The sequence below is a fragment of the Oreochromis aureus genome, linkage group 3 (assembly GCF_013358895.1).
Source record: "Oreochromis aureus strain Israel breed Guangdong linkage group 3, ZZ_aureus, whole genome shotgun sequence".
In the NCBI taxonomy this organism is placed as follows: domain Eukaryota; kingdom Metazoa; phylum Chordata; class Actinopteri; order Cichliformes; family Cichlidae; genus Oreochromis; species Oreochromis aureus.
In genome coordinates, this window is record NC_052944.1 from 83,452,311 (window position 1) to 83,524,399 (window position 72,089).

At 41.0% G+C, this 72,089-nt stretch overlaps 2 protein-coding genes and 1 long non-coding RNA gene across 15 annotated transcripts; 2 read left to right on the plus strand and 1 right to left on the minus strand.

Moving 5' to 3' along the window:
• The first annotated feature begins 10,269 nt into the window (after positions 1 to 10,269).
• Positions 10,270 to 41,159, plus strand: LOC120438314 (programmed cell death 1 ligand 1-like). Of its 9 annotated transcripts, XR_005611799.1 has the most exons (10): positions 10,270 to 10,535; positions 11,012 to 11,344; positions 16,258 to 16,590; positions 38,572 to 38,761; positions 38,860 to 38,973; positions 39,128 to 39,333; positions 40,038 to 40,199; positions 40,452 to 40,560; positions 40,665 to 40,766; positions 40,909 to 41,159. XR_005611799.1 is itself a non-coding variant. In XM_039608737.1 (7 exons), exons 1-4 carry the CDS (start codon positions 10,475 to 10,477, stop codon positions 38,628 to 38,630), a joined length of 786 nt encoding a protein of 261 aa, XP_039464671.1. In that variant the 5' UTR covers positions 10,270 to 10,474; the 3' UTR covers positions 38,631 to 38,761; positions 38,860 to 39,333; positions 40,038 to 40,199; positions 40,355 to 40,388. The 9 variants fall into 9 exon arrangements, 3 of the variants coding, with proteins under 3 accessions (XP_039464671.1, XP_039464672.1, XP_039464670.1); XR_005611798.1 differs by having other exon boundaries at positions 38,860 to 39,333; positions 40,038 to 40,225; XR_005611802.1 differs by having other exon boundaries at positions 38,860 to 39,333; positions 40,926 to 41,159.
• A 3,789-nt stretch (positions 41,160 to 44,948) lies between these two features.
• Positions 44,949 to 49,637, minus strand: LOC120438350. 5 transcript variants are annotated; one of them, XR_005611826.1, is made up of 7 exons: positions 49,603 to 49,637; positions 48,395 to 48,499; positions 47,746 to 47,903; positions 47,255 to 47,313; positions 45,596 to 46,323; positions 45,359 to 45,458; positions 44,949 to 45,134 (listed from the first exon to the last, which is right to left on the minus strand). It is a non-coding gene; the product is annotated as an uncharacterized LOC120438350 (long non-coding RNA). The 5 variants fall into 5 exon arrangements; XR_005611824.1 differs by having other exon boundaries at positions 48,388 to 48,499; XR_005611825.1 differs by lacking the exon at positions 49,603 to 49,637 and having other exon boundaries at positions 48,395 to 48,614.
• A 7,371-nt stretch (positions 49,638 to 57,008) lies between these two features.
• LOC120438324 lies at positions 57,009 to 58,461 on the plus strand. The gene is made up of 3 exons (XM_039608746.1): positions 57,009 to 57,125; positions 57,612 to 57,944; positions 58,183 to 58,461. The coding sequence occupies exons 1-3, from the start codon at positions 57,059 to 57,061 to the stop codon at positions 58,428 to 58,430; spliced, it is 648 nt and encodes a 215-aa protein (XP_039464680.1). The 5' UTR covers positions 57,009 to 57,058; the 3' UTR covers positions 58,431 to 58,461.
• The last annotated feature ends 13,628 nt before the right edge of the window (positions 58,462 to 72,089 follow it).

The window sequence follows — 72,089 nt, forward strand, 5'->3', positions numbered from 1 at the left end:
TAATTCAGAATTGGCGACTGAAACACGTAGGACACATAAGAACATCAGGAAATAAAAATCTGATAAATATAACCTCAGTAAAAGAAGTCAGTGTCAGCGGGGATTATGAGTACCGGGGCCTGCGCTTTGTCGGCGGTAATAACAGCTCGATTGCTTGCGAGGCGAGCGGGTCTATCCCACGCTCCGAAATCATCGAAGCACTTTTGCAAAGAGGCTGTATCTTGACAAACCGACCAGACATCTGAAGATTAAACCACTACATTCTTGGCTAAAAAAATATTTAAACGGTATTTGGTGACACACAAACAGGGTTTTTCCAAAGTTCAGTTCTGTTAGTTTCCACATGCCGGTTGTTGTGTGCTAAAAACAATGGCCACCAGGCCAAAGCAATGGTTTTGACTCGATCAGCGTTAACCCCGCCCCCTGAGTTTGATGGGTGAGGTTGACAGATAAAATTATTTCATGGTGAGACCTGAAGGAGTCAACTGTGCCAAAATGAATTAATTAAATACACCATTAAATAATTAATTAAATGTGTCAATAATTAAATGTGTCAATAATTAATTAATTACACATGTCGTAAATATTTATGTAATTAATTATTTCCGATTTTAATTAATTATTGACACATTTAATTAATTATTTAATGGTGTATTTAATTAATTCATTATGGCAGTCCTGGCATTCTTTGACCCTCCTATATTTTTATGTATGTGGCCCTCAGTGAAAAAAGTTTGGACACCCCTGGCTTACGCTACGATTCAGCACAGGAAAGGAGGGGGTGAGTAGCTCAAATGTGCTGTTAGCATGTTAGCAGAGCGATGCTACGGTGAACCGAGGAGCTATTGTCTTTATGTGAGCTTCAAGACAAGGGATTTTTCTCCCAGTTCAGAGCAGAATTTTTTTTGTTAAGATACTGGATGTTGTGTTTTTCTCCACAATTTTAATTATAAGCTAGATATATTTCTACTAATGAAATTAGTTTGCTAACAGCAACAGTGATGAGTCAGTGAGTCAGTTGGGCTTGTGAGTCATGATTCATGAGTCAGTAAAGTGATTCTCGAGTATTGAACGAGTCAGGTGCATCACTAGTAATGACAGCGGTTTTAGGAACATCTTCAATGTGCACGGGAACCTGGTGATACCCCCGCACCAAGTCAATTTTAGAAAAAAATCGAGGTCCCGGCGAGATTGGTGGAAAAATCCTGAATGTGGGGAATGGGGTAACGGTCATTCTCCGCCCATTATTTAAACGGCGGAAATCTCTGCATGGCCGCCGCCGACCCTCCGATTTGGGCACCATGTGAAGCGGAGAGGCCCATGCACTGTTTGAGCGCTGTACAATGCCAAGGCGCTCCATGGCTGCAAACTCTTCCCAAGCGATGGACAGTTTCGCGTGGTCGAGGCAGCGCGCACGAACACCGGGGGCCCGACCGTGGGAATATAATGCTCAACCCCGTGCTTCGTTACCGTGCTAGAGAAATTAGGGACAGACAGCGATGGAAACTCTAAAAGCAAACACTGAAAAGCATCCCCGGAGGTCACTACATTAGCCCGAATCAGGGGCTCGGCGGCCCGAGTAAAACAGGGTAGCGAAGAAAACGAGAGAGCATCAATGAAATGTCTGTTAGCAACATCGACAAGCAGTCCATGGGCACACAGAAAATCAGCACCTAAAATAGGCACAGAGCTAGCGGCAACAACAAAGTTCCACTGGAAATCCCGGCCATGAAAACAAACAATCACCAACCTTTTACCAAACGTTGTGATGGGAGAGCCATTAGCTGCAATGAGCTGCGGCGCGCAGTTCGCTGCTAGTCTGTCGGCAGCGGTCGGGGGAAGGAGGCTCTTCTGGGAGCCGGAGTCCACAAGAAAACGTCTCCTGGATCGCGAGTCCTCTATGAAGAGCAGCCTTTCTGTATTGCCAGGGGTCGCGGCTGCTACGGCGCACTGGCGGGTCCGTTTCCCTGGGCCGTGAAAGCGCAAGGCGGCAGACAGTGACGCGCTCTCGCACCAAAACGCTGATGGTAGAAACAGATGCTCTTTCCGCGGTGCCGGCGTGTAGCAATCCCTGCCGTCAGCAAACGGGCAGATGCTCCGGGGGAGGCAGGTGGAGTCGTGGCAACGACAGCATGTTCTCCATGAGCTCGAGAGCCGTACCGCCACCCAAGCCTGACAGGGTGAGGAGCTTTTCGACTCGTTCAGCGTCGGAGAGGGCATAGCGCTGAAGAAGCAGCTCTTTAAGGGTGGCGTATTTCCCTTGGGCGGGTGGGTCCCGGAGGAGGGTCATCGCGCGACGGGTGGCCAGCGGGTCGAGCAAGGCCACCACATGGTGATACTTCGTGTCGTCAGCCGAGATGCCGCGAAGGGCGAACTGAGCCTCCACGTGCACAAACCACGACGGGGGATCGTGGAGCCAAAAGTCCGTCAGTTTTAGCGCCACAGCAAACGTAGCTGCAGCAGGAGGCAGAGGACTGGCGGCCGCTGATGCATCCATAGCGGAGTCTGCGTTATCCTCGCCCCATAGCATGCTCGAGTCAGGGGTCACCAATGTGGAGGTAAGCATGGACGACACAGAGCTCTTAATTCTCACTCCTTCTTTATTCCTCTCCAACATCAACTGAACACATCGCACCACAAAACACAGCAACACACACTTCCTCAACACTGGATGTGAGGGAAGCCCTCTAGTGGTCTGCCACACTGCTTCAGATGAACCAGTTTTGAAAGTGCATTTCATACCCAGCAACACACTCAGACAGAAACTGGTTCATCCCACAGACAAAACTCCAAAATACAAACTTAACAATGTGTTGTATGCTGTACAGTGCAGCGAGGAATGCCCAGACCTCTACATTGGAGAGACCAAACAGCCACTTCACAAGCGCATGGCACAACATAGAAGAGCCACCTCCATGGGACAAGACTCAGCAGTTCATCTGCATCTAAAGGTCAAAGGTCACTCTTTCGAGGACGCCAATGTTCACATTTTGGACAGAGAGGACAGATGGTTTGAAAGAGGAGTGAAAGAAGCCATTTATGTTCACTGTGAGCGATCATCTTTGAACAGAGGCGGTGGTTTACGACACCAACTGTCTGCCATCTATAATCCAGTTTTTCCCTTTCCAGACGCCTTAACGCCCACTCACATCCTGGGCCATCTGACCTCAGGAAATCACATGATAGGGTGGGGCCAGGTTTCACAATGAGCTCACCCGAAACCCTGGCTGATTGTGACCCACACCCACTTTCACACCTCGGCTCATGTGATTAGGTAGAGGATCATCAGGGGGTCCTTTTGTCCCTCTTTGGGGGGAAACTCCTACTGGGTTTATATCTGGGACTCTCCACCATTGGACCCTTAGAACCAGAGGTGTGGACTCAAGTCACATGACTTGGACTCGAGTCAGACTCGAGTCATTAATTTTATGACTTTAGACTTGACTTGAAAAAATGTTCTAAGACTTGTGACTTGACTTGGACTTTTACACCAATGACCTGGGACTTGAATTGGACTTGAACCGGTTTACTTGAAAAAACTTGATATTTCACCCCAAATCTAAAATTTAACACGCATATTATATAGAAAGTGCACCATTAATTCAATTCATTCATTCATTTATTCACACCACACTCCGTACGTATGTGTGCGTGAGCTGTAGCACAGCCAATCAAATTAACCAGATTTTTTTAAAAAAAAATGCTCAAAAATGCTGCGAGTAGTTATTTTTTTTCAGGTACATAAACTATGAAGTAGTCAACAAAAAACTGAAATGCAATATGCAAAACATGCAAGAAGAGAATCACAGACTGAGATGGAACAACTTCCAACTTTGTCCGACAGTTGAAGTTGCATAAAGAATGGTGGTGCTTCTCTTTTGCTACGATGAGATAGCTGACTTAATCTAACTAGCAAATGTTGTCCAGGCTAGTTGGTGATACTGTTTTTTTTAATGTGTATGATATTTTTGTCATGCGATTTTAAAGCCGGTCCTACGAGCGCATCCAAGAATAACATGCAGCTTATCTCAGAACTGTCAGTGAAAATTATTCTTGGAGCTAAGTTTAATTGAGCTGCATTTTAGAGAGGTGCAATTTCACAATTTGTGTATATTTTCTAAGTTCAGTATTTCATCATGTGTTGAGAAAAACAGATTTAAAAATTACATGGTCTAATATTTACATTTAGCATATAACTGTAACATTCTTTTTTTTTTTTTTTTTTTTTTTTTTTCAAAGACTCGAAAGGACTTGAAATTCAAAGTTTCAGACTTGTGACTTTACTCGGACTTTTACACCAGTGACTTGAGACTCGACTCTGACTTGCCTGACATTACTTGAGACTTGACTTGTGACTTAACGATAAAGACTTGAGACTTACTTGAGACTTGCAAAACAATGACTTGGTCCCACCTCTGCTTAGAACTGAAGAAGCTTCTTGGATGAGAGGTGAAACGTCTTCAAGCAACTTAAACAAGTCCAGACGCTTTTCTTTCCAAGCTCCTTAGACGATTTCCTGAATTGTTTCTTAAATGCTCCCTGTCACAGTGGGAATGCATCTACTCCATGATTTCTAACTGGGAGAACTTGCAAAATTGCAGGGAGTTCAAATACTTATGTTCCTCACTAGTCTCACTTTTATTGTGATTATTTTTTTCCTGTTAAACAAACACAAATAAAATGAATTAAAGCCTTCCAAAGCTGCATGCAGCCTCCAGCTCCAGTTCCTCACAGCGTTACTGGAGGCCACGGTAATGCCATCCACAGTAAGAATCTGGTTAAATACCATATTACTAAGATTTTCAGGGCCGAGTACAATAACCTGAATTTTATCTTCATTTAGAAGCAGAAAATTAGAGGTCATCCAGGTCTTTATGTCTTTAAGACATGTGTGTTATCTAGCTAACATGAACTAACATGTAGTGAGTCGTTAAATCTTTAAATGACATTTGTAGAATTTGCCCACTTCCTCTCACCCACCAGTGAAAGCAGAGGGGAGGGAGAGAATCCTGTGCATGCACAGAAATGAACAGCTGGCAGAAAATGGACCCTCGAACAAATGCTCATCCTCTGAAAACTATGAGGTCTGCACATTTTTTCACTGTCAGCAGCAGTAATTTGCCCTGAACCAAATAATCCTAAAAATGTTTTTAAACCTCAAACCTATGAAGGCCAAAACGTGCTGGTCAAGCAACAAAGTTGTTCTTCATATTACTAAAATGTTGGAGCTTGTGCCTCTTCAGATGTTTGCTCTTCTCTGTGCTACTTGCAAATAGCCTGCAAATGCCAGAAACCTCAGTCCTGTTTCCACAGCTTTATAACATCATCCTGGTAGAAAATTATTTTTCAGTATCAAATCAGGCCACCAGGGGGCGGAGCGGTCTCAGAAGTTCAGTCGTGAGTAATATCCAACCTCTCTTCTTGCTCACAGCTCGTCTGATTGTGAGTCCCAACAGATCTAATTTCTCTGAGGGAGATGTTGTGACTGTAATCTGTGAGGAGGACCGATCTGATTGGACTGTGAGGAGAAACACGAGCAAACTGCAGAGGACTGAGTGTGGAGATGGGTGGGGACAACCAACTGGTCAATTATGTTTGATCAGTGTGCTGGTGCCTCACGACACTGGAGTTTACTGGTGTGAGTCCAGTAATGGTGTCATCAGTAACCTGGTTAATATCACAGTCACTGGTAAGCTGATCACTCTGACTTTACTTCTTATTTCATCCACAAATTGAGCTGAACAGCTGAGATTCTCTGTGCTGTTCTTCACTCATCACCTGCCTGACTGACAGAGTAATGAAGGAGTGTACTTCCCTCCCTGGGTGCTTCTTAATGTGTGAGGATATTCTCCATTACTGAGGGAAGACTGGTTTCCTTATTTAGATCTAAGCTCTGGATTATCTTGCATGTCTTGTGGCTCCCAAATGGCTCTTAATTTATTATCATCTGTAGCCTCATACTTTAGCTTTACTTGGCAAATGTGAGTGCTTTGTGTGTTGACAAATCCTTTTGCATGTAGTGTTTTTATGAAAAGCCTTTTAATTGCCTAATTTTGTGCTTTTGTTCTGTTACAAAAGCAGGGCTTCTTACTGTTGTTTAATATTTTAATCAAACCTTAATAATTAATCAAACCTGCACTGTAAACAAATCCACAGAACAGAAACAAACTAAACTCAGCAGCCAAACAGTTTGTCCTCAGTGCAGGTTGACATTCAGAAAAATCAAATCCCTCAGCTTGGATGGGCTGATGTGGTTTCTCCTTAGTCTCCGCCCTGTTTTTGAGAAGACTCTCCGAAGGAACAGATGTTGCCACAATGCACAGTCTCCCCTCCATCACCTTCAACAGGTATGGAAAGACTGTGGCCTCGGCCTGCCACCAGCTCCGTGGGCCTTCTCCATGTTGGATGAGGAGCTCCTCAAGATAACATTTCATCTCCATCATAACATCAGCTGTAGTATTTCTCTTTGCAGCATCTCCTGTAGCTCTTTCATCAAAGAGGCTCCACACAGCAGATGTTTGTGGCTCCTCCTTCACTTGGCCCTGTGATGGTGGAGCTGGGTGGGAGTGCACTTTGCTGCTGTGGCAGTTATTCTCTGAAGCGCCTCATCAACAGCTCTGTTGTCACTGAATGCAAGCTTTTTAAACCTACCATCCAGTAATGCAGTTTCTGAGGGGACGGTGTTGAACTCCACACACAGAAATTTTGGGTCCATGGCTGAACAAAGAGCTGCAACCACTTCCTTTACCTTCCGCACCATTACTGTCAGTTGGTTTTGGGCTGTCACTCGCTGAAGACCTTTGCAAAGTTGGAGCATTTTGGAGGCTGTGACGTAGCTGAAGGAGAGAAAACTGCAACTTTTAAAATTTTTTATTTTCTTTATTATTATTATTATTATTATTATTATTATTATCATTATTATTATTATTATTATCATGTGGCGTACAGCTTTTTGCAATTCAGTTTTGTCTATCATATGTGTTGTTTTTGCTATTAGTGACTGAATAGTAATAGAAAAAAACAACTGTCCTAGTTACGTGTCTGTATTTATCTCCACAGTCACCTCATAAGGTTGCAGGATGGTGCAGACCTCAGCTCCCATTCCTCTTGATTTAACCTATTAACAGGTGCATTGATCAGGGCCAGGGTGGAGATGAAGACATAGTTTGTTTCAAGAATGTGTTTCAACATATAAAATGTTGGGTTCCACCTGGTGGCACACTCTTGTTTGGGTCTCAACTCCGTCTGCCGCTGTGTGGACTTCAGTCTCTCTGCAGCTACTGTGCTTCTGTGGATAAACTCCACAATAGCCTTCACCTTGTCCACAGTTGTTTTCACCACCCACAGCTAATCTCTTATCATCAGGTTCAATGTATGCAACAGACATGGGTGGTGGGTCCACTTCATAATTTTTAATTCTTAAAAAAATAAAACTCTTTTTAGCTCTTCTACCAAGTTTTCTGCAGTGTGTCTGTCCATCAGCTAAGAGGCCATCTTGTGATTTTCAATAACGTGGAAGATCTAAAGGTCCAGCAGTCAATTGTCAGAAACACTGGTGGAGCTTTTTTCATCCTGTTTTGCCATAATGGATGTTCTGTGTCATATAGATTTAGGATCATTGTTACGGACAGTGTTTTTCTGCTAGGTAGAGTGTACGTGGGATTTAAGGCTTTGATGGGTTATACTCAGAGATGGGCAGTAATGCGTTACTTGTAACGCGTTACTGTAATCTGATTACTTTTTTCAAGTAACGAGTAATGTAAGGGATTACTATTGCAAAAACGGTAATTAGATTACCGTTACTTTCACGTAGGAACGCTGCGTTACTGCGTTACTAAAACCGTGATTTTTTTGCGAGAATGTCTCATGACAAGCGAGTGCGACGTTGGTGACAACAGCTGTGTGCAGATCATAATATATGGAGTGCGGGACAGAGTGTAGCATGCAGCGTTTAAAGCGTGGAAGTACTGACCTTATTTTGAGTTTGATTCCATAAAAAGTGACAAAAACATTAGTGTCCGTTGTGCGTGGGAAGAAAACTTCTTTTTACAGCGAAAAAACCCCATAAACTTCCAAGCAAGCACCGAGTGCGCTACGACGTAATGTGAAACTCACAGAGAAACTCGCGGATTCTTCCACTGACCGCTGCAGCACACCTGCACCAGGGCAAACCTCCGCCTACCCCACTCCTGCTTTACAGGTGAAAATAGAGCAACTAGTCTTTGATTTTATTTATTTTCTGCTGTGTTTTACTTGCATCTATTTGAAAGAGTGAGTGTAAACACAAAAAAATATTTTATTTTATGTGCTGGAATGTGCAGAAAATAGGTTTAAATGTTAAACAAATTTCTTCCAGTCAGAGAATGTTGCATATAATTTAATTTTTGCTTGATGCATAAAGTTAAAAGATTAAAACTAATAAAACAAGTTTTAAGAAGAGACTTTTCCATTTGATTACATTTTGTATGATGGATTATGCAGAAAAAGTAGAATTGGGCTGAAAGATCTATCGCTTTATCACCTATTCAGGTTGTAAATCGTGTTTTTAAAAAGTAACTAAGTAACTAAGTAACTAAGTAATTAATTACTTTTGAAAATAAGTAATCAGTAAAGTAACGGGATTACTTTTTGGGGGAAGTAATCAGTAATTAGTAACTGATTACTTTTTTCAAGTAACTTGACCAACACTGGTTATACTTGCACTACTAGTAGCTGCTGCAGCAGTTGTTGTTGATGGTTTGGGACCAGACACCCCAGGGTCAGGCACTCCTCCAACTGCACTGTGGGCAGCTTTGTGGCTGAGCCTGCACTCTGCTCTGCTGTTCCCAATATCTTTCACCTGCAGCCAGATGCTACTTTGTTTACAGGTGTCAGTGATATTTATGTGTTTTTGTGTTGCACTCACACTCTCCTCCATACTGCTGTCTGTCCTCTCACAGGTATGATGTGCGGAGCGATGCTGAAAAATCGGTACTTCCAATCCCAGCATTTCATGTTGCAGGATCAATTCCCCTATGAAAATATCAAAATCTAATTTGATTACATTTGTTTTTAATCATAAATATGACATACGTAAATTCGGCAATTAGCGGGATGGTCTGCAATACCCTGTTAATAGGAACTACAATCACCACCTCTCATTCATGTGCGTGCTACAGCTCTGCAAGAGTGTGAGCCAATCAGAAACCCGATGCACAAAACATTAGGCATTGCTCTGATCTGTTTGCTTCTTCAAACTTTTTTCTCACCACCTGCACCAAGTTTACTGTCAAGGAAATGTGGATTTAGAGTAAATGTTCCAAAAGAGTCAAACTGTGCCAGACAGACATGAGTGGATGATGTTAAAGCCTCATACATGAGCTCTCCTTACAGTCAGACAGGTTGTACTTTGGAATTTAGGCCCAGTTTCAACATCATATCAGAAGATGAAGCAGACACGCCTCAACCTTTGTCCTATCCTGTCTTTTATAGTAATGATAAAAGTTGTGAAATATCTTGTGGCAGGCAGGTTGTGCTTCACAGTATCAGGGTAATAATCAGAGACCAAGACTTCTTCGGGATTATTGTGCTTGATTCAGTTTTACACACAGGAGTTAGATTCACACTCACAGCTGATTTGATGTGAATCCATTAACATGTTTTTTCATGTTTTCACGTTATTTTTATCCCATCATGATGAGGAGAAGAAACACTGACGGTTCTCCTGAACTCCTGACAACAATAAGTGATCTGAGACCTTCTGGTTTATGTTGTTCAGGTTACTTAGTTGATGTTAATCAGTTTATAATAAAGTTCAACAGTTCCAGATGTCTCAGTACATCTGTTCACAGTTATGGACAATGAAGCAGCAGAAACACACACACAGACATAAACAGCAAATATTCTGCAGACAGAGGATGTTTCTGTTTCAGCTCTTCCTTCTTGATGGAAATGAGAAGAATGTGAAATCAAACCAGTTTGTCTTTCTGTCAGGTTTAAACAGCATTTATTATTAATCCCTCATGACTACAGCTAAATGCTGCCTCCTCCATAGAACAATATACATTTTCATACAGTGAAGTCATTTTGAAGTCCTTTGGCTGATGATGGTCTTTAGTGTGTAGCTGATGATGATGATGAGATACGTTATGTTTGTGTTGTTCTGTGGAAATCATTCAAGAACTGAACCTGTTAAACACTCAGACCTGCTTTAGATTTCACCACTTTAGTTATGACGCACTTATTTATGATGGTCCAAAGTCCAAAGTCCAAACATCACTCTAACGCAACTTTGATAAGAGACGTGGAAGTGTGGAGCTGGAGTAAGTGGCCGAAAGACAAATCTTTCAACTTTATTTAAACCTTAAACTTAAACTCATGTAGTCAGATTTTAAACTCAGGTTCAGTTATTCAGTGAAAATACCAACAGACTCAGATATAGACAATGGAATAAACTGCATGTTGGATCAACTGATGGAGGACAAGGAGCACAGAAATGTCTGCTGTAACTGCGTCACTCTGCTCCACGCTGATGTTTGTCCTGTTCGTCTCTGCAGGTGAGATTTAACTGTTAGAAACTAAACTGAGTTTATTTCTGAGATAAAGAGTCTCAGTCTGGTTTACATGCTGATAATATTTCTGTAAGAATTAGTTTCTGATTCATTCAGTGTTGCGATCGACACAAAGCTGGGTGGAGTCTGTGTGTGTTGGTGCAGTTTGCAGCACAGACACAAAGAAGTGTAATAATGTGTGTCAGTGTGATGTGTTATGTTCACTTATTATCAGCACATGTTGTTGTTCTGTGGAAGCTAACATCTTGTAGTTTCTGACACTTTGCATGTTTAGCATGAGGCTAAAATTCCCCCTCAGTGGGTCACTGGTGACCTGCTGGATGTTCAGAGGTTCATTAAATCCAACATGACTAAAAACTCAAATGTCAAAGGAAATAAACAAAATATTTAAAGTCAATCATTCTGATCATGATTGTACTTTGACCTTTAACCTCTCTGCTCTGTGTTGTTTCCTCTTTCAGACCAGAAAAACATCACAGCTGAGTCTGGACAGGACGTCACTCTGACATGTCGAGCTCCAAAAAACAACGTCATAGTTGTAGAGTGGAGCAGAACTGACCTGAGAGACAAATATGTGCTTTTGTACCGGGATGGGCGCTTTCTTCCAGCCAACCAGCATCCATCTTTTAAGAACCGGGTGGATCTGCAGGACAGACAGATGAAGGATGGAGACGTGTCTTTGATTCTGAAGAATGTGACGATTAATGACGCTGGAACATACGAGTGTTGTGTTTACATAGGAGAAACACGCTCATGGAAATTCACCACCACCAACCTTCATGTTGATCCTCCAGGTGAGTGAGTAGAGTTGAGTGTGTGTGTGATCAGAGGTGAAGCTGCTTCCTGGTTGTTGATGTGTGTTTGTTGTATGGATGAGCTGGTGGATGTCAGAGGTAGACAGATGTTTCTCCAGCTGTTGTCTTTGTGGCTGGTAGTCTAGAGTTGTAGAGCAGCATTGTTTGGGTAAGGTTAGAGCAGAAACAAAGACATTTATGAATCAGTCTCTTCTTCTCTTGCTCTCTAACTCGTCTGTAAACATGTGTGGGGAAACTCAATGTTAAAGCCTACAGCTGGAGGGGGAGGGGAGGGGTGGAGCTGGTGGTTGTGAGTCTGTGAAAGTGAATCCTGCCGGTGCCATAGCTGGTGAAAACGTACTTAGTGCAGACACAAAACGTCCATCAGCTTCAAAGTGTGTCAGAAAAATGTCCACATGATGACTGATGGATGAGAGAGGTCCCATTTTTGTTGTTGTGCACAAATCATTGAACAACACAAACACTTAGAGCTCCTTTCAGTGCTGCCTGTTTTGTTACTGCACACATTTCTGATGGTCCTACAGTCCAACGTAGCAAACATCTCCCTGAAGCCTCTTCCTTAGAGACCAAAGGTTGGATCAGAGCAGCTGAAAGGACACATCTATGAATGCAGTCAGAGACTTTCTCACAACCTCACACTTCATCTGATCACAGTTAGACTCAGGTTCTCTGTTAGGCAGGTACAATTAAAACTGTAGGATCAGCAGTAATAGTAACACAGTGATGGCTACTGTAACTTTCTCGGTCTGCTTGACAGGTGAAGGTTAGTTTGTATAAACCAAACTGTGTTTTATGAGGTGCCGTAAGGGACATTATTACTGAAACGCTCTCACACACACTACTGAAACGCTCTCACACACACTACTGAAATTTTACCTCTCACACACACTACTGAAACGCTCTCACACACACTACTGAAACGCTCTCACACACACAACTGAAACACTCTCACACACACTACTGAAACGCTCTCACACACACAACTGAAACACTCTCACACACACTACTGAAACGCTCTCACACACACTACTGAAACGCTCTCACACACACAACTGAAACGCTCTCACACACACTACTGAAATCCACTCACGCACTCCACTGAAACCAGAGGCATTTCCGCTGAACAGGAAGTTGTTTCCTGACAAGGAAACTGATGGAAAAAGTGGTATATTGCAAAACACTACAAGGATGTCTACTCAACAACCTGCTAGTACAGCGGTCCCCAACCTTTTTTGCGCCACTTACCATTTATGGCCGACAATAATTTCACGGACCGGCCTTTAAGTTGTCTTGGATTAATACAATAAAATAAAACCAGTACCACTTCCAAAAAAATAAGATTTATTCATAACACACGGGAAAAGACCCAGGGAAACCGAGTTAACAATATAAACGATATAAAAATAAAAAAAACGATAAATACCCTGAAAACAATAAATTTCAAACTCAAGCCTCAACTCTTGCGACCCGGTACCAAACGAATCACAGACCGGTACTGGTCCAGGACCTGGGGGTTGGGGACGGCTGTGCTTGTAGCTTAAGTGAAGCAGCCACATTACTTAACAATATTTTAGCTTCCTTGAATCAAGGAATGGATTCAAGGTGCAACAGGGAATTCGGCAAGTATGTCCTGTTTCCCCTAAGCTTTTTATATTGGCAACTCAGTTGTTAACACTATTAATCAAAAATTCTAACGACATACAAGGAATATTCGCAGCCAATTCGCAGATGATGCATCTATTTTTTTTAAAGAGAAATACGTGGTAGAGAAAACTAAATTTTTTCTAAAGCTTCTCATTTATCTGTCAGTATCAAAAAATGTGAACTACTCCCGATTCATACAAGCTCTGACTCCTCAATAGCTTTGGTTAGAGTTGAACCTAAAGTTAAATATATAGGGCTGATAATATCTAAAAAATCCAATTAGCAGAGAAGACACTAATATTTCTAACTGTATCTGTCAGGGTTCCTGGGTCGTTGACCCAGTGCTTTCAGTTTTGTTCATGTTCAGTTTATTTTGCCACTTCCATGTTCTCACTTCCTGCTTTTCCTGTGTCAGCTCGTCTCGTGTCATTAGCCAGATTATGTTCAGCTGTGTACTCACCGGTTTCTAATCACTCATCATTCAGCCTGTGTATTTATGTTCCTCCGTTCACCCAGTCCAGTGTCGTGTCATTGATGTTCGTATGATGTTATTGTTATGTTGTTCCCGTCGCTGTTAGGTTGTCCTCTGTTCAGTTCCGTCAGGTCAGCCAGTCAGTGTTTCATTCATTCATTCAGTCAGTCGTCCTGCCAGTCAGCCGTTTCCTACTTCCGTTCTGCTTGTTCATTCCACCGGCAATAAATACCAACCTTCACCTACCTACCTGTGAGTCCAGCGTTTGGGTCCTCCTTCTCTCATCCACGACACTAATCCTGACAGTATCATGGAGATGAAGAAATCACTTAGCCACTGGTTAACCAGAGACCTCGCTATTTTTGGCAGAAACATCCTATCTAAAGCTGAAGGCATCTCCAAATTGATTTGTCACTCTCTATATATCTCCTCTAAAAACATTAATAAGGCTAACACAGTTATTTTCACATTTTTGTGGAGGAATAAAACCCATTACATTGAAACATCTCAGCTTGTGAAGGAATACAATAAAGGTGGTATCAAAACTCCAGAATTTGAATTTATGGTTGGCACCCTTAGAATTAAATGGTTAAAATCTGAGATAATGAGATATACCCACAACTTCTCCCCATAATTAAACCTTATGGAATCATAGGATAATAACACTTAATCAAAAATCAATTTTCAAGAGCGACTGGTTTAAACAAAAAGATTATATTCATAACAGATTTGTTGGATGATAACGGTGTCATTCTAAGTTACACAGACTTTTCAGAAAAATATTGTCTAAACTGTTCGCAAAGAGAATATAACAAATTTTGTGAATTGGTCCCACTGCCTCTGCTTCATTTGATTAAAAATTTTATGATATACAATAAGTTCCCATCAGTGCTCCCAAATTTATTGCTAGGGCAATGTCAGCTGTTTGATAAAAATGCAATAATAGATTTATTAGTAGTTTCTTCAAAGACAAAATATTTCATAGTTACAACAGAATGGTTACATTGCATGGTTCTAATTTAGTTATTTCATATACTGGATAAAGCATACTAAACATTTATGAAATAGCCTATTCTACCTAAAGTTAAAGAAACACACTTAAAGTAATAAACAAAATTAATCCTGTGGCAGAATTTCTAAAAAAGAGATTTGGCTTTGAGGTGGATCAGTGTTCTTTTTGTACTGATGAAAATGAAACCCTAGAACATCTTTTTTTTCTATGCCCTATCACACAATGCATTTGGTGCAACTTAAAAAATTGGATTTCCCTAAATATTAATGATGTCCCACTATTTGAATTACATCATAAATTTTTTATATGGATCATCTAGCATTGGGTGTCATCATTATACTTTTGAATAAATATCATATCCATTGTGCTAAATGGAGGAACGCTAAGCCTTCTCTCCCTGGTTTTATTAATGATTTTAAGATATATTTTTCTTTGCTAAAAAAGACAAAAAGCACATATGCCAAAAAAATTAACCAGGATAATGCCCGTCTGCTATTCTAAATTTTGACTTATGCTGAGGCTTATATATTGTTAAGTAATGCAGCTGTTTCACTTAGGCTACTAGCAGGTTGCTGAGTAGACATCTGTGTAGTGGTTTGTTTGAAATCTACCACTTTTTCCTTCAGTTTCCTTGTCAAGAAACAACTTCCTGTTCAACTGAAATGCCTTCCTGTTCAACTGAAACGCCTTCCAGTTTAACTGAAACGCCTTCCTGTTCAACTGAAACGCCTTCCTGTTTAACTGAAACACCTTCCTGTTTAACTGAAACACCTTCCTGTTCAACTGAAACGCCTTCCTCTTTAACTGAAACGCCTTCCTGTTCAACTGAAACGCCTTCCTGTTTAACTGAAACGCCTTCCAGTTTAACTGAAACGCCTTCCTGTTTAACTGAAACGCCTTCCAGTTTAACTGAAACAACTTCCTGTTCAACTGAAATGCCTTCCTGTTCAACTGAAACGCCTTCCAGTTTAACTGAAACGCCTTCCTGTTCAACTGAAACGCCTTCCTGTTTAACTGAAACACCTTCCTGTTTAACTGAAACGCCTTCCTGTTCAACTGAAACGCCTTCCTCTTTAACTGAAACGCCTTCCTGTTCAACTGAAACGCCTTCCTGTTTAACTGAAACACCTTCCTGTTTAACTGAAACACCTTCCTGTTCAACTGAAACGCCTTCCTGTTTAACTGAAATGCCTTCCTGTTTAACTGAAATGCCTTCCTGTTCAACTGAAATGCCTTGGTTTTTCAGTAGTGTGTGTGAGAGGTAAAATTTCAGTAGTGTGTGTGAGAGCGTTTCAGTAGTGTGTGTGAGAGCGTTTCAGTAGTGTGTGTGAGAGCGTTTCAGTAGTGTGTGTGAGAGGTAAAATTTCAGTAGTGTGTGTGAGAGCGTTTCAGTAATAATGTCCCTTACGGCACCTCATACAAACAGCTGTAGCTCCATAAAGGCAGCATGCAGAGACTCACAGTGTCTTATAATGAGAGGCTGCTTTCTCTCACACATTATGTTCACTTATTATCAGCACATGTTGTTGTTCTTTGGAAGCTAACATCTTGTAGTTTCTGACACTTTGCATGTTTAGCATGAGGCTAAAATTCCCCCTCAGTGGGTCACTGGTGACCTGCTGGATGTTCAGAGGTTCATTAAATCCAACATGACTAAAAACTCAAATGTCAAAGGAAATAAAGAAAATATTTAAAGTCAATCATTCTGATCATGATTGTACTTTGACCTTTAACCTCTCTGCTCTGTGTTGTTTCCTCTTTCAGACCATAAATTCATCACAGCTGAGTCTGGACAGGACGTCACTCTGACATGTCGAGCTCCAAACAACAAGATCAAAGTTGTAAAGTGGAGCAGAGCTGACCTGGGAGATGAATATGTGCTTTTGTACATGGATCAGCACTTTTTTACAGATATCCAGCATCCATTTTTTAAGAACCGGGTGGATCTGCAGGACAGACAGATGAAGGATGGAGACGCGTCTTTGATTCTGAAGAATGTGACGATTAATGACGCTGGAACATACTTGTGTCATGTCTTAATGGAAGAAACACGCTCATGGGATCTCAGCATCATCTATCTTCATGTTGATCCTCCAGGTGAGTGAGTAGAGTTGAGTGTGTGTGTGATCAGAGGTGAAGCTGCTTCCTGGTTGTTGATGTGTGTTTGTTGTATGGATGAGCTGGTGGATGTCAGAGGTAGACAGATGTTTCTCCAGCTGTTGTCTTTGTGGCTGGTAGTCTAGAGTTGTAGAGCAGCATTGTTTGGGTAAGGTTAGAGCAGAAACAAAGACATTTATGAATCAGTCTCTTCTTCTCTTGCTCTCTAACTCGTCTGTAAACATGTGTGGGGAAACTCAATGTTAAAGCCTACAGCTGGAGGGGGAGGGGAGGGGTGGAGCTGGTGGTTGTGAGTCTGTGAAAGTGAATCCTGCCGGTGCCATAGCTGCTGAAAACGTACTTAGTGCAGACACAAAACGTCCATCAGCTTCAAAGTGTGTCAGAAAAATGTCCACATGATGACTGATGGATGAGAGAGGTCCCATTTTTGTTGTTGTGCACAAATCATTGAACAACACAAACACTTAGAGCTCCTTTCAGTGCTGCCTGTTTTGTTACTGCACACATTTCTGATGGTCCTACAGTCCAACGTAGCAAACATCTCCCTGAAGCCTCTTCCTTAGAGACCAAAGGTTGGATCAGAGCAGCTGAAAGGACACATCTATGAATGCAGTCAAAGACTTTCTCACAACCTCACACTTCATCTGATCACATTTAGACTCAGCTTTAAACTCACACATTTATAACAATCTCAATGGATCAGCTGAACACACAGAAGATAACATAGTCACTAGGTGTAATATGTGCTGCTATACTTTAGAAACCAACAGTGCCCGAGTTAATTCTTGATATTTATTAAATAATCGTTTTCTTATTTTCAAATGTGTGTCTGAAGCTGACACACGCGAGCAAAAACTGTTGAATTCATTTGAAAGTTAATATCTCTATAACATTTTTTAGTTCTTCAATATATGTTTAATCAGCATGTGGCTAAAGCTTTAAGCGATGCACTGGTGACCTTATGTGTGTTAACAGGTTAACTAATCAAATCCAGAATAACTCAGTCAAACTTGATTGTAAACGAAATAAACACATTAAAAGTAAACATCTCTGATCATAATTTCCATACTGTGCTATATGGGGGAATTATGATACCACTTCTGGGCTTATTTAGGCTCCTCATTTGCTCTTTTATTGAGAGTGATGACTTACAGACTCATGGCATCAGTAACACATAAAACAAGGAACGAAATACAGTGTTTAATATAAAAAGAAAAAACTAGCTAAATGTGGATGTTGAAATCCACAATATTTGCAAACATTTGCAGAAAATGACCAAATCCTGTAACTTTACACCAGAAAACAATCAGCTGTGATTTTAAAGATTGTTACCTGTCGAAATGTTTGTGATATTTTATATTTTTAGATATAGAGTGCAGAAAGAGGTGAAAGAAAAAGACACGTAAAGGAAGCTCTTAAAACATGCGGTTATCCTAACTGGGCTTTGATGCACAGAATAGATGCATAGACATCAACTAGTGAAGATCAGACAGACAAACGCAACAACATTGTCATCCCCAATTCAATTCAATTTTATTTGTACAGCACCAAATCACAACAACAGTCGCATACATCTCCTATGTAGCTGGTTTATCAGAAAAACTCCTGACATCCTAGTATACTGTATATGCTGTACAGTGTAGTGAGGAATGCCCAGACCTCTACATTGGAGAGAACAAACAGCCACTTCATAAACGAATGGCACAACATAGAAGAGCCACCTCCACGGGAGAAGACTCAGCGGTCCATCTGCATCTAAAGGTCAAAGGTCACTCTTTCGAGGATGCTGACGTTCACATTTTGGACAGAGGACAGATGACTGGATACAATTACTTCAGAAATGTGCAAAATTAAAAAATGGTTTAACAGGAACAAACTATCGCTAAATCTAAGTAAAACTAAAATATTCTTATTTGGGAATTCCCTTAGAAATGCACAAGTGCAGATTCATATAGATGGTGTGGAAATTGAAAGAGTACTTGAACATAAGTTTCTTGGTGTGATTATAGATGATAAATTAAACTGGAAGTCCCATATAAATCAAATACATAACAAAATTTCAACAAGTGCTTCAATCTTGAGTAAAGTAAAACATTCTGGACCACAAATCACTCCACATTCTCTATTGTTCCCTGATTGCACCGTATTTGCATTACTGTGCAGAGGTTTGGGGCAATACCTACAAATGTTCGCTATCATCAATCTTTATATTACAAAAAAGGGCCATAAGGATAATCCATAAAACTGGTTACAGAGATCATACAAATCCACTATTCTTAAAATTCTAAAATTCACAGATCTGGTTCATTTTCTCACTGCACAAATTATGTATAAAGCAATAAATAACCTGCTTCCTGACAATATTCTAAAACTGTTTTCTAAAAGGGAACAGGGATACAATTTGAGGGGGGAATTAAATTTAAAACATCCTTGTATCCGCACAACATTAAAAAGTTTTTGCATCTCTGTGTGTGGAGTGAAGCTGTGGAACAGACTAAGTAAAGATATGAAGCAATGTCCAAGCATGGCGCAGTTTTACAAGCGGTTTAAAGATATGGTTTTTACAGGGTACAGGGAGGAGGTAGAGATAGGGTGGGCTTGCGCAATATTTTGTGTGTGCGGGTGCACGGGTATGTTGGTATGGATATATATATCTGTAGGTTGTGTATCCTTTGAGGTGTTACTGGGGTTATTGAAAATGTGTATATGTGTGTATGTATATATACGTATGTATGGATAGATAGAAACATATATGTATATATTAGGGGTGCAACGATACACAAAATTCACGGTTCGGTTCAGTTCAATACTTTGGTGTCACGGTTCGATATTTTTTCGATACAAAAAATGTTCATGCCTTTTTAATTTGTCATTTATTAAAATTATAAATATATATTTTAATATAATATATTTCAGTACATTTTTTAAATTTAATGTTGCTGAAACAACAAAATAATAAAATAAAATAAATCTATCTGATTGAGAAATCACTCATCTTTGGAAAAGAGAGTTTATTACAGAGAAATGGCTCTTTCCAACTATACGCTTCTTCTGGGCTATATTCTCAGCAGCATATTAAACATATCAGGTCCCCATAAGGAGAATCATGTGCTAACGGCTGTCTAAATGATTCGGGTAAAGTTTGTAGCATGCGTGCTTGTTGTTTTTGTCTGCTTCCACTTGTCTTTGCACTAGGATGATGTTGGCGTAAATGTGCAGTCATATTCGCTGTGTTCCCACTAGTGCTGTCAGCGTTAATCTCGTTAAAATGACATTAACGCCATAACGCGGCAAATCTCCGTTAACGAGTTACCGCAGATCGCCCCGTGCGTGGGGCTAGACGGCGTCAACACGTTAACAAGCTAACTGCGCTAACGCACTAGTTCCCACCAATTGAGCATTGCGTGGCACATCCAACATACTGTTTTACTTTTGTCCATTATGCGCTTACCATCAGGGTCATACTTCACATGAAAACCAAGTTAGTTCCAAAAGCCAGATCTGAATGCGGGCGGGGGAGGTTCAATTTGCCATGTTGCAACGAGCTTAGCTTCTGTCTTGCTAGCTTGCGCTGCGCTCAGTGGATCTGCACTCGACAGTGCAGCCTAGGCAGAGTAGTCGAACGCAGATCCACTGAGCTCTCAACACAGACAGCATCGTCAGAAGAAAAGTTAATAAAATTAATAAATAATTTTGTATTGTTCGATACATATGTCTACCGAACCGAAAGCACTGTATCGAACGATTCAATACCAATACGAGTATTGTTGCACCCCTTGTATGTGTGTATATATGTGTATATATGTGTGTGTGTGTGTGTGTGTGTGTGTACAGGGAGTGCAGAATTATTAGGCAAGTTGTATTTTTGAGGAATAATTTTATTATTGAACAACAACCATGTTCTCAATGAACCCAAAAAACTCATTAATATCAAAGCTGAATGTTTTTGGAAGTAGTTTTCAGTTTGTTTTTAGTTTTAGCTATTTTAGGGGATATCTGTGTGTGCAGGTGACTATTACTGTGCATAATTATTAGGCAACTTAACAAAAACAAATATATACCCATTTCAATTATTTATTTTACCAGTGAAACCAATATAACATCTCCACATTCACAAATATACATTTCTGACATTCAAAAACAAAACAAAAACAAATCAGCGACCAATATAGCCACCTTTCTTTGCAAGGACACTCAAAAGCCTGCCATCCATGGATTCTGTCAGTGTTTTGATCTGTTCACCATCAACATTGCGTGCAGCAGCAACCACAGCCTCCCAGACACTGTTCAGAGAGGTGTACTGTTTTCCCTCCTTGTAAATCTCACATTTGATGATGGACCACAGGTTCTCAATGGGGTTCAGATCAGGTGAACAAGGAGGCCATGTCATTAGTTTTTCTTCTTTTATACCCTTTCTTGCCAGCCACGCTGTGGAGTACTTGGACGCGCGTGATGGAGCATTGTCCTGCATGAAAATTATGTTTTTCTTGAAGGATGCAGACTTCTTCCTGTACCACTGCTTGAAGAAGGTGTCTTCCAGAAACTGGCAGTAGGACTGGGAGTTGAGCTTGACTCCATCCTCAACCCGAAAAAGGCCCCACAAGCTCATCTTTGATGATACCAGCCCAAACCAGTACTCCACCTCCACCTTGCTGGCGTCTGAGTCGGACTGGAGCTCTCTGCCCTTTACCAATCCAGCCACGGGCCCATCCATCTGGCCCATCAAGACTCACTCTCATTTCATCAGTCCATAAAACCTTAGAAAAATCAGTCTTGAGATATTTCTTGGCCCAGTCTTGACGTTTCAGCTTGTGTGTCTTGTTCAGTGGTGGTCGCTTTCAGCCTTTCTTACCTTGGCCATGTCTCTGAGTATTGCACACCTCGTGCTTTTGGGCACTCCAGTGATGTTGCAGCTCTGAAATATGGCCAAACTGGTGGCAAGTGGCATCTTGGCAGCTGCACGCTTGACTTTTCTCAGTTCATGGGCAGTAATTTTGCGCCTTGGTTTTTCCACACGCTTCTTGCGACCCTGTTGACTATTTTGAATGAAACGCTTGATTGTTCGATGATCACGCTTCAGAAGCTTTGCAATTTTAAGACTGCTGCATCCCTCTGCAAGATATCTCACTATTTTTGACTTTTCTGAGCCTGTCAAGTCCTTCTTTTGACCCATTTTGCCAAAGGAAAGGAAGTTGCCTAATAATTATGCACACCTGATATAGGGTGTTGATGTCATTAGACCACACCCCTTCTCATTACAGAGATGCACATCACCTAATATGCTTAATTGGTAGTAGGCTTTCGAGCCTATACAGCTTGGAGTAAGACAACATGCATGAAGAGGATGATGTGGACAAAATACTCATTTGCCTAATAATTCTGCACTCCTGTATATGTGTATACATATATATATATATATATATATATATATATATATATATATATATATATATATATATATATATATATATATATATATATATATATATATATATATATATATATATATGTATATATATATATATATATATATGTATATGTATATATATATATATATATATATATATATATATATATATATATATATGTATATGTGTGTATGTGTGTATATATATATATACATATATATATGTGTGTGTGTATGTATATATATAGATATATATATATATATATACAGTGGCTTGCAAAAGTATTCGGCCCCCTTGAACTTTTCCACATTTTGTCACATTACAGCCACAAACATGAATCAATTTTATTGGAATTCCAGGTGAAAGACCAATACAAAGTGGTGTACACGTGAGAAGTGGAACGAAAATCATACATGATTCCAAACATTTTTACAAATAAATAACTGCAAAGTGGGTGTGCGTAATTATTCAGCCCCTGAGTCAATACTTTGTAGAACCACCTTTTGCTACAATTACAGCTGCCAGTCTTTTAGGGTATGTCTCTACCAGCTTTGCACATCTAGAGACTGAAATCTTTGCCCATTCTTCTTTGCAAAACAGCTCCAGCTCAGTCAGATTAGATGGACAGCGTTTGTGAACAGCAGTTTCCAGATCTTGCCGCAGATTCTTGATTGGATTTAGATCTGGACTTTGACTGGGCCATTCTAACACATGGATATGTTTTGTTTTAAACCATTCCATTGTTGCCCTGGCTTTATGTTTAGGGTGGTTGTCCTGCTGGAAGGTGAACCTCCGCCCCAGTCTCAAGTCTTTTGCAGACTCCAAGAGGTTTTCTTCCAAGATTGCCCTGTATTTGGCTGCATCCATCTTCCCATCAACTCTGACCAGCTTCCCTGTCCCTGCTGAAGAGAAGCACCCCCAGAGCATGATGCTGCCACCACCATATTTGACAGTGGGGATGGTGTGTTCAGAGTGATGTGCAGTGTTAGTTTTCCGCCACACATAGCGTTTTGCATTTTGGCCAAAAGTTCCATTTTGGTCTCATCTGACCAGAGCACCTTCTTCCACATGTTTGCTGTGTCCCCACATGGCTTGTGGCAAACTGCAAAAGGACTTCTTATGGTTTTCTGTTAACAATGGCTTTCTTCTTGCCACTCTTCCATAAAGGCCAACTTTGTGCAGTGCACGACTAATAGTTGTCCTATGGACAGATTCCCCCACCTGAGCTGTAGATCTCTGCAGCTCGTCCAGAGTCACCATGGGCCTCTTGGCTGCATTTCTGATCAGCGCTCTCCTTGTTCGGCCTGTGAGTTTAGGTGGACGGCCTTGTCTTGGTAGGTTTACAGTTGTGCCATACTCCTTCCATTTCTGAATGATGGCTTGAACAGTGCTCCGTGGGATGTTCAAGGCTTGGGAAATCTCTTTGTAGCCTAAGCCTGCTTTAAATTTCTCAATAACTTTATCCCTGACCTGTCTGGTGTGTTCTTTGGACTTCATGGTGTTGTTGCTCCCAATATTCTCTTAGACAACCTCTGAGGCCGTCACAGGGCAGTTGTGGAGCTGTTTTGCAAAGAAGAATGGGCAAGGATTTCAGTCTCTAGATGTGCAAAGCTGGTAGAGACATACCCTAAAAGACTGGCAGCTGTAATTGCAGCAAAAGGTGGTTCTACAAAGTATTGACTCAGGGGGCTGAATAATTACGCACACCCCACTTTTCAGTTATTTATTTGTAAAAAATGTTTGGAATCATGTATGAATTTCGTTCCACTTCTCACGTGTACACCACTTTGTATTGGTCTTTCACGTGGAATTCCAATAAAATTGATTCATGTTTGTGGCTGTAATGTGACAAAATGTGGAAAAGTTCAAGGGGGCCAAATACTTTTGCAACCCACTGTATATATGTGTGTGTGTATATATATGTGTGTGTATGTATATATGTGTGTGTGTGTATATATATGTATATGTGTGTGTGTGTGTGTATATATGTATATATGTATATGTGTGTCACGACTTGGTGAAGATCTGTAAATAAACAGTCTCTGTTTAAACGGTACTCAGGAGTCCTACGAGTGGATCCTCTAAGCAACCCGTGACAATGTGTGTTTATATATATATATGTGTATGTATATAAAAAAAATTACACATAACATATAATGTAACTGCAAGGAGGTATTTCTGTAGTCTATTGATTACTAGATAGTGGAAAAGGGGTGGGATTAAATAAGCTTATGCTTCTTCCTACTCCTTTTTGAACATGAAAGTTATTTGTTGTTGTGGTTGCTCGTTTTCCTTGTGTTTTGCTTTGTTTATTTGTCTCTTTTAATTCTATGTTGTACTTTTTCAACATGTTCAAAATAAAGAATCAATCAATCAAAGAGGAGTGAAAAAAGCCATTTATGTCCACTGTGAGCGACCATCTTTGAACAGAGGCGGTGGTTTACGACACCAACTGTCTGCCATCTATAATCCAGTTTTGAGATCCCTTCCCACATGCCTTAACGCCCACTCACATCCTGACCTCAGGAAATCACATGATAGGGAGGGGCCAGGTTTCACAATGAGCTCACCTGAAACCCTGGGTGATTGTGACCTACATCCGTTTTCACAGGGTGGGTCACCACGTCAAAACTGCCAGAGCAGTGGGTTCAATACTGCTCTGGCAGTGTTGAAATACTTGAAATCTGGAGTTTCCAAATTGTCATTCATTTTTAAAAAAATCTTTTTTAACCTAATTTACTAGAAAAAGAAATGGATTCTGTTCTGTTCTTCACTCATCACCTACCTGACAGCTGAAACCTCACACCTGTTTCTCACCTGCAGGTCAGCCAAGAAGATCTGTTGGTCTGATCATCTGTGTTTCTGCTGTGCTTCTTGTTGCTGTTGTTGGTTTTTTGATCTACAAAAGAAAACAACATGATTCTAAACCTCATAATGATCCAGAGACTAGACGGCCTCTTTGCACTCCAGAGCTGAACTGTAACTCAGATGATCTGAAGATGAATTAGAACTCTTCTGAACATCCAGCAGATGTCAAACAACTCTGATGATCATCATGTTCAGACTCAGACCAACAGTGTGTGTCTGTGCTGTCTGTCAGTGACTCTGAACTACAGTTTATTCATCTTCAGGCTGTTCATGAGATTTACTGACACAAAGTCAAACTGTGTTACAAACACACATGAATTTCTGAGCTCTGATCTCAGAGTCAGTGAGTGTTTTTGTGTTGGAGCTTCAGGTTCAGCTGATCCTTTTGCCGAATTCAGCTTTTTAAATAGACAACGGCCAAACTGAAAACACAATCAGGATCCATTTGTCATCTGCTGTTGAAAGACATCTGTATTAAATTGTATTTAACTTAAGTGAAATCCATGTAAATTAACTTTAAATTAAGCAAAGCTCTTTTGTGTTGGTGTAAATATAAACTTCATGTGACCTTTCCTCTTTAAGTGGAGCCCAAAATAACAAGTTTGCATAGCCATTTGCATATGCCCTTTTTTTGCTGATGTTAATTAATCTTATGTAATAATGTTTTTATTATTGATGTGAAAGGTGTATGAAAGTAAAAATTCATGTACACTACTGGTCAGAAGTTTCAGAACACCCCAATATGCAATTTGTCTCAATGCACTCTGAAATGATTGTTGAAATTTGAAGACTTAGTGAAATTACAGACATTATTATTCATGTGCAAGGCAAGAAATAATACATTACCTCGTAAGTTACAAAATTTGTTTGTATTGTGTTCAGGAAGTGGGGACAGTAGAAGGAAGTTTGACTTTAAGCATCAGTTTGCTAGGACCACACAAAGGCAAATGTGTCTGACAGTTAATGGTAGAGGAATATGGAATTCTCTTCAAGATAATCTCAAGAGTTGTACAAATATGCACCATTTTAAAATGTGTTATATACTTAAAAGGATAAATCAATATGAAGAACATGAAAGTAATTTGGGTTAAATGTGGAAGGAAAAATTTTCATTGCCATTTAGTGCTGTATATTGCTGATTATACTGATTTGTTGTTTAGTTTTGCATTGTTACATAAAGATATATGTTAGAGTGTTTTTTGGGCTTTATTGGCGCCCTTTTCTAAGAATAATTGGATTGCAGATAGAGGGCAGGTGCTAACAAGAATTTATTCTTCTTCCTGCTCCTTTTCACCCATGGGTGCAGTGTTATATTAATGGGAAGGAGGATCTGTATGTAGGAAACGAAACACTGTTGAACCATGTGTGAAATAAATAAATAAATGAAATGAATAACCAGTACAAATAACCGGTTTGAGTTAAAAAAGAAATAATGGAATCAATTTATGGAACAAAATGTATTCTAAAGTTTTGGTTCATCAAAGTAGCCTCCTTTGGCAGATATAACAGCTGAACACACAAATTTAATTCTTTCTACAATAGAAATCAAATATTCTTCAGAAAGTTTTTCCCATATCTGTTGCAGAAGCTCCCATAAATGTGGCACTTGTAGGTTGCTTTTCTTTCACTCCTCTGTCCAGTTCATCCCAGACCAGCTCAATCAGTCCATAATACTTTCTTCCAGTCATCAGTAGGGGTGGGTTTTGATTAAAATCATTCTGGCTTGGATAACGTGAAATCGATTCATTAAAATCCTGAATCGATTTTTTAATATAAATTTATTTTGCCCAAAACGCCAGAATCTCAGGTTAAACCTCACAAAATTTCAACAACCACCAAACAGCTAAAACAGTAAATGAGAGCAGGTACACGGATTCTGCACAAAGATGTAAACACAAAGCGCGGAACCGCGGATCAGAATCAGTGAGATGTTGCCTTTCTCACCCAACGGCACGGACACGGTCGGGGCTGAAAGCCGACAGCTCGCTGATTCTGATATTTCGGCGGGTCCGCGCTTTGAGTTCACGCCCTTTTTGCGCTGATTCTAAAGGTGCAGGTGTATCACTCCTGTTTCTACCTGGAGACAGCAGTCGCCTCATTGTTCTGACACACAACACAATACACTACACACTAACTACACAAGACAACACATTAACTACACACTCCAAATACGCTAAACGTCACAAATCTCTCACATCTCAAAACTCGCTCTCTCTCTCTTTTTCTGCTGTCTTGCTCTCTCTCTCCCCCTCTCTCTCTCTCTTGCCGTCACTCCTAAGACTTCCCCTGTGTTTTTTTTGTTTGTTTGTTTTTTGCTCATAAGCAGAGAGTGCTTGCTAGCGCTGTCCTTAGACAGTAAACGTGACGAAACTATTGAGGAATGTATATATATATATTGTTTATCATGACTCTGGTTTTACGTGGCCTATCAACACAATTTATAAACTGGGATATATCACCTTGTTGCTTTGTCTTTAAGTGGTCATGTGATTGGCTTACCATGACTACTTTATTCATCCTCAGTCAAACAGCAGCACTTATGCAATTGTTTTGCCCCCTTAGCTCCTGGGCCCTGTTTCAGAAAGCCGGTTTAGTGCAAACTCTGAGTAAGTATACCCTGAGTTAACGAAAACTCTGGGTTTTCGGTTTCACAAAGCGAGTTTAGTTTAATTCTGGGTGAGTTACTATGACGACACACTCCGTGAAGCTAACCTGCCCCCTAGCAGGTTTACTTCAACTAACCCTGAACTTCTCCGCCTCTTTGTCGGAAACCTGACTGTAGGAAGTGTCACACATGGCGTGCCCCTTCCTTGAAGAGCCAGTAGATGTTGAAGCCCAAATTCTCCGCAGAGCTCTCCGCCGGGAGAGAGTGATTAGAGCGCGTTTGGACATTTTATCATTTCCTGATGATTTTCTGTGTGAACGTTACTGTTTTTCAGCACAATCGATAATTTATTTGAATAACATCCTCAGGCCTTATATTGCTCATGTGACACATCGCGGACATTCTCTCAGTTCTGTACATATTATTTGTATTGCACTTTGTTTTTTTGCAAACGGGAGCAATGTATAATATTGGTGACGCTGAGCACGTTTCCAAGGCTACCGTCTGTCGGGCAGTCAGGAATGTTACAGTTGCACTGAAACGTCTCCTGTACTCGTTTGTGGTGTTCCCGGTCATAGACCCACAAGATTTATCAAAGAGGATTCCACAAAATTGCAGGTATCAGGATGAACAAAACCTAATTCATGATGTGGTGATACTTGAACTACTACTTAAATTTTACATTTATTTTCAGGGTTCCCAGGCGTGATTGGCTGTATAGATGGCACTCACATTCCATTCTGCTGCTTGAAGTGTTCCATTTCCAAAAGCATTTTTTATTTTCTTGATCAAACAGGTCTTGTACAGCTGCTTTACAGGGAGCTATTGAAACACAGAAAATAGCATTGACATTCATAGTACATGCCTACTTAGGTTGGTTGTAAATCAGTGCTGAACATCTTACTGAGGAAAGGTTTGTTGGAGAAGTGGCTGGACCCTCTTCCTCTACATTTTTTATATTTCATTTTTACTTGCTGCCAGGAGCGTTTGGGGCCTGTTGGGTTGCACATGCGCTCACATCACATCACAAAATAAAATGTATCAAATAAAAATAAAATGAAATATAATAAAATAACGTGTTAAATGGGTGGAAATCCTAGATCAATTTTTAAATTAACACTCACGCATTGACTCTGTCGGCTATGTATTGCCATGCATGCTCCCTTTCTTTTGCAGCTGAGGCTGTGTTACTCTTTTTCATAAAAATTTGCATGTTATCGGCATATGCTGCCATCAGAAATTCGGCCTCAAGCGCTGTAAAATACATTGGCCGCGCCTTCTTTCCCTCTGTCTCCATGGTGACTCGCTTAATCTGTGCTCCACTAATCAGGGCTTTATGCGCGTGCTTAACTTGGGGTTAAAGCAACTCCGCGTTGATTGAACTAATTGTTATCAGCCTTTCTGAAACCGAATATTCCGAGTTGGACAGTTCGGGGTTACTCAACCCTGAGTATCATTTTTAACTCTGAGTTTTCTAAACCGGCTTTCTGAAACAGGGCCCAGGTGTTGTGCCAGAAAGTGATTACCGTCCGCGGGAGCGCGCGCAGCTGCTTAAAGCTGTAGCGTCCAGATTACTTACGTAGTCAGCTACTTCCGTGTAACGGATATAAGATGCGGTAAGCTGAACACAGCTTCAACCGTCTGTTTGTTGAAAAATAGTAACGGACCGCGTTTTCTTGTTAGTAACTGTAACGGCGTTGTACCGAGAGAAGAAAATTGATTGATAGTCAGTCACTAAGGAAGGACCCAGAAGAAGAAAAGAAGAAAAGCTGTTAAAGACAGGGAAAGTTAAGACTTTGATTTGTGTAGGGTAAGCAAGGAGAAAAAATGTTTTAAAATGCGGATAATAGAAGCAGAAAGGAGGGAAAAGAAAGCAGTTTTGAAAGATTTGCCAAGAGAAATCCATACTAATGGAAAAGAGAAAGGAAAAGAGGCTGATGCAGTGTCCACCTCAGTGCCTCTTCCGCCTCCGTATTACACAGAGAACAAATCATTTCCCAGTTCACGCACTTTTTGTGCTTCCCCTTGTGCCCCAGTACAGGTTGCTTTGCAGAACTTGAAAGCCAATGCCGACCTGGACTACCGTATTTTCTGGACAACAGAGCGCACCTGTATATAAGCCGCATCTGCTCCATTTAAAAAAAATAAAAATAAAAAAAATATACAAGCTGCACCCGGCTATAAGCCGCAGATATCTATGTTGAAAAATTAGATATTTACTGCATGTACAGAACGATTTTGTACTGTAAAGGTACATGTATGTACCTGAACAGATTCTTTCCGAACAGTGCCTTTTAACACGGCACTTTGCTGATTAAAACGGAACAGAATCAAGAGAAAATAACCGGTATTTATTTACCTTCATTTCTCCTGTGTTTGAAACCACAAGTCACTTTAATCATCTTCGCTGAAATTCATGAAGTCGTCTTCTTCAGTCAACAGCCTCAGAAGCACTTCATCACATCTGTCTCCATCAGTCTCCATCAGTCTCGCTCTCCCTGTCACTGTCATCCTCCGGTGAAGTTGGCTCTGAAGTTGTGCCGCTCTCTTCGCGTAGCAGTCCAGCCTTTTCGGAACCCGTTGGTGATGGTGGATTCTTTCACAGCACTCCACGCTGTTAGGATCCACTGACAGACATCAGAAAAGGATGCTTTTCGCATGCGGCCAGTTTTTGTGAATGACTTTTCACCGCTTGTCATCCAAGTCTCCCACTCAACCCGTAGTGCAGCTTTAAATTTACACTGATGTCAAGTGGCTGCAAATACTTTGTTGTACCTCCAGGAATCACAGCTGGAATGGAGTTTGTTTTCTTGATCGCTGATTTCACAGAATCTGTGATGTGGGCCCTCATGCTATCCAAAACAAGCAGTGCTTTTGTCCAGTGAAAAAATCCTCCCGGGCGCTTGCCATAGCACTCCATTAACCATTCCTTTATTAGGCCTTCTATCATCCACCCTTTGGTGTTAACTTTGACCACTATGCCTTTCGGTAGTTGTTCTTTCAGCATAGTTATGCGCTTAAAAATCACCATTGGTGGAAGTTTTTGTCCGGATGCCGTGCATGCCAGAACCCAGGTGAAGTGCGTCCTCCCATGGCCTGTTGTTTTCAACAACACGGATGATGCACCTGTCTTGTTAATGGTTCTGGTCAGAGGCAGATCAAACATTAAAGGTACTTCATCCATATTGATTATGTTGTCTGGTCCGATGGAGTTTTCTTGTATCTGTCTGTGCCCTGATGGACAAGTTTTTACGTCTCATAAATCTGAAACACCATGACGGCCCAGCTTTGAAATCTTCAATATTCATTTCGCGGGTGATTGTTTTGGCTTTCAGTCGGATCTGTACAGTGGGTACATTTCGGCCACCTGCTCTCTGTGTGTTCACCGAGTCCTCCAGGACATTTTCAAGTTCAGGCCACCTGCTTTTATGTCCTCTGAAAGCTTTTCTTGACTTTTGGCATTGCATGAGCTCTTCCTACTGCCGCCTCCAATGTCTCACCATAGATTCATTGATGCTAAGCTTGCGTGCAGCAGCACGGTTTCCTTCCTGGATAGCAAGATTGATGGCCTTCAACTTAAAACTTGCATCATATGAACTTCTTCGTGTAGTTTCCATTATGAAGGGGATTTGAAAATAATTACCAGTTGCTAATTTGTCGTGCGTGTTCTATCTGCTAAAGAAAAAGTAGTGTATTCTTCTTTGCATTGATTTTTTTGTCTATCTTGTTTTTGATTCTAATTCTGGTTAGAGCGCCCCTAGCGGTGGAAGAAAAATCCACAAAATAGCCGCACCTTTGTATAAGCCTCATGGTTCAAAACCTAGGAAATTAGGTTTTGTCCAGAAAATACGGTACTTTCCCCTTAGATCCCACTCTGCACCATGAGACCCACTCCCAGTAGCTGCCGGCGCCAGCTCAGTGGCTGAAGAGCAGCAACTGCCCCAAGAGGAAGCAGGAGGTGCCCTCCAAGCACGGCGTGCATTGTGGGCTGAAGAGACAAAAGGGAAAAAAACGGAGATGGAGAAATAAGAGGAAAAAGCGGAGAAATAAGGACAGACGGCATGGATATTACGTCCTGCCACTCGCCATGGATCAACCCGAATATTGTCCCACTGATGATGAGCGGGATGATACAGAGGAAGAAGAACGCAGCGGGTAAGACGAAAAGCTCTAGGCCCTGCTGAGAATGTGAATGCGGCGACAGGAGAGAAGAGGAGACCTGCAACTCCCGATGGTAGAAGTGGCAGGGCCCGACAGACCCATTTTGGTTCACAGACCATGGACGTGGTAGACATCGCTGACGCCACCAGCCATTTGTCTGACCCACTAGTGTCGGGTACAAAGTTTGGTAAGCTGCTCCTTATTTTTGAAGAGAACATTGTTCCACAGGTCAAGAAACTAGACGCCCAGTGGAGGGCAAGCTGAAAACATGCAACCTGAGGAAAATATCACTGCAGTTGCCTGATCCTACGCTGAGAATAAAAAACCTAACCTATGAGCATGGAGAAAACCGTGAATATTGTACTGCAGTGGCCCACCTGATAGATAAGCTAAAGGAGGTTTACCTGGATAAGGTGAACATATCAAAGATTCAAGCTTGCAAGCAAAGGAAAGATGAATCTGTGGATGACTTCATACATCGTATGACAACTGTGTTTGTCATAAGACCGCAGCAAACCCGCAGGGAGACTTCCACGGCAAAGGCAGTTGGCGTGGCCGAAGCCGGGGAAGAAGACATGATCAAGGATGAGATCAACAATGACAACAGTGGGGAGGGGATCCAGATGCCTGGTTTATCTGTGGCGAGCATGAACACTGGAAGCAGAGTTGCCCTAATCGAGGCTTGCCTAGACTCGGACAGCATCAACGCTAAAATTACCAAATGAAGGGCCAGTGGTGTGTGCTGGTGGACTGGGACCGGGGAGAATAGTCACCAGAGGACACTTCAGGCTGTGGTTTGCCGACTTCTTCAGAACAGGGAACTGAAAATCACACACGCACACGCAGTGATGTAGAAAACGTTTCACACACAGATGCACACACTTTAATACATCACAGCTTTGAGCATGTAAACCGGGTTTCTGTGTCACCAGATGGTACATTCTATAAAATGTTAGTTTGTGGTCAGGAAGTGGAATTTCTAGTAGATTCCGGTGCCACTTATTATGTGTTACACTGGGAATCTCTCTCACCTCAGCCTGGGCTAGGTGAGAGGTTCACTCATTCTGTATCTGCATCAGGAACCATTTAGAGGGAAAATTTCACCATATCACTGTATTGTGTAGACAGACAAGGTAAAAAATTCAAACATGAGTTTCTGTGGTCGGACCTGTGTGGGAAGCCATGGGAGTATTTATGAACCGGTGCTACAGTGCGTGCGATCAGGGGACCACAAAGGATTCCACAGTATTATTTTCTCCAAAAGTAAAGCTTATAAGAGGACCATGACATGTACAGTCCATTGTGCCCACTCAGTAGAGCTGGTGGACATGGCTGTTTCACAGTGTTTGCTTCAAGCAACACCTCCTGCATATTCCTCACACCCCCTGCTGACAGAGGTGCCTGATGGCTTGTGGGCCTCATCTAATTAAAAATTAGGTCTAATTAAAAATTGTGAGCCAGTAATTACTCCAAAGCCCTCTTTCAGAGCACACAAGAGCAGTGCACTGCCGATTCTGGTGCGTTAGTGACACATTTGCATCACTACGGTTACAAAGCTAACAGGTCAAAGCTACAGCTCTGTAAAGACAAAGTCACATCCTTAGGGCATATAATTTCTTACAACTCACCAGATTTTCTCCAAAAGGGTCGAAGCTGTGATGACTATCTCAAAGCCTCACAAAAAAAACAGGTGATGTCATTTCTGGGAACCACAAAATATTGTCACAATTTCATTCCACACTACTCCTCTGTGGAAGCTCCACTTGCTGCACCCATACATGGTACAAACCTGTCAGGCAATGATCGCATTTCCTGGACACCGGAGCTGAGGGAGCCTTCGTTGCCATGAAAAAGCTGCTGCAAACAGCGCCTGTTTTGGCGCTACCAGACCCATCCAACCGTACACTTAAATGGTAGATGAAAAGAATGGTTTCATGTCTTCTGTTCTTTTAATGTAGCATAGTGATTCGCTTCGGCCAGTTGGTTATTACTCTTCTAAGTTCAAACCAGTGGCTGCAGGCCTGCGAGCAGTAGCTGCATGTGCTTGCCTAACGCGACATTGTGGGATACTCTCCTCTGACAATACAGGTACCCCATGCAGTTTCTGTTATTCTGCTGGAGCAGAAAACTTCCCACCTTTCTGCAGCTCGCTGGCTCAGGTACTCTACTGCTTGATATGACTAACATCAAGTTGCACAACTCTTAACCCAGCCACTCTTCTACCCACGTGGGAGGATGGTGAGCCACACAGCTGCACTGCTGTGTTGGGTGGTAAATGGTAAATGGCCTGTATTTGTATAGCACTTTACTTAGTCCCAAAGCGCTTTACACGTTCAGTCATCCACCCATTCACACACAGGTGATGGCAAGCTACATTGTAGCCACAGCCACCCTGGGGCACACTGACCAAGGCGAGACTGCCAAACACTGGCGCCACCGGGCGCTTTGACCTCCACCAGTAGCCAACGGGTGAAGTGTCTTGCCCAAGTACACAACGACCGAGACTGTCCGAGCCGGGGCTCGAACCGGCAACCTACTGATTACAAGACGAACTGCCAACTCTTGAGCCACGATCGCCCCAAAACCTGTGAAACTTGTACACCTTGTATTGACTTGTTAGATGTTCACATTGAGAACTCTGACGTAGTGTTGTATGAAGATGGCTCCTCTTCATGTGATTCATGTGGAAGTAATTGTGTGGATTTTGCTATGTGTTCTAAACATGCCACTCTTGTTTCAGACTTGTTGCCCAGACACTTCTCAGCACAGACTGCAGAACTTGTGGTGCTCACAGAGGCCTGTAGACTTGCTGAGGGTCAGTCTGCCACCATCTAAACTGACTCTCTTGCTACGCGTTCGGTGTGGTGCATGAATTTGGCACCTTGTGGAGTCACAGAAAGTTCTTGAAATCTGATGGGAAGCCCATCCTGAATGCTAACCAGGTAGCAGTGCTGCTAGGCCCCATCCTCCTACCTGCTCGCATTGCTGTAGTGAAGTGTGCAGCACATACCGATAGAACTGATTCTTTCTCTTGAGGAAATGCTGCCGCCGACACAGCTGCCAAAGTAGCCGCCGAAGGAGGCCTGCATTTCCAACCTGCCATGGTACCGCTACCCACACCTAACCTCGCTGATCTTCCTGCTGTACAGTCATTTGTATCTCAGGTAGGAAAAACTCTCTGGCACAAACATGGCTGCACATTGGTTGAATCTGTCTGGCGTTCTTCTGAGGGCTGCCCTTGTCTGCCTAAACACTTTTCCCCCTGGTTTCTAAAATGGGCACATGGGTTTGGACCATGTAAAAAGTGTCTTATTTGCAGAACCAACAATGTGGGACACCCAATACAGGTAAACACTGCAGCACCCCCTCCCCCACCAGATATGCCTTTTGACTGTCTGATGGATTTGATTGAACTGACACCACCCAAGGGAATGACGTATTGTCTGGTAGTGGTGGACATGTTTTCTAAGTGGGTAGAAGCATTTCCCACCAAAAATGCAGACAGCAGGGCAGTGGCGAAAGCTCTCCTGTCAGAAATTATTCCCAGGTGGGGTATCCAGGGAAAAATCACAAGTGACAACAGCACTCACTTTGTAAACCACTTTGCATTGAAGGAAATCAGCAAGCAATTAGGTTTCAGATTGCAAACACACTGTGCGTACCAGCCACAATCTAAAGGTGCTGTGGAGAGAATGAATGGCTCCTAAAGTCCAAGCTGGCCAAGTGCTGTGAAGAATCTGGCCTCACGTGTCCGAAAGCACTTCCCCTTGTGCTGATGTATGTGCGCACGGGGTCCAGACCTCCAGTACACCTAAGCCCTTATGAGGTGTTGTATGGATGGACTGCCAGAGTGGGGGCAGAACCCCCGATTGACAGGCACGTTCACAGAGTTGTGCAACAGTGAAATGATTACGTACTGTCAAAGTCTCTCTTGGACTCTTTCATAGGTACACTGAGCAGCCCTGCCCAGAACAGTAGAAGGACCCCTGCATCTATTTAAACCAGGTCACTGGGTACTGGCGAAGGATTTCAGGAGGAGACGGTGGAAGGCAAAATGGTGGCCAGGCCCTTTGAAAGTCCTGCTGACCACACAAACAGTGGTGAAGGTTGGAGAACGAATTACTTGCATCCACGCCAGTCACTGTAAGCTGTTTGCAGGAGATCTGCCTGGGGAAGAGGAACAACCAAGAGGATCTGGAATGTTCTTTGTCAGAGACAACTCTCAGTGCCTCCCTGACTGATGTCTTTCCTCATACATGGGAAATAAAGGTGTTGGGTTTTAACTGCTCATCAAGTCTGCAGGCTTTGTTAGCAAATTTCCAGAAAAGGGGAAGATGGACAAATAGAAAAGACAAACTCTGCTAGATTATCTGGTGAGAAAAAAACAAGAAGAAAACAAGCATAAAGTCAGTAACACATTAAGGAAGCAACAACCCAGATAAGTATAAGTAACAGTAAATAAAATTAAATGTTACTGAGCGGCACATATGACCGAAAAAGGAACAATATGCTTTGAGGCAGCTCCCAATGAAGATAGTGTGTGTCTGTAAACACCCGTGTGTGCACCTGTTTGCGTGTAGAAGTGGAGAAGGTACAGGAGGCCTGCTGCAGGCTCCGCCAGCAGCCAGTCGCGCTTGAGCCGACCCAGCCCCAGGCCCAGAGGTTCAAGGACACCCCACCCCCTGGAAGGGGCCTGACCAAGCCTCGGGCACCAGGCCCCGCTAAGTAGCCACCGGCAGTGAGCCAGTACATACCTGAGAGCCCAGCCCCGGACACCCAGAACCACCAGAGCACCAACAATTGAGGGCATCAGCCTCTGGCAGGGAGTGTGGTGGTGGGCTGAGATGTTCCCAGAGAGGTCGCGTCTAAGACCCAACTTGACACATAGACGTAGACAAACAGGCACAGGCAGACACTACAGTATATACGCTATTCAAGAAAAAATACAATACAATGTTCCTCGTACACTAAAATTCCCCCCACAGTCCTGTGATGTCACTGTCCTGCCACGCTCAGGCAAATGTTTCTTATATTTAAAAACAGGAGAGGAAATCCTCTTTTGAAATAGACACTATGCCAGTGTAACATAATTCAATAACACAAGTTAAATCCTGCTAAATGGGACACTGGCCCCACCTACTGTAGCAAAAGTCACCCTGCAATAGTTACAAAGGGCAAGGAATTCAGGTTCAGTGAAAAGGACTAGATGTTATAGTCCCTGACAATTCATTGCTTTAGATGGAGAGACTCTTGAGGGATGGCTGTTATGAGGAAAGGCAGCCCAGAAACTTTGCCAGCAGCACACATCATTGTGTGCTTCAACCTTTGGTCTTTTACCCAGGCTAATCTGCCATTTTCCTTCCTTGGTTAGGTTTAAGGATTAGAGATCTGATCTAGATTATCATTTTAAAATTTGGGACACATCGTCAGTAGTGGACATTGGATTCATCGGGTGTTTCGGCCATTATCACTAGACACCCTCATCCAAGGAGGCCCTGCCAGGGTTGATCAGGTCTCAGAGTGTGTCACTGGTTTATGTTAACTTGTTATTTCTCTTCTCCTTTCTTCTATTTAGTTTCCTACAGTTTATTTTCTATCTATTCACTGCAACTGAGAAATAATACTTACCTCTTTAGCATTTATTGAGCCTAACTTCTTCAAAGGGATAGAAAAGGTGATAGAGAGAAGTAAGACAAAAGGGACAAGATAGGAGAGAGCAGAGAGGAGAGCCAGAAGGGGGGCGCCCGATCTGGCAGGGAGGTGTGGGAAGCCAGATCGGGCTGTATGCTCTAACTCCCCACTGCCTCCCAGAAAAGGGAAGAAGAGCAGAGGGGAGGAGAGCGGAATATTTCTTTTCTCTTGGGGTTAGCTGATGTCAGGCCTTTTTAGCCATAGCCAGTGACTGGTCCTCTCAGCAGTGCTAGTACTCTTATAGCCTGCCGTTGCGCCTGTCCTCTGATCCCAATCTCTCTAAGCAGTTTTGCTGTTGTACTGGCAACAGCTTACATTAATTTTAAATAGATTTGTTACTCTGATGTCTGTCTCTCTGTTAGTCCTCTGACAGACTGGTACCTGTCCAGGTTTGCTCTACCTATGACTACTGGGACAGGCTCTGGCTCCTGTAATAGAAAGTTTCTATTATTCTCATTTAAAGTATTTAAGTGCTTATGCATATGCTTAGTTGTGACACTGTTATAGACTGTTCAGTGAAAGTTTCTAAACCTAGATGAACTTACTTCAGCATCAGCAGTATGAGAAAACAACTCCCTTTACAGGTGCTGATAAGGCCAAGGGCACAAAACAGCATAACCATTGATCTGTTAGGTTTCATAGCGAGGCGCGTGAAGTGTGGTATGATCAGTTTGTAACTTCCTCCCTCTTCCTTGGAAGCATAAAGGAGTAGGAGCACGACTTCTGTGGCAGAGCTGGCATGACTGTGAACTGTGATGTTTGATGTGTGTTGGCTCTCCTGCGTGCAGTAATAAATAGCTTGATCACAGCTCTTTCTGTGTTGCAGACTTTATTTACAAAATTCCACGACACCCCCCCACCCTCCCACTGTGAACATGAATTGAATATTCAGAAGAAAATGAATTGATAGACTCACATTTGTTTAAATACTTCTAGAAATCTGAGCTGTTGGTGTGGTAATAATATTAGAGCTGGCAATCTTTCCTACTGAATCTCTACTCTGAGTCATGTTACCTGAGATTAATTCTATGTTTACCTGACAGCCTGGACAAATGTGCTTTGTGAAGGATGTAAATGAAATCAGATCTTAACTGCTTACATTTAAGGACCCTGGTCATATTTAATTGTAATATGAACCAATGATTTTCTGATTGCTGATTCTAAGAGAGTCTTTGTGGAAATCCTGTTTGGCTTTTTGTCATTTTAATTCTCTTTTCCGTTTGCCAGAACAGTTCTCCACAGTCGCTGTCCACATGGGTCAGTGGGACCAAGCAGCACTCTGCTAATGTGAGACTCTGACCAGCAACATCCAGCAAGACCCAGACAGCGTTTTCTATCTCCCAGCTGGAGTTTTTTGTTTGTGACTGAAGAGTCAGATTTTTGTTGAGGCTGGAGGAACAGCCTCACACTCGCAGAGGTAAGTCAGTTTGCAGAGATCCCTCCCACCCTGGCTTTTATGTGGCAGATTTCTTATCTGAAACAGTAATATTTCAGTGACTGCTGCTTATACCACAGGTTAATACACGCTACTGATCCCTGATGGGAGAATCATCACCTCTGCCAACAAAGAAGCCTGGTGGATGTTTGTTTGCAGTCTGATGATGGGACATCATGCTCTGCATCTTCAAAGTTTGTCTCTTGATTATTATTCATACACAGTAATGTGAATTATGCTTATATCTAGTATAACTGGACCAACCTGGTGCTCTTCATTTATGGAGGCTGTTGAGTCTGAATGTTGGATGTTGTGTATCTCGTGTTCTCTGGGCTTTGTTGTCCTCAGTCTTTTTGCAGGATCAGAAAACAAAACCAGGAGGCGCGTAAATGTTTCTTCTCCAATTGGATGATGATAAGACTGTGACACGGGATGCCACCTTTAGTCTTGTGATGAAGCAAAGCTCAGGAAGAAGTGTGATTCAATGGTACCCACATGTGTGCTGCTGAGAAGGATGTACAGGGGCACCTGCAGCCAAATCCAAGCCGCCTCAGGTTAGTTGTAGTTGCAGAACGCTTTAGGACTGAGACAGCTGAGGCATCAAATGTTAAATTAAACGGATAAAAAGGTTTCCTCCCTGTAATTATCACTTTTTAAAATCTTTAGCAACTTCAAGTCTGTCAGCGTGCTGAGGTCATAGAAAGAAGAAAAGAAGCTTGACTTCAGAGTGTTGTTTACAGTTTTCACTATTACCCAAGCATTAAGTCCACAGTACTGTAATGATGATTCTGACTTTGGTCACGGTTGCATAATACTTTAATAATATACAACTATTTTTTGTAATTCATATTTTTTCTGTTAATCAAAAATTTACTTTGTGAAATTTGTATTTGAGAATGCAGAATGTGACAATATATTTTTGTTCAGTATTTAATTTCTTTCAGTTGCAATTGTTAAATGAAAAAAATATATATATATACATATATATATATATATGTATATATATATATTCTAATTTAGCAAACTAATTTATCAAAAATATATATACATATATCTGTATTAGTTTTAATACATTAATTTGACAGCTGTATTGAAAATACCATATTGTATTCATACAGAATCAGTTTGGTATCATTGTTTGTCTGATTGCTGAAACTAAGAGCTACTTTGATCTATTTAGATCTAAAGTATCCAAAGTTGAGCCCTAATGTTTCTTCACCCTTGTGTGTGTGATATCTGATTTCCTACATGCTGACAGAGCAGAGCAGCAGTTTGTGCTCACAGATGGTGACGGTGTGGAGAGACGGTGGTGTTTCCTCAGAAGAACTAGCAGAGTCACCAAGGGCACGAGTCCATCTCACCACCTTGACTTGCTGACTGATGCTCGTCTGCACTGCACAGAGGAAATCAACTGACCGAGGTTTCTCCAGTGCAGTGTTATGAAATGTATATTTGTTTTATGCTTACAGATATGTTTTTCTTGACAGAGGCTCTGCAGAGGTTAGACAAAGCAGAGAAAATATGTGCTTTACATTTTACTGTGATTTACTGGGATATTTGTTGCCTGATGTTTAGCAGGAATGGAGGAATGGAATCAAAGGGAGATGTTTTTGATGTTTTTGTAATGTTGTGAGTAAATCTTCTGTATTATTTATTTGCTTGGTTATATTAGGAGTGTTTCTGGGTGAGGGGGAGAGGAGTCATCATCCAGGTAAAGTGACGTGGATCAGTGGATACACTTGTCTCCCCTTTAAAGGAGACGATCCGAGTCATCCTTAAATGTTAGTGCTTTCAAATACACAAACATTTTTAAAGGACAAAAACGAACATCCAACTTTGACTGTAATACAATTAAATCTTTGCATGTGTGTTTTCAAACTCTCAGATGGGCAGCATATCAGTCTTGGACTGTCTAACCTGCCAGAGCAGCACTGAATGATCACCACACATGAGCATGTTCCTGCAACATTCAGCAGCTTTGCTTTTGGTAAGTACAGTTACCTAACTACAGCAGCTCTATACACATGCCATCCATTTCTAACGGCCTGGTTACTTCCTGTAAGTTATTTTAGAAACCATGTGGTCACCTGACCTAACACTGTTTCTTCTTCTTCCCCTTAATGTTGAAGTGTCAAATGTCAAACAGCTGGAGAGGAAACTACACCAGTGTACTGGGATGTTTCACCAACACATGCCAGACGCTGTTCCTTCATGGTTTCATCACCAGAGACAGCCCCGCCCACCTCAGGACCTCGCCATTGATCATGATGATTACAGGGAGTGCAGAATTATTAGGCAAATGAGTATTTTGTCCACATCATCCTCTTCATGCATGTTGTCTTACTCCAAGCTGTATAGGCTCGAAAGCCTACTACCAATTAAGCATATTAGGTGATGTGCATCTCTGTAATGAGAAGGGGTGTGGTCTAATGACATCAACACCCTATATCAGGTGTGCATAATTATTAGGCAACTTCCTTTCCTTTGGCAAAATGGGTCAAAAGAAGGACTTGACAGGCTCAGAAAAGTCAAAATAGTGAGATATCTCGCAGAGGGATGCAGCAGCCTTAAAATTGCAAAGCTTCTGAAGCGTGATCATCGAACAATCAAGCGTTTCATTCAAAATAGTCAACAGGGTCGCAAGAAGCGTGTGGAAAAACCAAGGCGCAAAATAACTGCCCATGAACTGAGAAAAGTCAAGCGTGCAGCTGCCAAGATGCCACTTGCCACCAGTTTGGCCATATTTCAGAGCTGCAACATCACTGGAGTGCCCAAAAGCACAAGGTGTGCAATACTCAGAGACATGGCCAAGGTAAGAAAGGCTGAAAGACGACCACCACTGAACAAGACACACAAGCTGAAACGTCAAGACTGGGCCAAGAAATATCTCAAGACTGATTTTTCTAAGGTTTTATGGACTGATGAAATGAGAGTGAGTCTTGATGGGCCAGATGGATGGGCCCGTGGCTGGATTGGTAAAGGGCAGAGAGCTCCAGTCCGACTCAGGCGCCCAGCAAGGTGGAGGTGGAGTACTGGTTTGGGCTAGTATCATCAAAGATGAGCTTGTGGGGCCTTTTCGGGTTGAGGATGGAGTCAAGCTCAACTCCCAGTCCTACTGCCAGTTTCTGGAAGACACCTTCTTCAAGCAGTGGTACAGGAAGAAGTCTGCATCCTTCAAGAAAAACATGATTTTCATGCAGGACAATGCTCCATCACACGCGTCCAAGTACTCCACAGCGTGGCTGGCAAGAAAGGGTTTAAAGAAGAAAAACTAATGACATGGCCTCCTTGTTCACCTGATCTGAACCCCATTGAGAACCTGTGGTCCATCATCAGATGTGAGATTTACAAGGAGGAAAACAGTACACCTCTCTGAACAGTGTCTGGGAGGCTGTGGTTGCTGCTGCACGCAATGTTGATGGTGAACAGATCAAAACACTGACAGAATCCATGGATGGCAGGCTTTTGAGTGTCCTTGCAAAGAAAGGTGGCTATATTGGTCGCTGATTTGTTTTTGTTTTGTTTTGAATGTCAGAAATGTATATTTGTGAATGTGGAGATGTTATATTGGTTTCACTGGTAAAATAAATAATTGAAATGGGTATATATTTGTTTTTTGTTAAGTTGCCTAATAATTATGCACAGTAATAGTCACCTGCACACACAGATATCCCCCTAAAATAGCTAAAACTAAACACAAACTAAAAACTACTTCCAAAAACATTCAGCTTTGATATTAATGAGTTTTTTGGGTTCATTGAGAACATGGTTGTTGTTCAATAATAAAATTATTCCTCAAAAATACAACTTGCCTAATAATTCTGCACTCCCTGTATAATGATGACAGCAAGCGGAACTAAGACTGTAAAAATCCACGATCAGAATGTTTAGATGCTTTCTAATTATTAATGAATACTGAGAGCCTCTTTCTGTGTTTTGTCTGTTTTGGGGGTTTTTTTTTTTCCTCATTTGTTACTAACAAAGTTCACCAAACTCACACAGTTTACGTTCTGTATGTTTCCATCTTTACCAGCTACACTCTAACTGCATTTAAGAAAATAATCCTTAGAAATCGTCGTTTTTCTCTTTTGTAATTTTGTAATTCAGTGAATATACTGCGCTGCTTCCTTTTATTGTATCACACATTGCTTTAAGTTTTTCAGTGTCCAGTTATTTTTTACTGCTGTTTGAATTCTCTGCATGTTTGACCCTGTAGACTGTTTGATGGACTGCTTGTCTTCCTGTTTGTAACCTCCGCCTGTTTTTGACTAAAGGTTTGGATTTCTGACTGTAACACAGCCTCTGCGTGTCCTCCCTTTGTGTCCTCTTCCTCTGTGAATGTGTTGCATGTGTCACAGATTCATTTATTAACAGCTTTCCCACAGTCAGTTGCATCAGCATTCATTCACAGCACATTTCAGAAGGATTCAGATTAATACAGTGATCTTATAGTCAGAATTATCCTGACAGACTGCCACTGTAAATTATCTTTCATCAGGTCAATTTTAAAGTTCAGTATTTCAAAGCAGGAGTTATGAAGAATCATACTGGCATTAGGACTGTAACAATATGTACTTACAAAGTCAAAGTTTTTTATTATGCTAGAATATTGGAAGACAATCAACTTTTAGTGTTTTCTGCGTATTAATTATACTGAAATAGAGACGGTGACCCTAACTGTACAGAAGCACTAAACAACTGACAATCTAACAAACATTATTGGCCTGAGCCGTCATGCACAGTGAGTCTGATCCTGTGCTGTGAGAGTCTGACAAGCATGTTTCTGGTCAGTTTGGAAGAAATAACATCACAATGTTGATCTTTTTTAATATTCCTTCTCTTTTACAACATAAACTGTGATCAAAGCTACTTATGTTCACAGCATGTAATAATACTGACAGTCCAGGGCATTGTGGTCTGTTGAGCTAGGGTTAGGGTTAGGGTTTCAGACATATGTAATCAATCTCTTGCTGGATATAACAAACACCTAGGAATTCATATTTTAATTTGATTTTCATGAAATATTCATGTTCAGTATCAGTCATTTTATATTATAACCACGTATCCACCCAGGCTCATGGTGGGGCAGGGCTCTGTCCTGGGATGCTTGAGTGAAAGGTAATGTACACCCTGACCAGGTATCCAGTCTGTCAGAGTTGTTTTCAATATTTGGTTCTAAAATATGAGTGAAAACAAAAATCCAACTAGGATTCTTGCATATGATGGATGAAGTCTGTCTTTGACTGTATTGTCCAGCTGATTCATCAAACCCCCAGCAGGTAAACCTTATCATGACATAACAAGGTCACAATGTAAAAAATTAAACAGCAACAGTCTAAATGTAAAGTGCATTCTAAACTCCTCTTCAATAAATGATATGGATGTGCAGAGAGTCATTCAGGACTGTAAAACGTGAACTACAGAACCCAGAGTCTTCATCATTAAATCTCTGGTTGCTTCATTTTTCTATCCTATATCAGATACTTTAAAGGTTTTAGTAAAGTTGCATTCTCATGGTGAGGCAAAGTGTTTTATGTGTGTGTGCGTGTCATGAACGGCTGTAAAAGCCCTTTAATTAAAGAACAAAGCGGGGTTTGAGTTCGAGTTACGGCAGACTGGCGCTACTTCTAAACGGAACGCAGCCTTCCTACGGCGGACAGCTAATAACAGGAATCGGACGCGGTCCACCCTAGTCCACAGCAACCACCATAGCAACAGCCTAACATGACTTTAAAAACATATTCTGTCTTCATAACTATCAAAAACGTGAAATGACTTGTAAAGCATGAAAGTGTTACAGCTGCAGAGAGCTATGGCGGTATCTTTGGAAGCTGTTTGCATAGCTAATAATATACGATGTAACCATGGAGACAGTCAGTCACGTGAGCTAGCGGTGCATGTTTACTACAGTAAATAAGGTGATAGTGTGCACAGCGTCCACACGCTGCACAGGGTAAAGACATTACTTCAGTATTGTTTTCTATTTATATATGTTTGCCTTCTGTTGACCATCACCTCAGGTTCACCATTACAGTTTCAGCATACAAATGCACACTGTCTAAATATGAACACATTCAAAAAAATCATGTCTCAGAAATAACCACAGCTGTTCATGTTTGTCATTATAGTTTTATTTGTAATAAAATTGTGAACTTCAAATTGTGTCAAAAATGACAAGTCAAAGAACATTTGACACGTCTGAGTCATTCCTTTGCCCTGTGAGAGCTGGAATAAATATATATCCTGACTGTAGCAGCCCTTGGCATCAAGAACGACAGAAGAGTCTCTAATGGGTGCAGCCATTTATTTCCTCACCACACACGGCTGATTCTCTGGACATTGAGCACCGTGAAAACTATAAAAACAGAAAAGAATTGATACCTTTACAGTCCCTTTGAAGTATAACAATGAGCAATAACAACAATGAGCTTAAGTTAATTCAGGTAAGTTCAAACAAGTAATTCTGAGATATACAGTCACAGATTAAATAAAACAAAAAGGGGTTACTTCAAACAGCATCAAGGGGTTACACAGTTCGGTTAAATAAAATATAACAACAGATCACCTCTCATCACATACCTCATTCCGCTTGCCAAGGGTGCAAACTCCGGTGAACACTTAAACACTTCAGCGCGTTTCTCATGGGGTGCTGCTAGCTTGCATGACACACATGTCTAAGCTAAAAAATAGCACATGGATGTAAGTAACGTAAGTACAGAACAAAAGGTTTCCAGATAGCTCACAATACAAACGCAGCAACATACTGTACATTGGAAACACACCTATCATACTTATAAAAGTATTATCGTAACTTACATGAACTTTGTACAACTTATTCTCTTCGCGCGACAGACTGCTCCATACATGTTATGGGGCATGCCTCTGAGCACATCTGTCCTTAGTGCGACTGCGCATCCAGTTCCGACAACCCCCGCAAGGATGACTTAAGGTACAGATCTGCGGTTCATTACACTGACAATTACAGTTACAACAGTAGAGACAGGTAGAAATGGGATCAGATTAATCTTTGCTTAGTCAGATACCTCCTGTGTTCAGTCCATCATATTAAAAAACAAACAATAGCACGATCTGTGTGATTTTGCATCCATTTCCAAATTGTAGTCAAGCAGCCCAGTCTCATACATAGGTAACAGAAATGTCTCTAATGTAGATGTGTACAGTGTAGCGTAAGCATTAAAAGATCATAAAGGAAACACTAACATTTATGTGAAACTAATTGTAATAAAAAATGAGCAGGTGCTTTATAGATTTAAAAGAAAGAATCTGAAAACAACACTTTTTTGGTCTACGTGGTCAAAATAGAAAACAGAACTGATGTTCAAGAACAAACTGTAGCTGCACTAATATTACACATCTCCATTGTTGTGGTGAACAGACATGTTGCTTTTAAAACCACATGCAGTGTGTGACCATGACTGTCCACTGAGACCATGAACGCCACTTCGCTGAAGTCTTCTTCTTCTTCTTTTTCTTCTTCTTGCCATTAAAATGGAAGCAGAAGGAGCACGAGCTGCTTTGATCTACTGAAAGGAAAAAGCAGAACATCTGAGCTGAAACCATTAAGATAGAAACAATCGTTCAATGCAGTTTCTCAGGTAGCTTAGCCTGTTACAACTGTTGATACAAGCTCAGTACAGTTAACACAGTGTTGGGGAACTCCAGTGTGGGAACTAGTGGCTTTAGGTTTGTAGTCATTTAACTTTCATCCATTCATTCATTTAATTCAGGAGGAAGAAATGTCAGGTGGGTGCAGGCTGGCATTTGCTCCCATGCTGTCTTTAACTAAATGACTTGGTTCACTTTATGTCTGGGCTGTATGTGGGGTTATATCATGTTATTTGGGCAGGAGTACCTGTCCCCTGTTAGGCTTAGAAAGTTTCTCCATAAGCAGAGCTTCTAACTCTTATAGCTTCTAGCACATCTGTAGCTGTGCAGGCTGACAGGTTTTTGGTGGCTCTTTTTACCCCACACTGGTTGTGAGTGTGTAAATAGCCCCACTAGTTCTTTTGGGTTGCAGTTAACTTGGGAGAAGGGGTGGGTCTGCCAGGACTAGATGAATAAAAATGATCTGGGATACATAAATTTCATAATGCATGCAGACATCTCTATCAATTAAACCTGGCCTGAGGGCTGCCATTTTTACATTCAGTTGTTTCTCTTAGAAATGTTGGATCTAAATAATGAATGTGTTACAGTTAAAGTGAAACACTGGTCAGTGTAAATGGCTCATTGGGACAAAGAAACCTTTAAATTAAACCCCATCACCTGATATCGAGTGTCAAACAATATCAAAGCTGTAAAAGCTGTTTACAGTCAGAATTTATAAAAACTATGATTGTAAATAAATTCAAACAACTGAGCTTTTCTCTTTCCTCTTTCCTCTCGTAAGCTTTACATCAGCACAGTTGTAGAAGCCGTCACTCCAAATGTCTTTTGATAACAAGAAAAAAATACCTTTTCAGTCCACGGCCTGAAGTTCTTCTCCAAACATCTTCTGCCATCGGCTTTGTCTGCTGGTTTGAAGACAATAAACCACAAAAAGATGATTTAGTCACTTTGTCTGCATCATGCAGCTCGAATGTGTTGTGCAACGATGTTGAATAGCCGTCGTTATCCCTCTGCTGTGTCAGTAGGATTGTACTGTACAGCATCTCACTGATATGTGAGGAATGCTAATGTAACACGATAACAGACGTCTGGTCTTACATCATTAAAATATAAAGGGCAGGAGATATTTAGATATTTTTATATTTATATTACATTTTATAGCTGACAGATATTACTAAATAGATAGAATTTACTAAATGGTTGATATACATGAAAAATATGTCCATAATCACAAATGACCATGAGAGCCAGTAGAATTAATTCAACTAGACACTCAAAAGACGTCCTTAAATGTTCTTTAAGTGGCAAAACAAACAAACAAACAGTTAATCGCTTACTTGAGATGAAATCTGCTCAGCTACTTTGAAAACAGCTTCTAACTGGTTCCTCCTTTAACAGGATGACTGGTCAGGGGTAAGGCCATCATGCAGTCCAGCAACCTTTATGGTTCTGCTTTGATTCACCAGGAACTATTAGGGAAACCTTTCAGTGCCTCCTGTGAAAGACACAGGCATAAACACAAACATTTATTAACATGTTCCACAGTCTTCCAGTTTGATTTTCTCATCCTGTGGACAACAACGTACAGAGATGCAGGTTTATGTTAACTTTTGTAAGGTTTCTTTACTGAACACATCCAGCTGCAGCTCCACTGTGATCCTGGATAAGCACTTAAGAAAATGTGTCAATAAATGGACAAACATCAGCTTACTATATTTATCCAAACAGACATGACCAATAATGCTTCACTGAGTTAGAGACTTTAACAGTCTCTTCTATGTAAGAATGTCTCATGCTGATATACCAGCAAACTTGACAGCAAAGGTTTTTCAGACTACATGTAGCTGTCCTCTATGTCAGCTCACACATTTACATTTATGTCACACTTATTTCTGCTATTTAAAGGTTTCTTTATAAATACATTTTGATTTTTTTTTATAACCCCTAGAATATAAACCTGAGCTGTTTCAGATTCTGACCTCTGACCTCAGTGACCAGGCTGTGTCCTCACTGCAGCTCCCTCGTAGAAGTACGTCTGCTTCTTGTCTTCCCCCAGTGATGACCGCCTGCCCTTAATATCACGTGCTGTACCTGAGGAACAAAACAGGACAAACACTTGCCTTCATTTAAGAAGTACATTCATACAGAGATAATCTATGGAAACACACTAGTTCACCCTTTGGGAGGAATCAGTTCCTGTGAAACATTTCTGTAAATTAAAATCATGGAGAATGAATGAAATGAGTTCTTCAGGTGACTCAGCAGATCCACACTGACAAATGAAACTTCTGTGGAAGAAGAATCTGGATTTTTTTGATTTTCAGTCTAGTTAAACTATTAAGCATCTTTGCTCTTCTGAAATCTGTGTTAAACAACAACAAACATAAATTAGTAACAAAGCTGAGTAGAGGCTTTACAAATCACCAGCAGCCATAATGCTAAATTTTAATCGACAAATGTTTCTGAGCCGTCTTCAACCTGCTTTTAACACAGAAAAGTCCCACAGTCAATGCAGCCTGACTCAATCCTAGATGTTCAGCACACACAGAGACACAGAGGGACTGTTTAAAGTTTAGTGTTAACCTGAGTCACTGATCATTTACAGTATTACAGAGTCTGGCAGTCTTTGCATGATGTCCACGTCACTGTAAGCTTCTAGCTGACTCTCAGGTGTGACAGGTGTGTCAGCAGGAAAGAGTAATAATAACCTGCATCCTGAGGTTTGTCATGCAGGATTAAAGGAGCCAGGCTTTGTTCACACAGCTAGGATTGTATTTTACACTGACCCTGGGTCAGTATAAGTATCATACAGTTTAAACGAAGCACTGAAACTTGCACATATTACAGATGCATTGAAGCTAATCGGGATATTTACTGTCAATCTGTGGCTGCGATTAATCACTTTACTGGAAACTTTATTAACTAGTAACTTCATCAGTCATGACAGAAGCTAATATTTCTGTGCTAACATCGTTTAAACAGTAACAGCTTTACTACAATATAAGCTAACGTTTACACCGTAACTTTAAGCTAGCACCATAAAGACGGTAAAACACGTAATAATATCTACAAATGCATCTTAAAGCTGTTATATTAGCACTCGCTGTATTACTAACATAACCACATTAACATTATTGACACTCGCTGACTTTTAATAGTCATTCTATAAATGCTGTCCGGTTAAATGGTCTCACCTGTAACACTGCTGTATCCACCGGATTCCAGCCAGAGTGGATTCTGGAGTCTTCCACGCTCCTGTTACTGATCCTCCATCTGGATGGATGATAACAACCTTCTGAACAATCTAGCAGGTGGAGATGGTCCATATCTATGGGACTGATTTCTGCTAATAACGCCCATTGTATGGACTGATAACAGGCGAAGCGGGTGAATAAAGTCACCGTGTCGCTAGCTGTGCCATTACCCAGCATACACCTCTCCCTCCATAAATGCAATAAACGATACAAAAGTAATGGCCTATAATTAATTTATCTGCTGTATCTGATGTTTCTCAGGTAGTTGTTTACACAAAATAATATATTGTGTTCAGTATACGTCACTACAATGTGATTTCGGAAATATATAAATATACGAACAACAGGCTCTTCCGCAGCAATCTCTTGTCGTCAATAAGCAACGTTTAGGGAGCAGCATAGTATTCAATAGGAGGACCCTGCACGTCAATTCTCGACGCGAGGGGGGTACCCTGCGCGTCGATAAGTGAAGCAGAGGGAGCCTGACCATGCGTCACACATTTGACGAGTTAGGAGTGAGAACGTGTTGCATCTTGAGGAGTTTGCCCCCTCACATATACTCATGTAACACAAACAGGACTTTAATATCACCAACCATTCCCATATCATTACGGTGTATCCATATAAATGGCCCACCCTGTACTATGGCTCTGCAGGGTTTTTTTCTTTTATTTTAACCAATGTCGCCTCACCTTGAGGTTGGCAAATCTGCCTGTCACATTTTGGTGGTCAACTCTCTTCTCAACTGACATCACAGCCAGGTGCTGGAGTCTGCTTTGACCCATGGTCCTTCTCAGCCAGGTATCCCTGTCTGTCTTCTTACCTGGTTCTTCCTGACCTTGTACTTTCTCCTCATGTTCTCCTCTTTCCTCTCTCCCTCTTTGGACTGACAGTCATACACAAATAGATTGTATTCAATTAGATGAAAAATTACATTAATATGAAAAAAATATTATTAAGATCACTAACAAAAAGTCTTCTCTCAGTGTACTTTCAACCAAAAGGCAAATAACCAAACCACATGAACATCTAATAAAAGATATAAAACACTGAAACACTGATCCAACATTATTTTTGATTGGCGGATCTTTTGATCTTACACTTTTACCTGAATGTGGCTCCTTTTTTTTCCAAAAAACTTCCTCATATCCATTATGAACCTGGCTGTCTCTCCACACACACACACACACACACACACACACACACACACACACACACACACACACAACAGGAGTTATATGGGGCATCCAGTCAGTCAACTAGTTAGTACCTTGGGTTTAACATCGGCACATGCACATATGACAAAATAACCAGCTTCTCTCATTCTATTTCCAACAGTAGGCTATGGACAATGTTAAGTTTTAGATTTTAAATAGGCTGTATAAATTTCAAAGGGAGCAACAGGACGGTCTAATGTCGCTGATGTTACTACAGAGCAGGACGGATTGTAGGGTAGCAAACATAGTCGGGGAAACACGTTTTCAACACAGCAGGTTACCTGGTGTAATGTCTCTCAGCTAAAAAGAAACATGTTCTGACTCCTACCTAACTATATAAAGAATAACTGAAGGTTAAATGCAGCTAATATGTCCTGTTTTAAGCCAGACACTTACACCTCCGCTCCGCTGCGTCTCAGCCACCATCGCTCTGGCAGCAACGGTGCTGGAGCCAGAGTAGGGGAGAGCCGAGCTGGAACAAACTATTTGGGGAGGGGGGGATATCTATACTTTTGTTGTTAAACGGTTATGTCTCAACCAAGTACTGTATGGTTTTTATATTTTTAGTAGTGTGTCACACAAACATCAAATATTGTCGAAAAAGTAAGAAATCTTTGGGGGTGCTTTGATTCATTTTGGGGATGCTTCAGCATGCATCTTATTTTCTTATTTTTACCTGCTGTGTAACTCCATCCATCACTGGTTGTTGCTGACATATGGGCTCAAATGTTGTGGTCATAAATATTTTGTACTTGTAAATCAGAATGCGTATATTACACACAAATTCTTAGTCTGTAGATAAGAATTTGTGTGTGTGTAAAAAAGATTTGTGTGTGTTAAAATATTTACACAAGTTGCTGTTAAGGGCTGGTTACAGATATAAAGCAAAAAAAATACATGTGAAACTCTGCACTCAAGTTTCAACTTACAAGTATGAATTTTGACCCGATTTTTCTTCCATTCAGCTGATTGTCAATGTCATGTCAATCACAAATTTAACCATCCAGTCTTTTTACACACACAAATCTTTTACGCATTCTGTTTTACAAGTACAAAATATTTATGACCACAATTTGAGCCCATGCTGACATCTGGTGAGAGCTTCATGTCAATAGCACCTTTAGAAATATGTTTATTTAGAAAAGTGGTGAAGCTATATTTAATTCTTTTGCTTTAGGGAGGAAAATATTTAAAACAGTTGCATAATTTGATTTGATCACATTTCCTACACACAGTTCAGTGCTTTTTGTGCCAATATTTAACATTGATAAAAGAATGTTTATGTCTCTTGTGCAGTTTTTGTTGTATGGAGGAGGCGTCACAGAGATTTAAGAGCATGTGCGAGGAGAAAATAATCAGGACTTGGATGGACATGGGAAGTCTTAATAGCAGCACATTTTTCATTTGGATGTTTTGAATATGTGTGATAGTTTGAAGGTGCTGTTTGCTATTGTTTTAATCAATGCATTTACAATCGTGAACTTTAAAAACTTTATTTCTTAATAAAGTTTTGTTACAGTGAAATGAAACTGTTCAGGACCATGGTGCCGGTTTTAATCCATCCCACTTTTTCATTTTGAGAAATCTGGCCAAATTTATTAACCCCCCCAAAATGTTACTATACAGAGTTGAGACCATGATGAAGAATCACAGTCTTAGATACCTCTCTGCAGCTTTTTTTTCTAAACCTACTTCTGCCAGAAAGCCCTTCCTGATAAAAATAAATTTTTTCTTCCCACCGTCAAGTGCCTCCTTACAGGGGTCATCTGATTGTTGGGTTCTCTTTGTATTATTACAATATAAAGTAAAATACTCACTTTAATTTTCTCCCACATCAATTATTGCAATTCACTTTTCACATGTGACTCTCAGTCCTCCATAGCTCATTTCTAATCAGTCAAGAATGCAGCAGCAAGGCTGCTAACAAAAACTAACCAGCGGTCACATATTACACATCTATCTTTGCATCTCTCCACTGGCTTCTACTTATTAACATCTAAAGCTCTACAAGGAGAGTACCGTGCTCATATAGCAGAGCTTCTAAGACCTTTTCAGTATAGCCAGCCTCTCTGATCATCTAATCAGATCTTCTAACCGTCCCTCCCTATAAGTTTAAACCAGAGATGACCATGCTTTTCAAGCTGTTGTGAGCAAACTGTGGAACAGCCTTCCTCAGTCAGTCAGATCAGTTGAATCTGCTATTTGTTTTAAGTAACTGCTGAAAACTCATTTTTATGGGTGAGTGTTCCCTTAATCTTTTTCTCTTCATTTTTGGCCATAGGGTGCACGTAATAAACAACCAATAAACAGATTTATTATTAAAGACTGAGACACAGTAAGTTAGTTTCCTTTTCTTTTTTCAGACAACAAACTTGGACTTTTAATTTATAACAAATAAATCTGGCACTGTGTGTAAGCATCCAAAAGGGGGCAGCAGAGATGAAGTAAACCGATCTCAGAAGGAGAATCTGCTGCATTGTTTTGACCTTTTGGCCTGGTTACGTCTCCTTTTTTCTTATAAAGGTTAAATACACTGCAAAGTCAGTACACTCAGTAAAAATGATTACTTACAGAAAATGTACATAAAAGCTCAACATGTCTGTCGTCAGGCACCTAAAATGTGATAGCACGGCAGCTGATCTGTCACAGGCTTAGTGTGAACACGTCTCTCACACTGGAACTGAGCCAAAGTAAAAATCTGTATCTTTGTTTCATTTCTGGAGTCGTCAAACACTCCACCATTTTGTCTGCAAATAAAAGTGAAACTACTGAGCTCATCCGCTGGCTTAGCGTTTCTCATTACAGGGAGATGCTCAGACTTTCACTTCCGTTATTCAGAAGTTGGAAGAGCAGGTTTGGATTTTTTTTTTTTAGTCCAGCAGGAAACTGTTGGATTTTCTTTAAGACTCTTGGTTACATGTGTTTTATACATGAAGATAGTTAGTTCACACTTCACACCTGTTCAGTGTAGAATGTTTGCATAATGCTCACAGCTCAGATAAAAGCTGAATCTAAAAAAGGTCTTTCATCATGTGATCATGCCGAGTGTGTAATATAATGGATGTCCCATCAGAGGTATCAGAAAACATGTCAGAGATACTTTGAACAGGGCAGATGTAAAGGTAATTCAATTGAGTTTTTTTATTTTAGTTTTTATTTATATGGCGCCACATCAAGACAACAATCATTTCAAGGCTCTTTTTGTTGTAAATTTATTGTAAAATATACCCCACAATAATGCATACAGAGAAAAGCCCAACAATCATATGACCCCCTATGAGCAGCAAGTGGCGACAGTGGGAAGGAAAAACTTGTGATAGTGTTTCTGTTGTGTCAGTTTATTATTAATAAAGTTTGAACATTTATTAGTTTTGATTTCATAACTCCAGCTGTGAGGTTTTTGACTGTCTGCTAAGATGCTGACTCATAATGAAAACTTCAAATTTGATTTATTTACTTATTATTACTTATAGTATAGAAACTTGTAGAAACTTCTGGAAACCTATGGTATATATTATATTAATCATTCTTTGGTTTTTTTATATCATGAAACCATGAAAATAATAAAGGTCTGATAAGAACATGGATGACGTGCAGGATGACAGTGCTTTTCAGTTACAGTGATCTCATCACATGATCATCTGCCTCACAAGACAGCATATCATCATAAAATAGAAAGAAACCCGTCTTACTGGGTCTATTCTAATAGATCAGAGAGTAAACTGAGTCTAATCTGACAAACCTGTTTTGTGGACTCGTGCTCCCACAGGGAAATACACTGCTCAAAATAATAAAGGAGCACTTAAAACATAGAACATCATTATCAGGATAAATAAAAAATAATATTCTTATTCATATTAATCCATAAGGAACTGGTATTTATAATAGTTTTGTGGCGGGATGTAAGATAAGATAAGATAAGATAAGATAAGATAAGATAAGATAAGATAAGATAAGATAAGATGACCTTTATTAGTCCCACAGGTGGGAAATTTGTTTCGTTACAGCAAAAGTGCAAAGTTATGTAGCAGAAATTAGAAAACACTGAAATGGAATAAAAATAAAATATTATATATAATAGAATAAAATAGAATACAAACGCTGTATACAACTGAGTAAGAAAATACAAAAGTACAATTTTGTCAGAAAAAGAAGTGCACATATAGCACTCTTATTGCACATGTGTGGGTTTGTGTGTGTTTGATCAGTTGGAGTCTTTGTTGTGGAGTCTGACAGCAGTGGGGAGGAAAGACCTGCGAAATCTCTCCGTCCCACACCGTGGGTGCCGCAGCCACTGAAGGAGCTGCTCAGTGCTGTCACAGTCTCATGCATGGGGTGGGAGATGTTGTCCATCAGGGATGACAGCTTAAACCACCATTCTCCTGTCACTCACCACCTCCACTGGGTCCAGAGGGCATCCTAGAACAGAGCTGGCCCTGCGGATCAGCCTGTTCAGTCTCTTCCTGTCCCCAGCAGAGACGCTGCCGCCCCAGCAGACCACACCGTAAAAGATGGCTGAGGCCACCACAGAGTCATAGAAGGTCTTCAGGAGTGGGCCCCGTGTGGCTGGTGGCTCGGCTGCACAGGACGAGTGAAGCAGCAGGTTCAGGGTGTGGTGTCTGGGAAGGCTGGTTTTCATAGCCGGCGAGCAGCATCTAATCATGCCATCCCTATTTTAGTAGTGGCCGGGCCAGAGAGGAGGAGAGCTGCTGGAGCAAAGCACCAGTGCAGATCTGGAGCTGGAGCAGTGTGCTCTGGAAAGTGCAAACAGCAAATGAATAAAATAAAAACACCAGACGTGACCTTCTGTGTCATGTCGGGTTCTTTGAGGTTACAATTTTACAATGTATTTCAAAATAACTTTCAAGTTTCTTCTTGTGGCAAAAATATGCAGCTCTGTAATAAACCAAGGTTACCAATAGATGGCAGAAGACCTTAAATATGAACTTTCACTGGGAGTTTCCAGACTGTGTGGGGTTTGTACTGATTCAGGAAAAGGAAAACAAGATCCATAAATAACTTCAGGCCCAGTTTGAGTTCATGAGTATTTGATGCTTGTCAAACACCAAATAATCTCAGCTCTCTGTTTTCATGTTAAACTACTGAGTGAGTCTTCCTGGAGGAAGAACGTTGAAAATATAGATATTTAGACAGGATCTCTAAACTGATAGCCATAGCTTTACTCTTCTTTCTGATACACCACATAATTGGAATTAGTACAAATGTCAAATGTAATAAAACTATAAATCTAAGCTAACATGTTTCTGCTTTTACTATATAACAATCAAAATTATGACTTTGTATTCACACAAAATTGAAAAGCCTGATCATATACAGAATTTTAATGAGAAACTCCACACACTCAGCTTACCAGTGACTGTGAGCTTAACCATGTTACTGATGGGACCCTCTTTGGACTCACACCAGTAATGTCCAGTGTACTATGTGAAGATTTGACTGACATTATAGGAGGAACCAGCTGGTTTTCCCCACCCATCTCCACACGGAGTCCTCTGTTGTTTGCTTGTGTTTCTCCTCAGAGTCCATCCAGCAGAGCTGTCGTCCTCCTCACAGCTCAGAGACACAAAGTCTCCTTCAAAGAACTGAGAGCTGCTGGGACTCACAGTCAGACGAGCTGTGAGGGTTAAAATGAAAAACTGATAATCTGTTATCATTCTGTCTTCAAGAGTCACTCAAAGATTCAGAGAATGCAGGGAAATCTCTGCATACCAGGATAAAGCTGCAAAACAGGTCTGACTGTCACTTGTGATGCAGGCTCTTGGGCAACACTGTATTAAAAACAGATCTGGTTGTGTGGTGAAAATTGCTGCACGCTAATCAGAATGAAATTTTGAATAAATAGCATTCTAAATAATTTGTGATGGAAATGAAATGCTGATGTCCTGACAAGGAACTCCACAGAAAAGGAGGTAAAGTTTAATCTGAGCAAGCACACACAAACACACAGAGTTCAGCTCTGAAACACTTCCATCACTCTGACTTCACCTTTCTCAGAAACCAGTCAGAGTCATCAGCTGAAGGTATCCACCCCACCCACACATACAACTTCACCTGGTAAAAATCTCATTTACTTTCACTTCATTTGTTAACTTGTGGTCTAGGCAGGTTTTAATCTCTGTCATTCTCAAACAATCGCACCCTTTGGTCATCTGTGGGAAATGTCTGTAGCTTCTGCGTCTCTCTGCTGGACTTTACTGTCTGTCTGCCTCCTGCTCATCTCTGCAGGTGAGATTAAACTTGTTTTAGATCATACAGACAAATGATATTGAGACTATTGTAAAGAACAGATAGAACTGTTTTTTTCTAACCAACAGATCAGGGTTTGTTCAACAGAGACAACTAAAACTCCTAGCCTGGAGTTCTGCTGGAGGTTTCTTCCTGTTAAAAGGAAATTTTTCCTTCCCGCTGTTGCCGGGTGCTTGCTCATAGGGGGTCGTGTGATTGTTGGGGTTTCCCTGTATTATTAAAGGGTCTTTACCTTACAAGATAAAGCACCTTGATGTGACTGTTGTTGGGAGTTGGTGCTATATAGTTACAATTAAATGAAATTGAACTGAACTGAATTAAAATAGATCCACCTTCAAGCCAAAGAAAACTGGAAATTAAGTTCAACACAGTCCATCAATTCTAGCAGAGCTCAGTGGTCTCTGTCTCACTGGCTGCTGTTGCAGTGATTTTAACCTCTCTGCTCTGTGTTGTTTCCTCTTTCAGACCAGAAAAACATCACAGCTGAATCTGGACAGGACGTCACTCTGACATGTCGAGCTCCAAACAACAACATCACAGTTTTAGAGTGGAGCAGAGCTGACCTGGGAAATGAAAATGTGCTTTTGTACCATCTAGAGCAGTTTGATCCAGAAAACCAGCATCCATCTTTTAAGAACCGGGTGGATCTGCAGGACAGACAGATGAAGGATGGAGACGTGTCTCTGATTCTGAAGAACGTGACGATTAATGATGCTGGAAGATACGGGTGTCGTGTCATCACAAGAGGAACAGGATGTAATCTGGGTGTCACCATCATCAACCTTCATGTTGATCCAGGTGAGTGAGTAGAGTTGAGTGTGTGTGTGATCAGAGGTGAAGCTGCTTCCTGGTTGTTGATGTTTGTTTCTAAAGATGTTGTTGATGAGACTTTGTAGAAAGCAGCTGGTCTGAGTGATGTGATCAGAGTGCAGTAGATAATGTCTGACAGCAGTTTGAAGAGGAAATGGATTCTGTTCTGTTCTTCACTCATCACCTACCTGACAGCTGACACCTCACACCTGTTTCTCACCTGCAGGTCAGACAGGAGGACAAGAGAAGGATGAAGACAACAAAGATGGAGGAAAGGAAGACAAAGAGAAGGAGGATGGATCTGTTGGACTGATAGTTGGTCTGTCAGTTTCTGCTGTGCTTCTTCTTCTTGTTGCTGTTGTTGGTTTCTTTAAGTGCAGAAAAAAGAATCTGAATCCTGCTGATCCACATGAATTAGAGCATCTTCAGCTTCTACAGCATGATTGTGAGTCAGATGAACAAACACAAAGATAAATAAATGATGGTGAACATCCAACAGACGGCTGTAGAAAGCTGGATGTTCAGAGTCTGATGTTATTTCTCTGATGATCATCATGTTCAGACTCAGACCAACAGCGTGCGTCTGTGCTGTCTCTTTATTCATCCTCTTCTCATCCACCTGGAGGATCAACCATCCAATCTGTTCATGAGATTCACTGACACAAATTAAAACTGTGTTACAAAGTACCTAAATCTATGAGCTAAAATCTCACAACCGGTAACTGTTTTTTGTTTATAATCTTTCCGTATTCTGGGAGTTTGAATCACAAAAATTAGAGATCAGTGTATAATTCCAAATACTGTGTGTGATGATGTGAGTGTAGATGAAGTTGTGTGGATTACAGACTGTTAACAAACATGTTCAGGATCCATGGATCATCTACAGCTGAATGATATTTGGGGAAATTTGCGTTGTTGAAGTGCAATTCAGATCAAGTAGAGCTATTTTACGTTGGTCTAAAATATGAACTTTAAGTGATTTTTGTTGTAACTTTTTGTAACAGCCCTCTCTTTAGTTGACATTAATCTTTTTAAGCCAACAAGTTTGCATAATCTTTCATTAAATCCAGTTCATCAAATCTGCATTTAAAAATTATTATAGGATTGTATATAAACATAAAGATTGATGTAGTTGCAGACTCAGATATTTCTCCCCATCTGATACTAAACCATAAAGCTTCCAAATCACTTTTGTTTAACTTTTTTCAGGAAAACTAATGCAAATAATGCAATGTGATTGGATGTAATGTAAAGCTCTTAACCATGTGTACTTTTTTGTTTTAGCTTTTTGTTGTTAATAAGATTTACATATAAAATTGACTGTTTGTTTGTTTTTTTATTTCAGTTATTTTGTGATATTTGGAGGTTTAGTAGTTTTTATTATTATTGAATAATAATGTACACATCCTGGACAGGGAGGAACGCTGGTTTGAGCGCGGAGTCAAGGAGGCCATTTACGTGAAAAGGGAAAGACCATCTCTGAATCGAGGAGGGGGCCTAAGGGTACATCTTTCAAAATCTTACAATGCTGTGATTGCAGCCATTCCCCAACTCTCTATGTATGTACCACACACAAGGCCCTCATGGGGGCGGATTGTGGTGGAGGGACCCACCCAGTCTAGAACAGGGCCAGCCAATAGGTCAGGTGACTCACCGCCAGCTAGTTTCCACAGATGCCTCCCAGGCAGGGTGGGGTACAGTCCACGACGACTGTGGTCATCTGATTTGACCTTTTCTACGTTCTACTACCTGAATGTGGCAGCCAGCCCCTCTTTTGGGAGCGGGTGCTGAGTGCCCCTCAGCAGCAGCCTTTGTCTCCACGGTCATCTTAGCGTCTTGCAGGCTGACCATAGCGACCTGCTCCATTGTGGTCCGTGTTTCTGCAGGACTCGCTCAGGCCAGTCTTGGATCTGTCAGATGCCTTCCACCCCCCGGCTTGGTCTTTGCATCTGGCGGGGCCTTGGCTGAGCCAGCATGTATAGATGTAAATTTGTAAATAAATAGTTGGCTTCACTGTGGGGTTTTGATTTCACTGTTTCCTCACGTAGTGTCTTAAAGAGGAATATGTAATGAAGTTGGAGAGATCGTCTCCTTAAGAGACGATCTCTCCAACTTCAGGCCACTTGGAGACGCGTTCTGATCAAACCATCACCAGTTTCAGATCTGCACAGCTGTTTTATATGTAAGATACAGGGCGTGGCTGGGCTAGTCGGAGTGTCTTAAAGAAGTATCCACTTGCCATGACTAAGGGGTGTCATTCTCCCCGTTCATATGGAATATGTAACAAAGTGGAGAGACAGTCTCTCACTCAGAGAACCAAGGTTAGCCACACAAAGTAGCCACACGTTTTGTGTTTAGCTTTTCCCAGTCTCCCCTCACCTTTAGTTTGTTTTATAGTTCAGCTTAAAATAAACCTGTTTTTGTTTGCTTTATCTCATCTCCATTGTCTATATTTGGGTCCACACTCACTCTTCACTCTCTACTGTCTGCCTCTGACCTGTCACATATTGCTCCTGCAATAAGGAAAGAGAAATAAATCTGTGGGTTATTAGTAAATGTACTATGATTCTGTCAATAACTGCACAAGCATGTGATGCAATACAAACAACACACTGGATCAGTGACGGTGTTAATATCAAAGAGGCACTTACATCTATGCAGCTGCTTTTTTCTGTATGTAGTTTGTCCTGTGTGGTGAAGTAGAAGTGAACTCTGGGGTCCTACCCTTGGCCTCAAATCTCCACCTGCCTGCACCAACAACAAAGTATAATCTAGGTTTTATACTTCTTTGAAGTTTGCTTGAATATTACAAATACTTTTATAATTAGAAGTTAATATTGACTGAAAAAACATTTAATTAAATGCTTTATGAATATAATCTCTTTGGAGCATTTTTTTTATTCTGGAATAAGCATGTTCTGCATTCCTCTGACCATTCGGTTTGTTTGATCCTCCCATACTTTGTTTGCTACTCATTTCAATAGTAAATAAAAAAACAAAACAAATAATAACCAAACCTGCATTTAACATCATGATGCTATGGACTGTGGGTAATTTCCTCAGGTAAAGTCAACAGAGATGAGGACTTAAAGAAAGTTTGCATAAAGGACTCAAAATGTTTGTCAGTGAGCCGTCAGGCTCTTGATAATTTGACAACAGGTTGGCCCTGAGCCCTGATAGTCTGCCACACCTCAGGACTGTGAGAGTGACACTAGAAAGGAGTCAGACTTCAAATCTCCACTCATCAAAAATTCCCTCATTTTGTCTGCAATCTCATGACTGAGCTAAGCCTCCATTTAGTCCTCTGAAGATACTCAGAAAGGCTTTCATTTTCATTTCACAAGAAACCATTCCATCAGTTTTACATGCCACTGATTCACCCTATTTATGCAGTTTGTTTTCCTGACTGAGTACAGTTCAGACAAAAGCAGCATCATCTGGTTCAACAAGCCACCAGTTTTATTTTCTTCTATGCTAAGTGCAGAGTTCTGTTTTCACCTTTGCCTACTGGAGAGAGTCTGAAGAGGTTAAAGCAACATGTGTATAAAACTGAGCCTGACCCTGGGTGCTTTACTGAAAGCCTGTTAAACGAGCTCTAACAGTGTTTGTGTGCTGATGCTGTTACCTTTAGATAAGGTCATCACATCATTACAGCTTCTGGGAAACTGAGATTTTCTAATGTTTAATATTGTAAGAGAGTCTATTTTTTGCTAAAACTACAAGTTTTTCCATAACTTTACAAAGGTGGCAGCAACAGATGTGTGTGGATCAACAACGGATAATATGGAGCGCGATCATGTAGCATTTAAAGCGTGGAAGTACTTACAGTACTTTGAGTTTAATTCAGTAAAAAGTGACAAAAACATTAGCGTCCGCTGTACACTCTGTGTGGGAAGAAAACATCTTTCTGCAGCGAAAAATTAAACTTCAAGTCTGAGCAAGTACCTAGCATGCCGCCACGGGAATGTGAATTTCACAGAGAAACCCCCGGATCCTCCCACTGACATGACCACTGCTGCACCAGGCAAACCTCCACCCGCCCCACTCCTGCTAAACAGGTGAAAAATAGACTTTTTCATTTGATAACATATTCTATGATGGATTATGCAGAAAAAATAAAATTGGGCTGAAAGATCTGCTATTACTTTATTAGCTATTCAGGTTGTGTATCATATTTTTAAAAAGTAAGTAACTAATTACTTTTGAAAATGAGTAATCAGTAAATTAATATGATTACTTTTTGGAGAAATAATCAGTAATTAGTAACTAATTACTTTTTAAAGTAACTTGACCATCACTGCTAATAACATCCGAAGCAGGTGTAATAAGTCAGTTGTGTTGTTTTACAGAGGAAACGGAACTCTGCAGCAATCTTTACATATGATTTGTCCTTGATTAACATAATTTTTACCAAATCCAAACGTGTCTTCATCCCGACTAGATTAGGAACCTTCAAACTGCAAAAGGGGACTCTTAAAATGACCGATAATAGTAATTTGCTGTCATAGCAAATGCAGCAGGCTGAACTAAATGCAGGAAGATCAGATTCAGTGAGTGAAGCTGAACAGGAAACTATTCACAAAATCCTGAAGCAGGGAAAGTCCTTCAGTAAAGTGATGTGTCGTAACTGAAGTTTGTTTTTATAGTGTACTTTGGCTTTATGTAATAGAATGTTGTAAAATTTGACAACAGGAGCCCTGATAGCTGTTCTGAGTCTGAGTGAGGTGAAAAAAGTGAGGTGAAAAAATCTAGGTTGCTTTCAGTCACAAAGTTGCAGACGAAATGTAGGAGTGTTTGAGGACCAGATTTTAAGTCTGACTCATTTCCAGTGTCACTCTCAAAGTCGTGAGGCGTGGCAGGCTTTCAGTTTCATTGCATAAGAAACAGTTCCATCAATTTTACAAGCAGATAATTCACACGGCACACCCTGCTTCCTGACTGACTACAGCTCAGACAAAAGCGGCATCATCTGGTTCAATAAGCCACCAGTTTCATTTTCTTTCAAACAAAACCCAAAGCAGCCAAACATCCTGTGCACTGTGTCACAGAGTGGATCAGAAATAAAGACTCAGAGTTCTGTCTTCACCTTCACCTACTGGAGAAAGTCTGAAGAGGTTAAAGCAACATGTGTATAAAAATGAGCCTGACCCTGAGTGCTTTACTGACAGCCTGTTAAACGAGCTCTAACAGTGTTTGTGTGCTGATGCTGTTACCTGTAGATAAAGTGGACATCATTGTAGACCCAGAAGCTTTTTTAATGAATTTAACACTAAAATGCTTTCTAGAAAAACCCATATCCTGGATTTATGGCAGCTATTTAATGAGAGATTTAATGATTGATTGAAATATTTGATGAGCACCTCAGGTCAGAATGCAGCTGTGGTTGTTTTTGAACAAAATTATTCATGATGAAGTTTTGTAGTCGTGTTAAATCTGCCATCACTTTAAAATGAGGTTTAAAAAGATGTCACAATATTCAATCATTCAGTCAGATATAAAGTGCAGTATTATAAGAAAGGCACCTCAGTGTCAGCCATATGAATGTAGTTTTGTTTAATATACTGGGATTTTCATTATTAGAGATATTTTGTTATATTCTGTAACTTTGTAACACATTGTTTTATTTATTTTAGTTTAGTCAGTTACTGTTCTTACTGACTTGGAACAACTGTGATAATAATAATTTCCTCTGAGATTATTAAAGTATCTTTTTCGGCTCAAAGGCAGAAAACAGAGGAGACAAGGGGGACAAATCAGAAAAATGAGAATATTTTGAACAGATGAGGAGAAGAGCTGAGGAGAGGACTCAGGGATCAAGGATGCCAGATGGGAAATGAGAAAGTATGAAGGAAGAAACAAGCAGAGTTTCTTTGACTGTCTGCTCTCCTGATAACTGATGATGGAGGAAAAACAAATCAGGCTGAATTTTGTGTTCACTGTCATAAACAACAAACTCATAAACATGTGACCCAGATGTTATATTCTGGTCTCATTCACGACAGACTCCAGAATATCTATTTCCTACCGAATGGGGTAGTAAGGTTTTCACCACTCCCGTGCTCCAAGTGGAATGGCGGTCAAAAGGCTGAACTCTGACACTGCCTCCTAGCTTCAAAGAGTCCATGTCTCTTGCTGATCTGTCATAGCACACTTTTTGGTGCTTCTGTTTCATCTCCAACTCCCGCAGGGCTGAAATGACTTTTGGCCTTAGCAAGCTCGTCCTGGTTGGCAAAAGCGTCTGTGTCCTCCTGCTGAGCAGCCTCTGAGCTGGGCTGGTCTCCAGGCTTTGTGATGGTGTGTTGCGATGGTCCAGAATCGCAAGATACGAATCCTGCCCCGCCATTTTTGCCTTGAGCAGCAGCCTCTTTGCTGTCTTCACTGCCGATTCAGCCTTCCCATTACTCTGAGGGTAACCTGGTGAAGATGTTTTGTGCTGGAAATCCCACAGTCGACTAAATCTCACAAACTCACCGGATGTATACTGTGGTCCATTATCTGAAACAACAATGTCCGGGATGCCCTGTCTGGCAAAGTCAGCCTTTAACTTTCTAATCACTGTGGTGGACTTAGTGTCCGGGAGATTTCCCAGAGGTTTGAATAGTAGTCCACTGTGATAAGTTAGTCCTTGTTATCGAACATAAACAGGTCTGAGCCCACCTTCGCCCATGGTCTAGTCGGGATCTCATGTGGGACCAAAGTCTCTTTCTGCTGTCTGTAGTCAACTGACCTGCAGATGTCACACTTAGTCATGTAAGTCTTAATTTGTGTGTTCATGCCTGGCCAATACACACACTCTCTGGCTCTCCTTAGACAACCTTCAACACCTAAGTGTGTCGAGTGTAGTCTAGCTATGATCTCCTGTCTCATGGTATTCGGGACAAAAACATGCTCACCTCTAAACACAAGTCCATCCTGACTACTCAGTTCATCCTGGAATGAGAAGTATGGTCTGATGTCAAGGATGTCTCCTGGGCACCTCGTGGGTGAGGTGTTCCGGGCATGTCCCACCGGGAGGAGGCCCCAGAGCAGACCCAGGACACGCTGGAGAGATTAGATCTCTCGGCTGGCCTGGGAACGCCTTGGTGTTCCCCTGGATAAGCTGGAGGTAAATAATTATAAATATTTATAATTAGGTGAGGGAGGTCTGGGCTTCTCTGCTTAGGCTGCTGCCCCCGCGACCTGGCCCCGGATAAAGCGGAAGAAGATGGATGGATGGATGGATGGATGGATGGTCTGATGTCAGTGTCTCTTTTGTCAGTCGGCCAACCTCTGTGCATTGTATCAATGAGGATCTGTAGTGCTTTGTCCTCTCGTGTAGCAGTCCTTATCCTGTTTAGTCTGTCAGGTGAGATGGGTGCATGAGTGACCATGTTAATGCTCTCTATTTCCTCCTCTATGGAGCCCTGTGGTGAGCACTCTAGAAGATATGCCCTACTCAACTTGTCTGCTAATAACATCTTTGCCTGGCACATACACCACATCTAAGTCATATTTCTGAATGCGCATAAGCATCCTTTGCAACCGTTTGGGTGCACTCAACAGCAGTTTTCTTACAATGGTCTCTAAGAGTTTGTGATCACTGTGTACTACCACTTTACGACCATATGTGTACTGATGAAACTTCTCCATACTGAAAACTACAGCCAAAAGCTCTTTTTCGATCTGGGCATAACCTTGCTCTGTACGTGTAAGTGCTCTACTCGCAAAGCCACAGGCTTACCCTTCTGCATGAGTGCTGCACCTAACCCTTTGTCAGAAGCGTCACATTGTACTGTCAGCTCTTCCTCTGGGCAGTAGTATTTCAGGACTGGAGCCTCTGCTATAGTCTCTTTCAGTCTCTGGAATGCGTCTTCATGTCGAGTCATCCAGTTCCACACACTGTCTTTGTGTGTCAGTTGTCTCAGTATGTCACAGTGGTCTGACAGATGTGGGCAGAACTTTGCTAAGTAAAATGGTAAATGGCCTGTATTTATATAGCGCTTTAATGGTCCCTAAGGACCCCAAAGCGCTTTACATATCCAGTCATTCACCCATTCACACACACATTCACACACTGGTGATGGCAGCTACATTGTAGCCACAGCCACCCTGGGGCGCACTGACAGAGGCGAGGCTGCCGGACACTGGCACCACCGGGCTCTCTGACCACCACCAGTAGGCAACGGGTGAAGTGTCTTGCCCAAGGACACAACGACCGAGACTGTCCAAGCCGGGGCTCGAACCGGCAACCTTCTGATTACAAGGCGAACTCCCAACTCCCAACTCTTGAGCCACGATCGCCCCATAGTAGTTCACCATACCTAACAGTCTCTGCACTGCCTTCACATCTGTAGGTCTGGGCATTTGTTCTATAGCCCTAACCTTAGGGCTAACCTAACCTTAAGGTTAGGGCTAACCTCTATAGCCCTAACCTTCTCTGGGTCTGTTTTCAGACCGTTGCATGTCAGCTGATGTCCAGTGTACGTAGTTTTACCATGGTTTTACCATTTTAATTATGCTACACTTAAAAATAGAGACATGTGGTGAGACTGGCCCTGGTAGCAGTGAAGTAATGCCTTAAAAACTGTCATTGATGTAGCTATATAAACGGTCAAGACTGTTTCTCCTCTTGTAGGGAGCATGATGATTTGGGGGGCACAGTCTTGCATGAAGAAAATTAATCTGTTTTTTTTTTTTTAAACCATGGAACACTTAGCAAATGTGGTAAAAGTACCACTTTTTGATATTTTAGACTGACAAGACCCATTATTTTTTGCTTTAAAGGACAAATTTAAATGGTTTCAGAAAAAAAGAGAAAATGAGCTTTGTGCCATTCACAACATACTGCTGACTGAACACTGAAAGAATCTGCTCTGCCTAGATTTTACCATGTGTGCTTCACATTAACATCCACCTCATCCATTGGGACCTGGCAAGAAAATTCAAATTGTTCCTGAAAGATGAGTATTTATTTTAATGAAGTCAAGATGGTGGCACGGTGGTTAGCACTGTTGCCGCACCGCAGGAAAGTCCTGAGGTCAATTCCACCCTCAGGCCAGAGTCTTTCTGTGTGGAGTTTGATGTTCTCCCCATGTTTGCGTGGGTTCTCTCCCACAGTCCAAAGACATGCAGTTAGTGGGGATAGGTTAATTGATCAGTCTAAATTGCCCATAGGTGTGAACTCAGGAGTGAATGTGAGCGCGAATGGTTGTCTGTCTCTCTGTGTTAGCCCTGGCGACCTGTCCAGGTTGCACCCTGCCTCTCGCCCCATGACAGCCGGGATAGGCTCCCGCGACCCTAAAAGGGATAAGCGGAAACAAATGGATGGATGGAAAGTCAAGATTACAAAAAAGTATGTTGTTCTTGTCATAAAGCAGCTATTCTACTGTAATCCACAGTTTTACCAATAGATGGCAGCAGATGTTTTATGTGATTCGAGGCCTTTTCAAACTTCAGTGAGATTTTTGATGGGAGAAAATAGAGTTTAAACTCTTCACTCACAAACATACTCCTCTAAAGCCCCTCTGTGCACTTCAAAGACTGAATGATGCTCTGACTGTTTTTAAGTTGAGGTTGTGGTTTAGTCTTTACTCTTTGTGAGAGACAAAAACCAAACCAAACCAGAACAAGTCAAATGTTCCATTTGACACCTTTGTGAAACCCACAGAACCACACGAGGAAAACAAATGAGAATAATTTTTATTTATCTCACAGAGAAACTAAACAGCTGATGTTGAATAAAATCAGGAATCGGCAAATAGAAAAAGACAGTAAATTTACTGAGGACATAAAAAACTGCATGGCCTAATTAAATAGATGGCATTGGCATCTATAATACACGTCAGAAAATAAGGGAGTCATTTTTGTGACCTACGAGACTAATTCAGTGATAAAAAGTCATAAAACATAAAAATCTTAAACATGAGTTTGTTTTGTTTGACCAGTTAGAGACCAGCAGCTGGACGTCAGTGGTTGGACTGGTGGACTACTTCAGTGAAGAGTAGATGACGTCTGGCTCTGGTCTAAAGTCTGAACACAAACACACACAGTTCAAACAACAGGAAACAGCTAGAAAATCCAACCTACACCCTTTGTTTTAGGTTTCAATGAGACAAATCATTAAGTAGAAGTAGAAGTATAATAATTAAGTAAAATAATTAATTTAATTAAAATAATTAAATTAATATACATTTTTACATGTCGTCTCTAAATAAAGTAGGTTAATGTACAAAAACTGAGATGACTGTTAGGAGGTCATGTTGGAGGCCATTACTGAGGTTTTGTGGGATGAGTTGGTTTGGTTTCTTCATCATTTGCTTTACCTCGTTGTTGTCAACTTAGTGAAATTTTAGAAAGACTGACTTACTTACAGGCTTTGGTTGTTTGTTACATATCCTAACAAACATTTACAGTATAAACATGACAGCACAGAAACATTTTGTGTCCAAGTGTTCAGAAATGCAACACCTGTAACATTGGTGTGTGCATAGATATTGGACTTTATAGGACAGCTTGATTTTCTTCACATAACTGCCCGCATGCAAAGAACTGGGGGGAGTTTCTAAGTAAAAGAGATGTGGACGACCACAAAGTTGCCATCTTCAGTTAAAGCAGACTGACACTCTTCACCACAGAGCACAAAACAAACATGTTCTAACAACATGGACACTATAATTAGCCAAACCAGAACAATGTTAAGAATTCTCACCTGCTACTAGTCAACAACAGGATGTAGTTGCTGTGGTTTTAAATGCAGAACAGTCCAAGTTCTGCTTGATTACTAGCATAATTACTTTGTTAGAGTACGTTTTCAGTTCATCACAACATCCAGTCGTCTATCAGTCTATCAGCACATCTTCACTCTGCATTATTTGCCCACCTTGCAGAAATGTTCTGAATTTGCCAGATTGTGAGGACATCTCACCCTCTTAAGGTCACACCACAGTACAAAAACATTTTCTGTCCTTCTAGAAAACAGTTTGCAATGCGTGTTTCCAAATGTTCAGAAATGCAACCGTTGGGGTTTAGTGTTCCAGTTCATAATTATCTGGCACCACTACCGTGTCAAAACCCACACACTACCACTAAATACACAGTGTACATGGAGAACTACAGGGACAGGGCCTAAAGGAAGGATCCAGAGACTTTATTTTGATTTTCTTAAATTTTGGTTGATTTTTATGCTGCTCTTGGATGAGACTGATGTCTTACTGCTTACTGTGAGAATGTTTTATAGTAAGTCTGATGAGACAAAACAGGTAAAGTATCTCTACATTTGAAAGGCACTCCTTTCAAATTAAACTTATAAAGTTACAAAAACAACAAGAATTAATCTTTATAATGTTATGTGTAAAATGTCTGTGCATTTGGTTTCTGACTCACATAGTTTGTTTTACACTAGACAGCTAAAACATGTTAATGTGACTGTTTGTGCTGTCTGGCTAAGATTACTGACAGTGCCAGAGAAGGTTTTAAGGTGGCAGTGGCAGGGACGGTGGGTTCAATGCTGTACTTTACCTTAGTGTTGTTACGCTAACAGTGTGACACAAAGACACGAAGGTAACTGGAAATGTGAAGTCTGAGCGCACAGAAAGACAGTCTGGAAAAAACATTCCCAAGAGTATAAAGAATATAAAGGGAATTTTACCAGCCACAGAGCACTGTTTTACATTTAACTGTGTTTACATACGGTGAATGTTGATTAAGTAATCAATGAGATGTTATAAGTTAAATTTGACTAATTGTTATAAATAGTATATTAATATATATAGTATATCAATACTCTTTTTCTGACAAAGTTGTATTTATACTCAGTTGTTGTTGTTGCATTTGTGTTTTTTATCCTATTGTATATATGATTTTATTTTATTTTATTCTATTCTGTACAGTTTTGCACAGTATCTTATTCTTATTGTATTCCGGTGTTCTCTAATTTTTGCTATATAACTTTGCACTGTCCACTTTCTGCTGTGACAAAACAAATTTCCCACATGTGGGACTAATAAAGGTTATCTCAACTTATCTTATATGTTAAAGAGGACTTATTCTTCTAATTGTCCATCCTATATTTTTTGTCTGAAACTTTGCTAAAGTAGATTTGGATGGTTTACAGTTCACAATAATCCCCTTTTACCTTACACTGAACAGTGATGCAGTCTTTCAGTGCTTCCTCTGTACATAAGCCAACTGTTTTGTGATTGGCTGCCCCTGACAAATAAGAGTTTGGTATGCGCTTGGGGGTTCTGTGTCTGTGAAACCGAATTGAGAGCAGTCTGCCTCAGTTTTAATACACTTGTAATGCTTTTTCTTTTTGTTATACTATTATCTTTCTAATTATGTTGTTGTCTTTTTAAAGATTCCCATTCTTGCTCTTGCCTCCTTAGAGTTTCTGTGAGTTTTTCCTTGTGTGTGTTCAGTTCATTATGCTAAGCTATGCAAAAGATAAACATCATGCTAGTTTAGCATGAGAGCTGGAAACAAAGTGAGCAACTAGCTTGTCTCTGTCCCGCATTGAAGCACAACTTTACCTCTGGTCCTCTTTGGTCTGACAGTTATTTGTCCATAAGTGATGTCTTCAGTTCTCACTGCTGAGTAGATAGAAGCTGGATCACTGTCTGCACAATAAAACACATTCAAACACATTAAAATACAATAAAACACATTAAAATACACTGCAGGTAAAACCACAAGAGGGTTGTTATTAGGGATGGGTACCGGTGTCCGGTGCCATTCTGACATAAACGGTAGTAACCAGACCGAAAAGCAGCGCACATTTCGGTGCTTTATTTCCCTGAGAGTGATATACTTTAGAATCTAGCCAATCATTTTACATTGCAAGCGTAGTAGGCGGGGCCAGGTACGTACGTTCTTTTAGAGCAGAGCTACAGATTAAAAACGCCCAAGGCAAAGCGATCAAAAGTCTGGCTGTACTTCACAGCAAAAGATGCAAACTCAGCAGCCTGCAACAAGTGCTTTAAGCTGATACTGTGATACTGTCAAAGGAGGTAACACCTCAAATCTGATGAAACGCCTGGCGACGCATAGCGTTTTTTTAAAAGCCGAGAAACACGCCGTATTTCATAGCTTGCTGCGAGACCTCACACCGTGCACATCTACTGCGGGTGTGGTGCCTGTTATCGGACCCGGAGTTAGAAACATCCCCCAAAAACCCGAAGAGTAGAGTGCTGGCCCCTAGCCCTGTCAGCGTAGCAGAAATGATGATGATGATGGCAGCAGCAGCCGTTCTTCTCTGCGTGAGTAGCTTCATGTTGTTCGTGTGTAATTTACGTTGAGTACGCTAACCACATTATTACATTAATGCATGTAAGGTGAACTAGCAAACACCGTCGTAGTTACATGCGGCTGTCTTCTTGTTTGATGGCAGATGCTCCCTTCACCCTGGCCAAAAAGGCTAAAATGACCAAAGAAAAAGTGGAAAACAGTTAAACATGAGAGGTTTTTGGACAAAGTTTGTGTTTTTTCCATTGATTAAGCACTGCTTCCAGCCAAGAGTGAGACCATATATGCCCTATAGCTGCAGAAAAGGCTAACATTGTTATCTTTTTACAAAAAAAACAGCTGAACATGAGAGGTTTTTGGACAAAGTGTGTTCTCTCCATTCTTTTAGCACTGGTTCGAGCACCGTTTAAGCACCGGCACCGTTTCAAAAGTACCGGTTTGGTATTGGTATCGGATAAAACCTAAACGATACCCATCCCTAGTTGTTATGTTTAATGAAGTCCTTTCATCTCAAAACAAACTTTTAGAAAACTTTCAACAATATCATTTACAATAAGTTTTAACATTGGAGTGTGCATAGATATTGAACTTTATAGGACAGCTTGATTTTAACTGCCAGACACTCTTTTATTTATCAGTCCCAAAGTAGAGATTCAACATTCTTTACATGTTCAAACTTTGGAAAATATAATTTGAAACAAATCAGTGACGGTCGAGCAGAAGACCCATGTTGATTTGAGATGGGATTACTCCACAGCAATAGAAAAACATTGTCATGAAATAGCTGTGCAGGCAGGCAGGAACAGGGTCCAAATGCAGACTCACTGAAATAACACATGAACTCAAAATCCACAGCTTTATTGCTGGATTCAAAACAATACTAAAGTAAGGGCTTAAGTACACAAAGGGATAACG

Excerpts from the sequence above, each read along its gene's own strand:
- LOC120438314 (XM_039608736.1), top strand. The coding sequence starts at position 10,475 with ATGTCTGCTGTAACTGCGTCACTCTGCTCCACGCTGATGTTTGTCCTG. Across the intron at positions 10,536-11,011 it reads TGTCCTGTTCGTCTCTGCAG|ACCAGAAAAACATCACAGCT; the intron begins GTGAGATTTAAC and ends TTCCTCTTTCAG. Across the intron at positions 16,591-24,842 it reads TCTTCATGTTGATCCTCCAG|GTCAGCCAAGAAGATCTGTT; the intron begins GTGAGTGAGTAG and ends TCTCACCTGCAG.
- LOC120438324 (XM_039608746.1), top strand. The coding sequence starts at position 57,059 with ATGTCTGTAGCTTCTGCGTCTCTCTGCTGGACTTTACTGTCTGTCTGC. Across the intron at positions 57,126-57,611 it reads CCTCCTGCTCATCTCTGCAG|ACCAGAAAAACATCACAGCT; the intron begins GTGAGATTAAAC and ends TTCCTCTTTCAG. Across the intron at positions 57,945-58,182 it reads CAACCTTCATGTTGATCCAG|GTCAGACAGGAGGACAAGAG; the intron begins GTGAGTGAGTAG and ends TCTCACCTGCAG.